Source organism: Heterodontus francisci, unplaced genomic scaffold (genome assembly GCF_036365525.1).
Source record: "Heterodontus francisci isolate sHetFra1 unplaced genomic scaffold, sHetFra1.hap1 HAP1_SCAFFOLD_537, whole genome shotgun sequence".
Taxonomy (NCBI): domain Eukaryota; kingdom Metazoa; phylum Chordata; class Chondrichthyes; order Heterodontiformes; family Heterodontidae; genus Heterodontus; species Heterodontus francisci.
The window spans coordinates 690594-762682 of NW_027140574.1; the positions used below are offsets into that span (position 1 = coordinate 690594).

At 44.0% G+C, this 72089-nt stretch overlaps 1 protein-coding gene and 2 long non-coding RNA genes across 3 annotated transcripts; 2 read left to right on the forward strand and 1 right to left on the reverse strand.

The window, feature by feature from the left end:
* Window positions 1-4772: 4772 nt before the first annotated feature.
* LOC137360195 (probable G-protein coupled receptor 139) lies at window positions 4773-41308 on the reverse strand. The gene is made up of 2 exons (XM_068025736.1): window positions 41170-41308; window positions 4773-5566 (listed from the first exon to the last, which is right to left on the reverse strand). The coding sequence occupies exons 1-2, from the start codon at window positions 41306-41308 to the stop codon at window positions 4773-4775; spliced, it is 933 nt and encodes a 310-aa protein (XP_067881837.1).
* Window positions 16761-22118, forward strand: LOC137360197 (uncharacterized). Its single transcript, XR_010971754.1, has 3 exons — window positions 16761-16800; window positions 18987-19022; window positions 22005-22118. It is a non-coding gene; the product is annotated as an uncharacterized lncRNA (long non-coding RNA).
* On the forward strand, window positions 25510-30867 carry LOC137360196 (uncharacterized). Its single transcript, XR_010971753.1, has 3 exons — window positions 25510-25549; window positions 27736-27771; window positions 30754-30867. It is a non-coding gene; the product is annotated as an uncharacterized lncRNA (long non-coding RNA).
* Window positions 41309-72089: the final 30781 nt, after the last annotated feature.

The window sequence follows — 72089 nt, forward strand, 5'->3', positions numbered from 1 at the left end:
TCCTTCTTTTAAAAGCAGATGTTATTTTATTAACTTAAGTTTTAAATTGTTAAGATCAGTGTTGTGAATGGAGAATACAAAGTACGGTATGCAATACTTCCAGTGGCAATTCTGACTGAAGATTGTTCCACATGCTTCTGCCTTATCTTTCGCTCTGATCTGCTGGGCTCCCTCATCAATGAGGATGGGGATATTTGTGAAGCCTCCTCCCCCTGTTAGTTGTTGAATTGTCCACCACCATTCACGACTGGATGTGGCAGGACTGCAGAGCTTAGATCTGATCCGTTGGGTATGGGATCGCTTAACTCTGTCGATCGCAGGCTGCTAACGCTGTTTGGTACACAAGAAGTCCTGGGTTGTAGTTTCACCAGGTTGACACCTCATTTTAAGGTTTGCCTGATACTGCTTCTGGCATGCCCTCCTGAACTCTTCATTGAACAGTATATGAAAGCATTAGTAATAGTATTCCCCTGTCAGTGATTCATTACAGCACTGAAGGTGTCCACTCGACCCATCGAATCCATGCCAGCTCTCTGTAGAGCAACCCAGTCAGTCTCATTCCTTGTTTTGTCCCCGTATTCCTGGAAGTTTATTCCCCTCACCTGTCCGGAGAAAATCCTTTTGAAGTCGTTCATTGTCTCTGCTTCCACCACCTCTGTGGGCAGATTTCCACGCCATTACCACCTGGTACATAGAAAGGTTCTTCCTCACATTCCCCCTGAATCACTTGTCCGAACCTAAACTCTAGTCCTTCTAATAACAGCGAATGGGAACAGTATTTCTTTCTGTTCCTTATCTAAACCTATTAACTTGTGCACCTCTATCAAATCTCCCTTCAATCTCCTTTTCTCCAAGGAAAACAACTCGAGGTTTCTGACCTAACCTTGTAATCCTCCATCCCTGAAACTATTCTGGTAAATCTCCTCTGCAACCTATCAAGGAACCTCCTAAAATGCGGTGACCAGAACTGGAAGCCATATTGTAGTTGAGGTCGATCCAGAGCTTTAATAATGTCAGTAAAACTTTACTACTTTTGAACTCAATGGTTCTAATTAAGAATCCCAAGATCCCATATGCTTTACTAATGACTCTCTGAAGATATTCTTCCAACTTCCACCTTCTAAGGTCTATATGTATGAACCCCCAGGTCCCTCTATCCCTCCATAAACATTTGAACTCTGTTGGATTTGGTGCTTGGCAACCAACCAGGCCAGATGGCAGATCTCTCGGTGGGAGAGCATTTCGGTAATAGTGATCACAACTCCCTAACCTTTCCTATAGTCATGGAGAGGGATAGGAGCAGACGGGATGGGAAAATATTTAATTGGGGGAGGGGGAATTAAAATGCTATTAGGCAAGTAATGGGGAGCTTAAATTGGGAACAGATGTTCTCAGGGAAATGCATTACAGAAATGTGGAGGTTGTTTAGGGAGCACTTGCTGCGACTGCTGGACAGGTTTGTCCCAATGAGGCAAGGAAGGAATGGTAGGGTGAAGGAACCTTCGATGACAAGAGATGTGGAACAGCTATTCAAGAGGAAGAAGGAAGCTTACTTAAGGTTGAGGAAGCAAGGATCAGACAGGGCTCTAGAAGGTTACAAGGTAGCCAGGAAGGAACTGAAGAATGGACTTAGGAGAGCTAGAAGGGGACATGAAAAAGTCTTGGCGGGTAGGATTAAGGAAAATCCCAAGGCGTTCTACATTTATGTGAGCAACAAGAGGAAGGCCAGAGTGAGGGTAGGGCCGATCAGGGATAGTGGAGGGAACTTGTGCCTGGAGTCGGAGGAGGTAGGGGAGGTCCTTAATGAATACTTTGCTTCAGTATTCACTAGTGAGAGGGACCTGGTCGTTTGTGAGGACAGCGTGAAACAGGCTGATATGCTCGAGCAAGTTGATGTTAAGAAGGAAGATGTGCTGGAAATTTTGAAAGACATGAGGGTAGATAAGTCCCCGGGGCCTGACGGGATATACCCAAGGTTATTGCGGGAAGCGAGGGAAGAGTTTGCCGCGCCTTTGGCGATGATCTTTGCGTCCTCACTGTCCACTGGAGAAGTACCAGATGATGGGAGGGTGGCAAATGTTATTCCCTTGTTCAAGAAAGGGAATAGAGATAACCCTGGGAATTACTGACCAGTTAGTCTTACGTCGGTGGTGGCAAATTATAGGAGAGGATTCTGAGAGACAGGATTTATGATTATTCGGAAAAGCATGGTTTTATTAGAGATAGTCAGCATGGCTTTGTCAGGGGCAGGACATGCCTCACAAGCCTTATTGAATTCTTCGAGGATGTGACAAAACACATTGATGAAGGAAGAGCAGTGGATGTGGTGTATATGGATTTTTAGCAAGGCGTATGATGAAGTTCCCCATGTTAGGCTCATTCAGAAATAAGGAGGCATGCGATACAGGGAAATGTGGCTGTCTGGATACAGAATTGGCTGGCCCATAGAATTCAGAGGGTGGTAGTCGATGGAAAGTATTCAGCATGGAGCTCGGGGACCAGTGGTTTTCCACAAGGACCTGATCTGGGACCTCTGCTCTCTGTGATTTTTATAAATGACTTGGATGAGGAAGTAGAAGGCTGGGTTAGTAAGTTTGCCGACGACACACAGTTTGCTGGGGTTGTGGATGGTGTGGAGGGCTGTTGTAGGCTGCAACGGGACATTGACAGGATTCAGAACTGGGCTGAGAAGTGGCAGATGGGGTGTAACCTGGAAAAGTGTGAAGTGATTCATTTTTGAAGGTCGAATTTGAATGCAGAATACAGGCTTAAAGACAGGATTATTGGCAGTGTGGAGGAACAGAGGGATCTTGGGGTCCACGTCCATAGATCCTTCAAAGTTGCCACCCAAGCTGATAGGGTTGCTAAGAAGGCGTATGGTGTGTTGGCTTTCATTAACAGGGGGATTGAGTTTAAGAGCCACGTGGTTATACTGCAGCTCAATATAGCCCTGGTTAGACAACACTTGGAATATTGTGTTCAGTTCTGGTCGCCTCATTATAGGAAGGATGTGGAAGCTTTAGAGAGGGTGCAGAGGAGATTTACCAGGATGCTGCCTGGACTGGAGGGCATGTCTTAAGAAGAAAGGTTGAGGGAGCTAGGGCTTTTCTCATTGGAGCGAAGAAGGATGAGAGGTGACTTGATAGAGGTGTACAAGATGATGAGAGGCATAGATAGAGTGGATAGCCAGAGACTTTTTCCCAGGGCGGAAAGGGCTATCACCAGGGGGCATAATTTTAACGTGATTGGAGGAAGGTTTTGGGCAGATGTCAGAGGTAGGTTCTTTACACAGAGAGTGGTGGGTGCGTGGAATGCAATGCCAGCGGTGGTAGTAGAAGCAGATACACTAGGGACATTTAAGCGACTCTTGGATAGTTACATGGATGATAGTAGAATGAAGGGTATGTAGGTAGTTGGATCTTAGAGTAGGTTAAAGGTTCGGCACAACATCGTGGGCCGAAGGGCCTGTACTTTGCTGTACTGTTCTATGTTCTGTTGTTATGTCTATATTGCCTCTTCTCTGGCTTCTGCCAAAGTGCATCACCTCACAGTTCTCTGATTTAAATTGAAACCGTCACTGGTCTGCCTATTCTGTTTGTCTACTTATGTTTTGTTTCAGTTGGCATATAAAAGCAGTGTTCCCAGCACTGACCCTTCGGGAACACCACTATCTATTGCCCTCAGTCTGAAAACCTACGATTTCCTATGACTCGCTGTTTTCTGACCATAAGCGATTTTTTAGTCCAAGCTGACACAGATCATCAATTAACATGGACTTCATGAGTGTCTGTGGGCCATCAGCCGCAGCAGAATTGAATTCAACCACAATCTGTTACCTCAAGGTCCGACATGTCCCCCACTCTATCATTAACATCAAACCAGGAGACCAACCATGGTTCAATGAAGAGTGCAGGAGGGCATGCCAGGAGTAGCACCAGGCATAACTCAAAATGACGTGGCAACCTGGTGAAGCTACAACAGAGGACTACTTGCGTGCCAAACTGCCTAAGCAGCATGCGACAAACCGAGCAAAGCGATCCCATAATCAACGGATCAGACCTAAGCTCTGCAGTCCTGCCACATCCAGCCGTGAATGGTGATGGACAATTAAACAACCAACTGGAGGAGGTGTCTCCACAAATATCCCCAATCTCAATGATGGGGGAGTTCATCACATCCTTGCGAAGGATAAGGCTGAAGCATTTGCAACAATCTTCAGCCAGAAGAGCCGAGTTGATGATCCATCTCAGCCTCCCCTGAAGTCCCCAGAATCAGTGATGCCACATACCCCCTGCATCTCTTGTCCGGACCTAAACTCTAGGCCTTCTAACATCAGCGAATGGGAACAGACTCAGCCTCCAGTCTGTCACCACGGTGAACTGACCCGCCCTCCTCTATCACCACAGCTGCAGGTTCTGTCCCCGTTCTGACAACATAGCGACAGGCCCTCCCCCACCCCAACATCAGTCACTGCGGGGATGGGCTCCGCCCATGCTTAGTCACATCAGCGACAGGCCTGTCATCACTCTGTCAACACAGCGAAAAGACCCACCCTGCTCTATCACTATAGCGACAGGCCCCGCACCTGATTTGTCAGCAGTGTGGCAGGCTCTGTCCCCGGCTGCTGGAAATAGTCAGTGATTCAGTTGCTCACCACATCGAATACATTTAACAATTGCAGTAAAGGGATATTTCATCGCATTCTTCAACTGCTCTCTGAACTGTGTCTGGGTCACAGCATAAATCGCTGTGTTTGTGCAGCAACTCAGAAGCTACAGCATGAAGCCCACTTCTACCAGATAATCAGGTAGATAAACAGACCAAAACCCAGGCCCATACCCAAAATTCCACATCCGCCTCCATATTGCATACATGATTAACACTGCCCATAACAGGATGAAATTCCCCGAGATAACTAACAGTAAAATAATGGATTTCCTTCGGCTCTCCATCTCTGGGTCTCTGCGACTCTCCCCACTGCTGTGAGCCCGGAGTCTTCTGCGCGCACTGCTGCTCACTAAAATGTATCGGACAGTGAGGGCATTGAGCAATAGCATCAGCACAAATGGGACACATGGGGTTACAATATAATGGAGGAACTCGATTGTTGCCCAGAACGGAGAGAGCAGCACACCTGCTGATACATCACAAAACCCGGGGACGTTTTTCAGCCAATACCGACCTGTTAACATAAAATACCAGATGATGTTATTTAATCGGCTCAACACAGTCGCTGTTCCCAGAACCACAGCCGCTGTTTTTTCGCTGCAATATTTTCTTTTCAGCTTCTGGTAACAAATGGCCACAAATTGATCAAAGGTGAAAGTGATGGTGAACCAGACAGAACAGTCTGTGGCTGCGTAAAGCAGGATGGCGTGGATGTTACACAAGGGAATTGATTCCAGGAATTGAAAATGTTTCTGATAAACAATGGGAATGTGCCTCAATATCAGGTCGAGGATAATGACCAGTAGATCCGCCGCTGCCATGGCCACCAGGTAACGAGTGACACATTTGGAGAGACCACACTTTCCCCGGGACAGGATCCGAATCGTCAGCAGGTTAACTGTGAGGAAGGGAAATTATACATCAGGCTGGGAGAAAAGTTACCAGTTTGATTGAGGAATTATTGAGAATTATAAATGTGTTCCTGTATCCAGTGATGTACTGAAATGATTGGACCTGAAAGAACAAATGGGAAGGTCTGCGATACAGTAATAAACAGGAGAGATTAAATGACAAAAGGATGATACTGAAATTGTTAAAATCAACGTTGACCATAATCCCCCCCCCTCCCCTTATTTTGCCCAGTTTATAAACTGTTCCATCTCTAATCTCTCCCGGTTCTGATGAAGTGTCACCGACCTGAAACATTAACTCCGTTTCTCTGTCCACAGATGCTGCCAGACCTGTTGAATATTTCCTGCATTTCCTGTTTTATGTCATATGTATCGCATCTGCACCACTTTCCTCTTGTATAGAAAGTTAAATGTTGGACGACTGAGTGATTCCCTCACCTGTGAGAGGCTGCACTGAATTCTATTATTTCAAAGCAATAATGGGGAATGAGTCCACTGAGAAATCAATGAAACAAATAATCCCAATCGCCACTATGTTAACATCACCATTGGAAATTACTAAGGCATTTATACATCAGTTTGCAAATAAAAACAACAGATTGAAGGAGTTTAGAGTGACATTTGAACAATTGTTCATGCATTTATAATGGATCTAGTTGTTGTACCAGTGACAGGGATTTCTGCTGGAGACAGGGAGCTGAATTTAATGGAGCCAGCGGAATTCCTGACGGTGGGCTGAAAAGTTAGGGAAACCAATCAAAATTCGGAGCCCCCACCCAGCGCAATTCAGTGGTGCTCGGGCAATAAACTACCTGGCGCTCTGATCCCAGGCATTTTATGGATGGGTATTCCACCTGCCAAAGTTGCTGAACCTTGTTATGACCTTGGCAGGAGGAGTGGACTGTAACTTCATTCCCACTTCTCCAGCGGTCACAGCATATCAATAAATCTTGCCAACCACAGAACAACAGCCAAGTTTCTCCTCTCTTTGTCCCCCAGAGTAAAGCACACCAGCCAGGTTTGTTTAATCAACTAAAAAAGTAACTATTTATTTAAATAAATCCTAAATCTTAACCAATAATGAGCCCTCCTGGTGGGAATGGAGGTGCAGATCGATTGGACATCCATAGTGAAGAGTTGGGGCCAGGAAACTGGAAATTGTCAAAATGACTAGGGCGACAGAAGAGTCATAGAAGTAGGTGGATGGTTTGAAGGTTCTCCGCTTCTTCCTTGAACAGAGGCCCAACCAGTCCCCATCACCACCACCCTCCTCCGCCTGGCTGAACTTGTTCTCACATTGAACAACTTCTTCTTCAACTCCACTCCCTTCCTTCAAGTAAAAGGTGTTGCTATGGGTACCCGCATGGGTCCGAGTTATGCCTGTCCTTTTGTGGGAAATGTCAAACATTCCTTGTTCCACTCCTACTCAGGCCCCCTCCCCAACTTTTTTCCGATACATTGATGACTGTATCGATGGCGTTTCCTGCTTCCGCCCCGAACTGGAAAACTTTGTCAACTTTGCTTCAAAAATCCACCCTTCTCTCACCTTTACATGGTCCATCTCCGACACTCCACTTCCCTTCCTCGACTTCTCTATCTGCATCTCTGGGGATAGGCTGTCTACCAATATCCATGATAAGCCCACCGACTCCCACAGCTACCTCGACGACATTTCTTCAAACATTGCCTCCTGTAAGGACTCTAATCCAGTCTCCCAGATTCTCCTTCTCCCACGCATCTGCTCTGATGAGGCTACCTGCCATGATAGCACTTCTGATATGTCTTACTTTTTCGTCAACCGAGGAATCCCCCAACACCCTCACTGTGGTTGACAGGGCCCTCAACCGTGTTCGACCCATTTCCCGCACCTCTACCCTCACCCGTTACCCTCCTTCCCTGAACTGCGATAGCGTTCCCCTTGTCCTCACTTTCCACCCACCAGCCTCCATATCCAAAGGATCATTCTCCACCAATTCCGCCACCTCCAGCGTGATGCCACTACCAAATGTAGCTTCCACTCCCTTCCGCTGTCAGCATTCCAAAGGGATCATTCCCTCCGCGACATCCTGGTCCACTCTTCCATTATCCCCACCACCTCCCCAGGGCACCTTTCCCTGCAATCGCATGAGCTGTAATACCTGCCCATTTACCTCCTCTCTCCTCACTATCCCAGGTGCCAAACACTCCTTTCAGGTGAAGCAGCGATTTGCTTGTACTTCCATACCGTATTCGCTGCTCACAACGTGGTTTCCTCGACATTGTAGAGACCAAACGCAGACTGGTTAATCGCTTTGCAGAACACCTCTGCTCAGTTCGAAAGCATGACCCCGAACTCCTTGCCATTTCAACACTCTCCGCTGCTCTTATGCTCACATTTCTGTCCGGGGATTGCAGCAGTGTTTCAGTGAAGATTAATGCAAGCTCGAGAAACAGCATCTCATTTACCGATTGGGCACACTACATCCTAACGGACTGAACATTGAGTTCAATAATTTCAGAGCATGACGGGTTCCGCTATTTACTTTTCTTATTAGTTATTAATTATTTTCTCTTTTATATTTGTTGTGTTTACTTAATCATATTTCATCTTAGTTTGTTCAGTTTGCTTCCTCGTTTTTTTCATCTTCCGACTTGTGGCTGTTCAGTTTTCAATCCGTTAACACCCTATCTGTGCTAATGCTGTATATTTCAACACACCATTAACATATTGTTTGCCTTTGCTCCATGACCTTCAGGTTGGTTATTCTCTGTGACCTTGCCCTATCTACACCTTCTCCTTTCTTATCTCTTGCTCCACCTCCGCGTTACTTGATTAAAACCTTTCAAATGTTTAATATTTGCCAGTTCCGAAGAAGGGTTACTGATGTGAAACTTTAACTCTGCTTGTCTCTCCACAGATGCTGCCAGACCTGCTGAGTATTCCCAGCATTTCTTGTTTTTATTATCTAAGATTTTAGTACAAGAATAAAACCCTTGTAACAGCAATCATAGGGCCAGCAGCTCAATAGTATCTGCAATTCCTTCGGGAACAATGGAACTTCCAGGACTACACCAGTTCTGGGAACAGGACTTCACTAGGGTTCGGGCTTCAGGTATGTCTGGTGGGGTAGCCGTGATCAGTCGGGGACGAAGGGTCACAGCTGGTGACCCATAGTTCACATAAGTGTGGCAGGGTCACCTGGGCCCGTAAGGAAACGTGGGTCACTGCCCATCGCTGGAAACCAGGTCCCCAAGTAAGTGATATGGGGTAGCTTCGGTCAGTCATGAACCGGAGGCCATTGTTGGTACGATACCAGCCCTGGGACCAGGAGCAGTCTTGGAGTCCCAGTGCCCAGGTAACTGGGGTAGAGTCGCCGGTTCAAGTCCAGTAACCCCTGGAAGGTAGGTCAGAGTGATTGTTGAGTGAGGGAGTGTTTAGCATAGAAGCGGTCTTTGCTGCCGTGTGTCCACCCATGGGTCACAGATTACCCACGGAGGAAGCCTCCCCAGATCCTATCCAGAGGCTGTATTGCTTTACTGGGCGGCCTGAACAAGTAGCGGGGCTCCCACCAACCGCTCGTGCGGTTTAATTGGCTTTAATTGGCTTCTTGACAGCAAGGTCGTCATATTCGCCATTTTATGGGCCCCTCCACCTTCTATCCCATCTCCTGTGGGCCCAGTAAATTCCACACAGGTTTTAAATTAAATGTTCATGGTTGGATTTCGAAATATAATCAGAAAACAGGGATTTCAGCTGGAAAGAGCGGTGGATTGAGCAGCTAATAAAACAAGAGTAACTATTTCATGACTAATAGCTTTATAATATATCAGCTCCCCACGATTTACTGATGTGGACATCAACACAAATTATGAGGTATTTTATCAACATTGTGGTGAATGGCCGTTTTCTGAACTGGTGAGAAGTATACAGTACTGATCTGCATGGTTCAGCACCAGGACCACTGCTGTTTCTGACATACATTAAACACATAGACTTCGGGATTCAGGCAAAACATTTCAAAATGTGCAGAAGTCATGAAGGGTGTAAGTGCAGTGAAGATCGTTACATAATTCAACAGGGCATGGACAGGGGTTGTGGAATGGGCAGAATCACAGAAATCTTATCTCGCAGAAGGATGTAATTCGGTCCATCGTGCCCGTACTGGCTCTCTGAAATAGCATTCCCAGAAACAATAATATTTCCACAGCGCCTTTAATGTATTGCAGCCTACCAAGGTGCATTGCATGCGAAAATAATAGATTGACTCACATAAGAATATTGTAGGTAAGATGGGTGAAGGGGCTAAGTTTTAAGCAGTGTTTTCAAAGGCAGACAGCGTGGTACAGAGTTGTGGAGAGGGTATCACAGAGCTTATGGGCCAGGCAACTGCAGGTACCGCCACCAATGGTGAAGATTATAAAATCGGAGTAGCACAAGAGGACAGTATTGGATGAGCTTGCGGGGTTGTGGGCCGGGGGTGATTACAGAGTTAAGGAGCTGGAGCTCTGTAAGAGGCGGGGCTCACAGCGCCAAGATGAACACCACCTCAGGCTTTTCATGCCAAACCCTCCCCGCCCCCAATGCCGAGTGATCCTGCGTTTTCTTTGTATAGATGTCCCGAGCCAGACTCCCTGTCTCTTTAAAAATGAGGGCCTGCCTCGAAGAGCCACCGGCCCAGCACAGGGCCAGCGGCTCAACAGTAGCAGCATTGTCACTGGCAGCGATGGCCACTGGTGAGATCCCAGCGGCGGCGGTAAGGAGCCCTTAAGCTGATCTTAATATGCCACTTAAAGGCTTCAAATGGATTCTGGGGAGGAAGGAAGTCAACGAGATGGTGACGAGCCGTTTGCACCCGCCAACTGTCGCAATTCTACAGGCCCCCGCCTCAGATATTGACTCAGGAGTGTCCAAAAAAGCCAGCCCAGGGAGTGCTGATACCATAGAGGAATTTGAAAAAAAGAAAGACATTTTAAAATCAAGGCATTTGTTAATGACTAGTCATTGTAGGTGAGTGAGCACAGGACAGATAGGTGAAGGGGAGCAGCTGTGAGTTGGTTAAGACGTCAGAAGCAGAGTTTTTTGATGAACTGATGTTTACTGATAGTAGAATGTGGGAGATGCGCAGGAGGGCATTGAATGGTCAAGTCCAGAGGTAACACATGCATGAATGAGGGATTTCAGCGGAGGAGCTGAGATATGGGCAGAGTGGAGTGATGTTACAGAGGTGGAATAAGCCATTTTAGTGAAGGTGTGTATATGTGGTCGGAAGCTCATCTCAGGGTCAAACAGCACACGATCCAGGGCTTCAGTTACGTGGAGAGATTGGAAAAGCTGAGATTTTTCTCTTTCGAGCGGTGCATGTTAGGGGGAGATTTAATATAGAAGGTCAAAATCGTGAAGGGTTTTGATGAGGTAATTAAAGCAAAACTGCACGCAGTGCCAGAAAGTTCCACTTTGAGAAGACACAGATTGACGGTATTTGGCAAAGAACCAAAGGGGGAGTGAGGAGAAATTTCTTATACAGTGAGATGTTGGGACCTGCAATTCATTGCCTGGAAAAAGGGTGGAAGCAGATTCAATAATACCTTTCAAAAGTGATTGTAATAAATATATGAAAAGAAAAAAAATGTAGGCGTCTAGGAAAACAGGAGGGGATTGAAACTAATTAGATAGCTCTTTCAAAGAGACAGCACTGACACTCTATGTCTCTATGACACAATAGGCCAAATAGACTCCTTCTGTGATGCATCCATCTCTGATTCTATGAACAAGAGAGAGAGAGAGAGAGACAGAGGTGAAAGAGAGGGAGGAAAATAGAGACAGAGAGTAACAGAAGTTTGCAGCAATTTTCAGGCACAGGGATTTTGATACGTGATCTGTCTGCGCCTATACTGTTGAGGCAAGCAGCATACAAACTCGTGCTGCTTCCTCATTTCTGCCTGCACTCTTAGCAGGGCCGAACTGCAAGGCTGGCCCACGATTCAGCGAGCTTCCAACTCTGACGATACAGCATTTACACCAAAGACCAAATCATTCTCTGATTCTATAAGCGAGAGAGAGCATGGAGAGAGAGAGAGATTTGTGCTGCTTTTTGAACGTCGGGTTGGCAATTTCTGATCTGCCTGTGCCCGTTCCTGTTGAGGCAGGTGACACACAAACTTCATGCTGCCTCCTCATTTCCATGAATTCTACGTGCCGCCCAGCGTGACCCGTGCTTCTGTCTGTCTGCACGCTTACCAGTGGCTTAACTGTGTGTGCGGTTGGCTCGTGTTTCAGCCAGGATCAAGCTCTTAAAGGTAGTCAGTCCCTCTTGTCGGGAAGCTGCACTGAAACACAGGAGGCTGCTGCTGCTGACTGTGAATGATGCAAATGTAGAAAAGGTTCAATGAATACCTGTGCAAATACAGGGCTCTTCGGTTTATGGATGAGGCACTGGAGGCCTTTGTCATGGACGTTGACAGAAGGAGAGAGGCAATGCTTCTGGGCAGGGGCAGAGGCCCTCAAGCAACGCTCTCCAAAGGGAATGGGAACAGGTGGCGAAGGCCCTCAATGCAAGATGTCTGGTCCAGAGGACCTGGCAGCAGTGCCAGAAGATTAATGAGGTCACACGGGTGGTCAATGTCAGTGATTGTATCTCCACCCATCAACAGTCCCTCACACTCAAGACGCACTTCTAACATTCATATGTTTCACATTGCCATCACAGAGCTTCCACTGTTGCCATCCTCTCACGGACATCTCACTGCCTCCACATACCGCCAGCTATTCAGTTATAGCAGGCACAGCACGCAAACACAGTGCAACACAATCACTGGTATCCTGCAACAAAAACAAGAAATGCTGGAATCACTCAGCAGGTCTGTCAGCATCTGTGGGAAGAGAAGCAGAGTTAACGTTTCGGGTCACTGACCCGAAACGTTAAATCTGCTTCTCATTCCACAGATGCTGCCAGACCTGCTGAGTGATTCCAGCATTTCTTGTTTTTGTTTCAGATTTCCAGCAGCCGCAGTATTTTGCTTTTATTTTACTGGTATCCTGCTCTGTGTTTTGCAGAACAAGGTGGCCCATCGTCGCTGGGAGCAGCAGTTAACTGGCGGGGGCCAGACATACCTTCATTCACTTAGCCTGAGGGAGGAGATGATTCTCCGCATTATGGGGCCGGCTGTGACTGAGCGAATATGGGCCAGAGTCACTGAGAGCATTCAGGATGATACTATGTTCCTGTTTTATGCTCCTTAGCTCCCACCACCCCTCATCCTGTTGCCTGGGATGATGTACAAGCTGCAGTTGTTGGGACCATGGATCTCCTGCTTTCCATCTCACCCCTAATCGCTCGAACCAATCGGTCCCTTCTGATTTTATACTTTCCAAAGTTGGCCAAAACATCTGACTTTCCAGTCACCGGACCTCCAGGCCACAGAGAGAGAACAACTGTGTAACAGTAATGATGAAACATGGTCACTTGGTCTGACATTCCCAAACACCAGATCAAACACTTGCACTGCATGTACCTCAGGGAGTGAGAAATGTGTATGTTACACAGGACTCTGATCGGCAATCTGATGGGGCAGCTTACAGGGAAATGCTCGTAAGAATGTATCCTGATATGCTTTTTGCAATGGCAGGCCTCTCAGGAAGTCTTAGATTAGATTAGAGATACAGCACTGAAACAGGCCCTTCGGCCCACCGAGTCTGCACCGAACATCAACCACCCATTTAGACTAATCCTACATTCCCAACAAACATCCCCACTTGTCCCTATATTTCCGACCACCTACCTATACTGGTGACAATTTATAATGGCCAATTTACCTGTCAACCTGCAAGTCTTTTGGCTTGTGGGAGGAAACCGGAGCACCCGGAGAAAACCCACACAGACACAGGGAGAACTTGCAAACTCCACACAGACAGTACCCGGAATCGAACCCGGGTCCCTGGAGCTGTGAGGCTGCGGTGCTAACCACTGCAGATATGTAGCAGATGAATGCTTGGCCTCGGAGATGGTGGAGGAGGCAAGGCTTTAGTATCATCCATCACTGGGTCTGTTTCTGGCGAAAGTGGGACCTGTACAAGTCGGACGGTTTCCACCTGAACCTGAACGGGACCAAAGTCCTTGCAGGGAGGTGGCGGAGCAGGGGGATGGGATATAGAGTGGAGGTACAATTTGCGGTCATTCACAGCCAAATATAGAAGAGAAACTAAGTCAGTCTGGAAGACAGAGCAAATGTTGAGTTGTTAAGGCACACACGAATAATGCAAGGCTGGATTACTTCTATTTTAAGGCAAGGAGTCTTAAAAGTAAGGCAAATCAATTGAGGACGTTGATTAACACATGGCAATATGATATTTTGCTATCAGGGAGAGACGGTTGAGGGAAGGGCAGGACTGGCAGCTGAATATTCCAGGGTATAGAATCTTCAGGTGGAACGGGGTGGGCTGGGGGTGGGGGTGTAAAATAGGAGGTGGCATTGCATTGTTGGTCAAGGAGTCAATTACTGCAGAAAGGAGGGATGATATCTTCGAAGGTTACTCAAATGAGGCCATATGGGTAGAAGACAAAAACAAATAGGGCCATCACTTTGCAGGGATTGTACTGCAGGCCTCCAAACAGGCAGGGAGAGATAGAGGAGCAGATATGTAGGCAAATCGCAGAGAGGTGTAAAAATAATTGGGTACTGATAGTAGGGGATTTCAACTTCCCCAATATCAACTGGGATAGTCTTAGTGTAAAAGGCTCAAAGCGGGCGGAATTCCACCTCTTTGCTCTCCGAAGGAGAGTTTTTTGAATCAGCACGTAGAATGACCGACAAGAGAAGGGGCCCAATCTCAGCAAATGAAGCCGGACAAGTGGCAGAAGTGTCAGTTGGGACGCATTTTTGGGATAGTGAACAAACCTCTTTAAGATTTAAGGTAGTTATGGTAAAGGACAAAGATAGACCGGAAATAAAGGTCCTGAATTGTGGGAAGGCCGATTTCAATATGATAAAACAGGATCTGGACAAAATGGAGCAGCTACTTGCAGGAAACTCGACATCAGACAAGTCATTTAAAAATAAAATAGTGATAATTCAGGGCCAACATGTTCCCGTAAAGGTTAAAGGTGGCACTAATAAGTCCATGGAACCCTGGATGTCAAGGGATATAGGGGATTAGATGAGGGGAAAAAGAGGCTTATGGCATATTCAGAGGGCTGAAAAGAGCAGAGGCCCGAGAGGAATATAGCAAGTGTAAGGGGGTACTGAATGAAGTAATTAGGAGAGCGAAGATGAGGCATGAAAAAACACCAGTGGGCAAGACAAAGGAAAATCCCAAGGAATTTCATAAGTATGTAAAGGGTAAGAGGATACCGAGGGAAAGGGTTGGGCCTATTAAGGGGCAAAGTGGCAATCTGTGTGTGGAGCTGGAGGACGTCGGTGAGGTTTTAAAGGATTACTTTTCATCTGTGTTCACTATGAAGATGGACGATATAGGTGTAGAGGTCAGGGTGGGGGATTGTGATATACGTGAACAAATTAGATTTGAAAGGGCGGTGGTATTACCAGTTTTAGCGGGCTTAAAATGGTTAAATCCCCAGGCCCAGATTAGAAGTATCCCAGGCTGCTATGTATCAGGCAAGCGAGGAGACAGCAAGGGCTATGGAAAAAAATCAAGTCCTCTCTGGCCATAGGATAAGTGCCAGTGTACTGGAGGACAGCGAATGTGGTACCATTATTCAAGAAGGGTATCAGGGATCAGCCAGGTAATGACATACCAGTGAGACTAACATGAGTGATCGGGAATCGATTGGGAAAACAGTTCTGAGGGACAGGATTAATCTCAAGTTGGAGAGGCAAGGATTAATCAAGGATATTTAGCATGGCTTTGTTAGGGTGAGATCATGTATAACCAATTTGATTGATTTTTTCGAGGAGGTGACGAGGTGTGTCGATAAGGGTATGACAGTTGATGCAGCCGACATGGACTTCAGTAAGGCTTTTGATAAGGTTCCGCATGGGAGATTGGTCAAGAATGTAAGAGCCCATGGGATCCAGGGCAATTTGACAAATTGGATCCAAAATTGGCTTAGTGGCAGGAGGCAGAGGGTAATGGTTGACGGTTGTTTTGGTGATTGGATACCTGTGACCAGTGGTGTTCTGCAGGAATCGCTGCTGGGACCCTTGCTGTTTTAAGTGTCCATTTAATGATTTAAATATGAATATCGGAGGTATGATCAGTAATTTCGCAGATGACACGGAAATTGATGGTGTCGCAAACAGCGAGGAGGAAAGACTAAGGTTACAGGACGATATAGATGGGCTGGTAAGATGGGCAGAGCAGTGGAAAATGCAATTCAAGCATGAGAATGTGATGTGATGCATTCTGGGAGGACGAACAAGGCAAGGGAATACACAATGAATGGTCGGACCATAAGAAATACAGAGGGTCAGAGGGAATTTGATGTATTTGTCCATAGATCACTGAAGGCAGCAGCACAGGTATATAAGGTGGTTAGGAAGGCCTGGAAGTGAGCAGAACGACATGGCACTATGCTAGATGGGAAATCTAGGCAAGTTAGGAGTAGTCACTTTGTTGAGCTCTGATGAAATGATTTAATGATTTAAAGCTTGAGAAACTGCAATGAAATAGTTAAAAGTAAAGGCTGAGAGTGTAATATCGTATAAACTTACAGGCACTGGTAATTGCAAGGACATTTGTTCATTCATGACTTGATTGTGTAACTCCTTGTGGTTTGGAACAAATGGATTCCTGTGAGACATGCTGGCCATCCCTGTCTGAGTGATGATAAGGAATGAAAGGCCACACTATCACTGTATACTGTTGCTGCTTGGTGTTAGTTCATGATGTGACTTGATAGAGATTACAGGATCCCAGGACTTATGACAATTGTGGGAAGCAAAAGCAGTATCTGTGGGAATCAAAATCAGTATCTTGTTTCTAACTCTTCTTCCTTTGCTAATTGTCTTAATGTCTGTTTTCTTTTAATCTTGCTGGTACAAAACGATATTTTATTAGTAACAAGTATGTATTGAGAATGGAGTGTATTGTAACCTCAATAACAGATGTACTGCATGTCACCACGTGGGTGAAGTCGAATTGTACCGCACTGATTGGTTAAACAAGGAGGTGCAGCATGAATCTTAATGTATAAACAGTAGTACCTGTATCACAAACTTCACTTACTCTGGGGGGGGGGGGGGGGACCCGACAGACTCTGGTGGAGTCAGTGCCGCTGTTCTCAGAGTAAGTCCGCTGGCGACTGCGCAAATAAAGTAATCGATTTTACCTACACATCCGACTCGGTATATTTACTGAACCAGACTGAAGGCAAAAAGAACTCAGATTTACATTTTGGTGTCAGAAGTGGGATTTCAACAGACGACCGCCGATCATCAGCGAAATCAGAATCAGACTAGTAGAGGACGGAGAGAGAGGAAATGGGCCCCCGACGTGAGTAGTTGATGTGTGACTACGCCGGTTTTCCCCTGTCTCGTAGTCCGATAAAAGTTTGATCACTCGCTTATGGTCAGGTAAGATCGTCTGGACGAGATCAATGATCAGTCTGGTGGATTAGAAAAGATAAGGGTCAGTCGAAGTAGGTACGACTGAGGTTAAGGTTAAAGTAGGTCGTATTAAGCTACGGCTGAAGGTTGATTAAAGTCAGTGTCGTTTTAGAACGACTGACGCTCAGGTTCAGTCTGTTTCTTTAGAGGACGGCTGATGGGGACTGAGGTAGAATTAAAGTAGGTTGTATTGACTACGACTGAAGGGTGATTAAAGTCAGTGTCGTTTTAGAACGGCTGACACTCAGGTTTAGTCTGTTTCTTTAGAGGACGGCCGATGGGGACTGAGGTAGAATTAAAGTAGGTCGTATTGACTACGACTGAAGGTTAAAGTCGGTCGCGACTGAAGGTTATGCGAGGTTGTTTTAGAACGACTGAGATTATGGTTTTATTTTTTTATTGTGAGTAACTGTTTAGATAATTTGTAAGTAATAATAGTTTGTAATAATAGTTGTAATTATAGTTTGTGATAATAGTTGTGAATATGGGAAACTGTTTAGATAATCCAAGTGATCCATCCTGCCCATTACAAGTACTGTGTGATAAATATCCGGAGAAAGGGAAAGACTTCAGACAATTATCGGCAGCCTTAAATAAGAAATTAATAGACCAATGGCCCTTAGGGGGGACAAAAGATTTGGAAGTGACTAAAAAAAACCCAAGAAAAAATCTGGAAACAAAATAAAGGCAATAGGGCCAAAGAATTAATTGGATTATGGATACAATATTGTCAGGAGAAAAAAAATAGAATCCTCCTATCAAGTTGGCACGAAAACGCCCTCAAATTAGGAATACCGATTAGTGAAGGGGGAAACCAAAAGACTCTAAAAATTCCCTGTCCCATGTTCGTCTCCTTGTGTGTGGTTCGTCCTTTGTTTGTGTTACTGTGTCTATTCGTTTTCTTGTGTCATTTGTTTTCTTTCGTTTTAATGCTGCTTGATTCATAGAAAAGAACTAGGGTTTGAGAAAGTAGAGGAAGAATGGGCTTGACGGCTTGTAAGGAGGAAGGGTTGCCCCCGGGGACAAGTAAATCATGTCCTCTGGAGAAAGGCGACCCACGTCCGTTTGCCCCCTTGAGAAAGACGCAGAAGCGCCACGGTAACTATGTGTTTTAAAGATAGGTATGTTTTTGAGTAAAAACAAGTTACTGTGTCTTTGTTCTGTACAACTTGTGTTCTGTAAAACTGACTGTCGTTAACTCTTTGTTGTCTGGCCTTAATGATGAGAGAATGAGTCTGTTACTTTTTCTATTTTTACAAGTGTATATTTTGTGGGAACCTTGAGTCATGTTTTGGTTGTGAATTAGTTGAATCTGTGTGTGTTCCTTGACATCGGGACAAGGGAATTTTGAAAGAGATTTGGTATTTTGAATTCGTAACCCATTACAGAAATCAATTTTCAAAGTTGTTTGGTATTGAATGAGTGTGAAAAGTGATTGTTGAGTGTGTTCATTTCGATTTAGTGTTGTGCACCCAGGAATGGGATATAAAATTGAATTATATTTTAAGTTAAAATTTTATTTTGATTTTAAAAGCTGGTTTTGCAACTGTGAAAAGGCAATGAACAATTTTCTAAGAGATAAGCTTCAGCCTTGAAGGTCTGAAGATGTTTGGCAGAAATCCAATTTGAAGTTTACAACTCCTGCTTTAATTGGAGTTCCAGTTTAAAATCTGTTCTAGTTTTTTTGGAGTTTAAATTAAAGACATGTTTTACTGACTGTTTTAAGTAGCAAATGTTAGGAATTGGATATTGGTCTAATGGAGAGAAGGATAAACAAAGGAGATATAGGAAAGAAGAAGCTGATGTTAAATATTTTGTGTTAAGAATGTTAAATAACTTTTACTTTAGTTTTTGGTTTTATTACAGTCATTTGAAAAGGCGCCTGAAGAACAAGAAAATGACGTAATTTACCTATCTTTTAAAATAAGCACGTGCTATGCTGTTCTGTGTGTAGTTAATAAGTAGTATAAGTTAATAAGTCTGAATTGAATTAATACTATTAAGGTTAATTGACCTGTTTAAGTTGAAGAACAGGAAATTTCATTTGTTGCCACAATGAACTTTCAAGTTTATTATTTCATGTTTTGGAGGAGTCTTCGGTTCCGGACAGAGGACTCACTCATATAACATTGGCAGTTTTGATTTTAAATATTATTGCAGTGAATTGGAATTTGGAATCATCTTTGTTAAAAAAAATCATCCTTGGATTAGAAACCTCTTATAAAAGATGCCAAAAAAATCAGTTTGGAAACAATTGAAGTTTAATCTAAAATGCTGTCTATCCTGATGGAGATGGTTTCCTTTGAAGTTGATAATGTTACTAAAGATTTTGTTGTTTGAAAATCCTAAGGATAAAAAAAAACATTTAAAAAGGTGTTTAGTTCTTTTCCATTAAAAAAAGGGTTACGTAAAGCGACGCAGCGGAGAATGCTTTGCTCCGCCCCCTTGGAGACAAGCAAGAAATTAACCCTGCTGCAACCATCCTTATCAATGAGACAAAGTGCTTGAGAAGGAGAGATAGTTGCAAGCACTTCTGTCTTTAACGTACAAAACGTACAACCAAGTATGGGCATAAGAAATTGGAATCGATAAACTAAATTAAATTGATATGAGTGGTTATTTAAAGCATTCAAAGGGAAATTTACTGTTATTTGAATTTGGAATAATCTGAGATGTCAAAAATCCAGTTTAATTTGGCAAGTTATTTAAGGAATTAAAATGTCATCGAAGGTAAAAAAAAAACATAAACAATATACACTAATGTCTGGAATCAAATGGGAATGTTTGATTTCTGTTTTAAGGAATTATTAATATTAATTGTAAAGGTTCTCCAGGGCTCAAAATGAAATAGAATTATAATTAATGGGAATTGGCAATCAGATCTGGCTGATGCAAGCGCTAATAAAGGAATTCTGGGGATAAACAAATATTGAAATAAACAGCTAATTTCCAAGAAGCCTCGAATTTTACAGTGAATATCAGGAAAGTGTAGATAAGACTAGCAATTGATAGTTTTCTCTTGGAGCTATGAGTTTTTAAGAGAGCTACATTTGAAAGTCTGGCCATAACCAGAGACATCAGGACCCTGCAGGGGGAGGTAAGCAAAGATCTCAGATAGACACCACCAGCCGCCCCCCTTTTTCATCACCGCTGATATTTGATCTTTTGATAAGATCACCTGAGAGTTCAGAATATGTGGCATGACAGTGGAATACCAGTATAAGTGTGCAGATGTGATTTGTTATTTTGAAAGCAGCGGAAGCATTTGTGGCATTTTCAACTTCAAAGGCGAGCAACCCTAAGGATACCAAAAGGATTGAAAAAAAAATAGATTAAAATGGAGTGTGGTTTTTTTCCGATCACAGAAGGAAAAGGTTTTGTAACGTGACGCAGCTGAGACGATTTTGCTCCACCCCTTGAAAAAAAAGCCCCGCTGCAGCTGCTGTTTTTCCATTTAATCCACCACACAATTTTGCATTGCTGAGAGTAAAATTTATACATATTGGACATTGTTAAATTTTAAATTTCTAAATTGACAGATAGAATTGGACAAATTAACCCATTGGGTTCAGGGGCAGAGCCACAGTGGATTCTTTGTGGGTTGTTTTTAAGCAGGTGACGGCAGGCCATGTGAGAAATAAATGCCACGGCAAAAGATCCAGCAGCTTTGAGAATTTAAGACCTTAATTGCAGACATCAAATATCGCAGCATCTTTATCAATGAGACAATTTTCAGCATCTGCAGTATTTTGCTTTTATTTTAGTGGACAATTTAATCTACCAGGTGTGTCAGCTTTTGACAGCAAAGGCCCTCAAGGGACCTTTTGTGTCAAAATCATTGGGGGGGTGAACAAGGGAAAGAGCCAACAATCAAACCAGCATTCAAAATTTATCAAACGGACAACAAGCTCCAATCACCCCGATTACCCCCACATTTTAATTACTAACAAGTAAGGTTACGACCCAACAGCCACAAGTGACTGGTCTCGCTTGCCCAGCCTTGACTACAGAATGGACTTGCGATAATAAAAACTAATAAAATTGTATATGATAACATAAAACTTGAGTTGGTACTGGTAATATTGAATATCTCAGATATCCAGCTACCTGGCTGGTGCCCTAAGAACCGAGAGTTGTACAAGGTTACTGTAACAATTGCTGAAACAGGGGTTTGGTAATGAGGGAATAATAAAGTTAAAGAGACATAAACATAGCTTAGTGAATAACGCAGCCACTGTCCTTAATACGGGAACTTCAATTGTCAATACTATAGATTTTGAAAATGTGGACCAGAATGTTAGAACACTTAGTCAGCTACTAAAGGATATTTTGTAAAAGAAACAAAAAGGACAGAGTGGTGTAGCTAAAGTAGGAAAGACTTGATGAATACGGTAACAGGAAGGGTGATGAGACTGCCAAGGTATGACGTAGCAGGTAGTGAGGAAATAGGACCCGTAAGAGAAAGAGTTAAAGATTTGTGAAGGAGCTGTGCAGACAACTGCATAAGGTGAGGCAGGAGGTTCTATCGAAACATGATAGAGGAACAGACAAAGGTGCCTGTTGTGGGAGACAAAGTAATGGTAAAGGGAAGGGCCGATAGAAATACATGGTACCAACTAAAAAAATATATAATCAAGGGAATAATGGTAGTATTAATAGGCATTTGGACTATTATTAGATGGGTTACTAATCGGCCAAGGATTGTGGGGAACGAATCCTGAGTACAACGGGACCATATAGATAATTTCAAAAGAGTAGAGATGATAAGAATATAAATTAACTCCTGGATTCCCCAGGACATGTTCGGTCCCCACAGGTAGACATGTATCCCTCATCGGGGGATACTCACAACATGGACAAGTACTAACACCTGGTGACCACCAGGGCAGTGTGTTTAAATTACAGATATAACCACTAGTGGCGTATGGCAAAGAACCGGACTGCAGTGGCTGTGGGGCCTGATACTAATATCCGGAGAGGAAGAACAAAGACCCGGTAATGGATGCACAACGGATTAATGAAAGGAATATTGATATGCACTATATGAACTATGGGGCATTGCACAACATGTTGGATGGGAAGTGTGTACGGTGTTCCACAGATGACCGTGCTAACTGCGTGATCAGACAGAAAGGGGAAGGGGTAACTGAGAGCTGTGTCTTTGGAATTATTTGTGCCCCTCCCATTGGGCAACAGATGATAAGGAAAGTTGAAAGGAACATGGATGTGTGTGGGTACATCGAGCCCAGGGGAAGCGTTGTATGATAATGTTAAACATGAGATTGTGCCTGCCCTGGACAATATCTCAAATGCCGGGATATTGTACGGAACAGGCAAGAAATATAATAGTGTATTAAGTAAGATTGTAATGCAGCAGGCTGCTGATGCCATGGGTGCCACCAGATTTAGAGGCCAGGATCAGCTTTATAGAACAAAGAGTGGGATAGTTAATGACGTTGCTACCAGATTCAATACCGGTGCCTCCATAGTAAAATACAGTTAATACTGGCCACAATATGGGGCATACTAGCTTGCCATTCATACAGGCGCTATGTGCAGCGAAGGAGGATGAAAACCAGAGCAAAGGCAAGGGAGACAATTTCTCTACCTAGAAATATTATTTTAGTAACCAGTAACATATAATATTAGTGAACAGTGACATTTCAAATAATGAGAGTGTTTGTAGTACATACAGTTTGTGAATGTTAGAACAAATTCGAGAAAATTCGAGGCAAATTGATGCAAGACAGGTGCCAGTTTGGATCAATGACACCCAGTTGGAATACTTAACTAGTCACACACATGATAAAATTACCAGGTGCCAAATCAGAAAACTTAAAGTATGGAAAGATCAGGAATGTGTAAATACAGGATCTATGAGTATTGGAGTAGTGTTGGGAATACCTGTAATTCTGAGAGATAAGTTAGGGATGCAATTATACAAAGTAGAAAATACAGGAGTGATAAGTGGAAAGATTACATAAAATACAATGATATTTTACCCTATGTTATGGAAATTGGAAAAGAAAAAGAGGTAATTGGAACAATATTGTCCATTGTCTGAGTGTAGTCTGGAAAACCAGGTGGTCATACATCCTCATCCTAAATATAAAACGGCAGAATCAAAATGTGGGTTTAATGCCACTGTAAATTACACCATGGAGACTAGGAAAGCATTGTCAGAGCTAACCCATGTGGCCTATATGGGAAAGGGGAGATATTGCTTAACCACCACAGCGAAGGAGTACCAATATGGACATAAACAGACTTGGCCGGTGAGCAACAGTACATTTTGGTTCATCCCACAAATGCCAACCCGAGTAGGGAAGATGGAGTTGGTACAGATACATAAGCAAAAGACAGAAACAATAACTGTGACAGAAAGTATTAAGGAGGATTTGACTATTCAGCCATTGCCCACACGCTTGGGTAAAGAGAGACAGCAGCTAGAAGTCATTGCTGTAGTGTAATACAATTTGGAACAATAGTCGAAGATGCAACAAGATGAGATTGACAAGATAAATGATTCTACCTGGCAGGATGGCAGGAGGACTTATGGAACTGGGGGTCAGACGTGCAGATACACCCCTGGTTTAGAATTATCTCCCATGTCCTGATAGTGGTTTTGGGTATCATGGTGTTATATGTGACCTACTTAAATTGGCAACTTTAGAAATTAATTGGGCGATGTAAGAGGATGTATGAACACAGGTTGGACAGCTACCCGAAAAAGCAATCTGTATTCGAACTTACTCTATAAATGGATAGGCAATTAGTTATGCCACACAAGGGTAAATGTATAACCTATTCATATATTGTTAAAATGAATTAGTGAAAGATCAGTATACTCTAAGAATGAAATTGCGACTGTATTATGTTCGCACAATTGATTGATTATGTAATAGTGATGTTTAAATTGTGCTTTCTTCAATATTACACTGCTTATGCTTTTGCTTTGCAAATGAAATTGTAATTGTACAAGTGTATCACCTTTTATGTTGTAAGAAAGTAGTTGAAGCCCCTGCAAAACTTATGCCTTGACAGAGTTCCCGCAGGCCCCTCTTATGGCACAAGCAGGCAACGTATTGAGTGCGACCCCTCTGGGTGTTGAAGGCTGTTTCCAGACAAATAGAGACCATTAAAGGCACCTAGGTGGGATCAAGGGATTGACTTTTTAAAATGTTTTGAAGAATCGAAGGGGGGACTGTAAGAACAGAATTTAGCTTTTATAATTTTTAAGAACAGAATTACATGGGAACATTTAAGATGAAACAATTAATCAGTCATGTATTGCTAACACGCTAGCTCCAGTGCTGTAGGGAGGGACAGCTTATCAGAAATGACTTCATAACTTCAGGTCTGCAGAGGCAACTTGGCCTTGCAGCTGGTACAGCGAGAGAGCGAGACATTGTACTTCAACAGCACTCTTCTTATCACCCAGACATGACAATCCTAGGGAAAGGCTAGAATGAAAAACATACCGACCAGGCTAATACACGCCCCCTTGTTAGAGGGTGGCTCAGCCTACCCTTCAGATTCAGCAGTTGCTGAGTTTTTTATATTTGCTTTTATATTATACTGTTTAAATGTTATTTGAGTAAATAGATCCATATAATCCTAGTGAATATATATAATCATATATAAGTTGATCAGTAGAGAGAAGGTTATCATAGAATGATAAAAGGGGGGAATGTGGAAGTGAGCAGAACGACATGGCACTATGCTAGATGCGAAATATAGCCAAGTTAGGAGTAGTCACTTTGTTGAGCTCTGATGAAATGATTTAAAGCTTGAGAAACTGCAATGAAATAGTTAAAAGTAAAGGCTGAGAGTGTGAGATCGTATAAACTTACAGGCACTGGTAATTGCAAGGACATTTGTTCATTCATGACTTGATTGTGTAACTCCTTGTGGTTTGGAACAAATGGATTCCTGTGAGACATGCTGGCCATCCCTGTGTGAGTGATGATAAGGAATGAAAGGCCACACTATCACTGTATACTGTTGCTGCTTGGTGTTAGTTCATGATGTGACTTGATAGAGATTACAGGATCCCAGGACTTATGACAATTGTGGGAAGCAAAAGCAGTATCTGTGGGAATCAAAATCAGTATCTTGTTTCTAACTCTTCTTCCTTTGCTAATTGTCTTAATGTCTGTTTTCTTTTAATCTTGCTGGTACAAAACGATATTTTATTAGTAACAAGTATGTATTGAGAATGGAGTGTATTGTAACCTCAATAACAGATGTACTGCATGTCACCACGTGGGTGAAGTCGAATTGTACCGCACTGATTGGTTAAACAAGGAGGTGCAGCATGAATCTTAATGTATAAACAGTAGTACCTGTATCACAAACTTCACTTACTCTGGGGGGGGGGGGGGGGGGACCCGACAGACTCTGGTGGAGTCAGTGCCGCTGTTCTCAGAGTAAGTCCGCTGGCGACTGCGCAAATAAAGTAATCGATTTTACCTACACATCCGACTCGGTATATTTACTGAACCAGACTGAAGGCAAAAAGAACTCAGATTTACATTTTGGTGTCAGAAGTGGGATTTCAACAGACGACCGCCGATCATCAGCGAAATCAGAATCAGACTAGTAGAGGACGGAGAGAGAGGAAATGGGCCCCCGACGTGAGTAGTTGATGTGTGACTACGCCGGTTTTCCCCTGTCTCGTAGTCCGATAAAAGTTTGATCACTCGCTTATGGTCAGGTAAGATCGTCTGGACGAGATCAATGATCAGTCTGGTGGATTAGAAAAGATAAGGGTCAGTCGAAGTAGGTACGACTGAGGTTAAGGTTAAAGTAGGTCGTATTAAGCTACGGCTGAAGGTTGATTAAAGTCAGTGTCGTTTTAGAACGACTGACGCTCAGGTTCAGTCTGTTTCTTTAGAGGACGGCTGATGGGGACTGAGGTAGAATTAAAGTAGGTTGTATTGACTACGACTGAAGGGTGATTAAAGTCAGTGTCGTTTTAGAACGGCTGACACTCAGGTTTAGTCTGTTTCTTTAGAGGACGGCCGATGGGGACTGAGGTAGAATTAAAGTAGGTCGTATTGACTACGACTGAAGGTTAAAGTCGGTCGCGACTGAAGGTTATGCGAGGTTGTTTTAGAACGACTGAGATTATGGTTTTATTTTTTTATTGTGAGTAACTGTTTAGATAATTTGTAAGTAATAATAGTTTGTAATAATAGTTGTAATTATAGTTTGTGATAATAGTTGTGAATATGGGAAACTGTTTAGATAATCCAAGTGATCCATCCTGCCCATTACAAGTACTGTGTGATAAATATCCGGAGAAAGGGAAAGACTTCAGACAATTATCGGCAGCCTTAAATAAGAAATTAATAGACCAATGGCCCTTAGGGGGGACAAAAGATTTGGAAGTGACTAAAAAAAACCCAAGAAAAAATCTGGAAACAAAATAAAGGCAATAGGGCCAAAGAATTAATTGGATTATGGATACAATATTGTCAGGAGAAAAAAAATAGAATCCTCCTATCAAGTTGGCACGAAAACGCCCTCAAATTAGGAATACCGATTAGTGAAGGGGGAAACCAAAAGACTCTAAAAATTCCCTGTCCCATGTTCGTCTCCTTGTGTGTGGTTCGTCCTTTGTTTGTGTTACTGTGTCTATTCGTTTTCTTGTGTCATTTGTTTTCTTTCGTTTTAATGCTGCTTGATTCATAGAAAAGAACTAGGGTTTGAGAAAGTAGAGGAAGAATGGGCTTGACGGCTTGTAAGGAGGAAGGGTTGCCCCCGGGGACAAGTAAATCATGTCCTCTGGAGAAAGGCGACCCACGTCCGTTTGCCCCCTTGAGAAAGACGCAGAAGCGCCACGGTAACTATGTGTTTTAAAGATAGGTATGTTTTTGAGTAAAAACAAGTTACTGTGTCTTTGTTCTGTACAACTTGTGTTCTGTAAAACTGACTGTCGTTAACTCTTTGTTGTCTGGCCTTAATGATGAGAGAATGAGTCTGTTACTTTTTCTATTTTTACAAGTGTATATTTTGTGGGAACCTTGAGTCATGTTTTGGTTGTGAATTAGTTGAATCTGTGTGTGTTCCTTGACATCGGGACAAGGGAATTTTGAAAGAGATTTGGTATTTTGAATTCGTAACCCATTACAGAAATCAATTTTCAAAGTTGTTTGGTATTGAATGAGTGTGAAAAGTGATTGTTGAGTGTGTTCATTTCGATTTAGTGTTGTGCACCCAGGAATGGGATATAAAATTGAATTATATTTTAAGTTAAAATTTTATTTTGATTTTAAAAGCTGGTTTTGCAACTGTGAAAAGGCAATGAACAATTTTCTAAGAGATAAGCTTCAGCCTTGAAGGTCTGAAGATGTTTGGCAGAAATCCAATTTGAAGTTTACAACTCCTGCTTTAATTGGAGTTCCAGTTTAAAATCTGTTCTAGTTTTTTTGGAGTTTAAATTAAAGACATGTTTTACTGACTGTTTTAAGTAGCAAATGTTAGGAATTGGATATTGGTCTAATGGAGAGAAGGATAAACAAAGGAGATATAGGAAAGAAGAAGCTGATGTTAAATATTTTGTGTTAAGAATGTTAAATAACTTTTACTTTAGTTTTTGGTTTTATTACAGTCATTTGAAAAGGCGCCTGAAGAACAAGAAAATGACGTAATTTACCTATCTTTTAAAATAAGCACGTGCTATGCTGTTCTGTGTGTAGTTAATAAGTAGTATAAGTTAATAAGTCTGAATTGAATTAATACTATTAAGGTTAATTGACCTGTTTAAGTTGAAGAACAGGAAATTTCATTTGTTGCCACAATGAACTTTCAAGTTTATTATTTCATGTTTTGGAGGAGTCTTCGGTTCCGGACAGAGGACTCACTCATATAACATTGGCAGTTTTGATTTTAAATATTATTGCAGTGAATTGGAATTTGGAATCATCTTTGTTAAAAAAAATCATCCTTGGATTAGAAACCTCTTATAAAAGATGCCAAAAAAATCAGTTTGGAAACAATTGAAGTTTAATCTAAAATGCTGTCTATCCTGATGGAGATGGTTTCCTTTGAAGTTGATAATGTTACTAAAGATTTTGTTGTTTGAAAATCCTAAGGATAAAAAAAAACATTTAAAAAGGTGTTTAGTTCTTTTCCATTAAAAAAAGGGTTACGTAAAGCGACGCAGCGGAGAATGCTTTGCTCCGCCCCCTTGGAGACAAGCAAGAAATTAACCCTGCTGCAACCATCCTTATCAATGAGACAAAGTGCTTGAGAAGGAGAGATAGTTGCAAGCACTTCTGTCTTTAACGTACAAAACGTACAACCAAGTATGGGCATAAGAAATTGGAATCGATAAACTAAATTAAATTGATATGAGTGGTTATTTAAAGCATTCAAAGGGAAATTTACTGTTATTTGAATTTGGAATAATCTGAGATGTCAAAAATCCAGTTTAATTTGGCAAGTTATTTAAGGAATTAAAATGTCATCGAAGGTAAAAAAAAAACATAAACAATATACACTAATGTCTGGAATCAAATGGGAATGTTTGATTTCTGTTTTAAGGAATTATTAATATTAATTGTAAAGGTTCTCCAGGGCTCAAAATGAAATAGAATTATAATTAATGGGAATTGGCAATCAGATCTGGCTGATGCAAGCGCTAATAAAGGAATTCTGGGGATAAACAAATATTGAAATAAACAGCTAATTTCCAAGAAGCCTCGAATTTTACAGTGAATATCAGGAAAGTGTAGATAAGACTAGCAATTGATAGTTTTCTCTTGGAGCTATGAGTTTTTAAGAGAGCTACATTTGAAAGTCTGGCCATAACCAGAGACATCAGGACCCTGCAGGGGGAGGTAAGCAAAGATCTCAGATAGACACCACCAGCCGCCCCCCTTTTTCATCACCGCTGATATTTGATCTTTTGATAAGATCACCTGAGAGTTCAGAATATGTGGCATGACAGTGGAATACCAGTATAAGTGTGCAGATGTGATTTGTTATTTTGAAAGCAGCGGAAGCATTTGTGGCATTTTCAACTTCAAAGGCGAGCAACCCTAAGGATACCAAAAGGATTGAAAAAAAAATAGATTAAAATGGAGTGTGGTTTTTTTCCGATCACAGAAGGAAAAGGTTTTGTAACGTGACGCAGCTGAGACGATTTTGCTCCACCCCTTGAAAAAAAAGCCCCGCTGCAGCTGCTGTTTTTCCATTTAATCCACCACACAATTTTGCATTGCTGAGAGTAAAATTTATACATATTGGACATTGTTAAATTTTAAATTTCTAAATTGACAGATAGAATTGGACAAATTAACCCATTGGGTTCAGGGGCAGAGCCACAGTGGATTCTTTGTGGGTTGTTTTTAAGCAGGTGACGGCAGGCCATGTGAGAAATAAATGCCACGGCAAAAGATCCAGCAGCTTTGAGAATTTAAGACCTTAATTGCAGACATCAAATATCGCAGCATCTTTATCAATGAGACAATTTTCAGCATCTGCAGTATTTTGCTTTTATTTTAGTGGACAATTTAATCTACCAGGTGTGTCAGCTTTTGACAGCAAAGGCCCTCAAGGGACCTTTTGTGTCAAAATCATTGGGGGGGTGAACAAGGGAAAGAGCCAACAATCAAACCAGCATTCAAAATTTATCAAACGGACAACAAGCTCCAATCACCCCGATTACCCCCACATTTTAATTACTAACAAGTAAGGTTACGACCCAACAGCCACAAGTGACTGGTCTCGCTTGCCCAGCCTTGACTACAGAATGGACTTGCGATAATAAAAACTAATAAAATTGTATATGATAACATAAAACTTGAGTTGGTACTGGTAATATTGAATATCTCAGATATCCAGCTACCTGGCTGGTGCCCTAAGAACCGAGAGTTGTACAAGGTTACTGTAACAATTGCTGAAACAGGGGTTTGGTAATGAGGGAATAATAAAGTTAAAGAGACATAAACATAGCTTAGTGAATAACGCAGCCACTGTCCTTAATACGGGAACTTCAATTGTCAATACTATAGATTTTGAAAATGTGGACCAGAATGTTAGAACACTTAGTCAGCTACTAAAGGATATTTTGTAAAAGAAACAAAAAGGACAGAGTGGTGTAGCTAAAGTAGGAAAGACTTGATGAATACGGTAACAGGAAGGGTGATGAGACTGCCAAGGTATGACGTAGCAGGTAGTGAGGAAATAGGACCCGTAAGAGAAAGAGTTAAAGATTTGTGAAGGAGCTGTGCAGACAACTGCATAAGGTGAGGCAGGAGGTTCTATCGAAACATGATAGAGGAACAGACAAAGGTGCCTGTTGTGGGAGACAAAGTAATGGTAAAGGGAAGGGCCGATAGAAATACATGGTACCAACTAAAAAAATATATAATCAAGGGAATAATGGTAGTATTAATAGGCATTTGGACTATTATTAGATGGGTTACTAATCGGCCAAGGATTGTGGGGAACGAATCCTGAGTACAACGGGACCATATAGATAATTTCAAAAGAGTAGAGATGATAAGAATATAAATTAACTCCTGGATTCCCCAGGACATGTTCGGTCCCCACAGGTAGACATGTATCCCTCATCGGGGGATACTCACAACATGGACAAGTACTAACACCTGGTGACCACCAGGGCAGTGTGTTTAAATTACAGATATAACCACTAGTGGCGTATGGCAAAGAACCGGACTGCAGTGGCTGTGGGGCCTGATACTAATATCCGGAGAGGAAGAACAAAGACCCGGTAATGGATGCACAACGGATTAATGAAAGGAATATTGATATGCACTATATGAACTATGGGGCATTGCACAACATGTTGGATGGGAAGTGTGTACGGTGTTCCACAGATGACCGTGCTAACTGCGTGATCAGACAGAAAGGGGAAGGGGTAACTGAGAGCTGTGTCTTTGGAATTATTTGTGCCCCTCCCATTGGGCAACAGATGATAAGGAAAGTTGAAAGGAACATGGATGTGTGTGGGTACATCGAGCCCAGGGGAAGCGTTGTATGATAATGTTAAACATGAGATTGTGCCTGCCCTGGACAATATCTCAAATGCCGGGATATTGTACGGAACAGGCAAGAAATATAATAGTGTATTAAGTAAGATTGTAATGCAGCAGGCTGCTGATGCCATGGGTGCCACCAGATTTAGAGGCCAGGATCAGCTTTATAGAACAAAGAGTGGGATAGTTAATGACGTTGCTACCAGATTCAATACCGGTGCCTCCATAGTAAAATACAGTTAATACTGGCCACAATATGGGGCATACTAGCTTGCCATTCATACAGGCGCTATGTGCAGCGAAGGAGGATGAAAACCAGAGCAAAGGCAAGGGAGACAATTTCTCTACCTAGAAATATTATTTTAGTAACCAGTAACATATAATATTAGTGAACAGTGACATTTCAAATAATGAGAGTGTTTGTAGTACATACAGTTTGTGAATGTTAGAACAAATTCGAGAAAATTCGAGGCAAATTGATGCAAGACAGGTGCCAGTTTGGATCAATGACACCCAGTTGGAATACTTAACTAGTCACACACATGATAAAATTACCAGGTGCCAAATCAGAAAACTTAAAGTATGGAAAGATCAGGAATGTGTAAATACAGGATCTATGAGTATTGGAGTAGTGTTGGGAATACCTGTAATTCTGAGAGATAAGTTAGGGATGCAATTATACAAAGTAGAAAATACAGGAGTGATAAGTGGAAAGATTACATAAAATACAATGATATTTTACCCTATGTTATGGAAATTGGAAAAGAAAAAGAGGTAATTGGAACAATATTGTCCATTGTCTGAGTGTAGTCTGGAAAACCAGGTGGTCATACATCCTCATCCTAAATATAAAACGGCAGAATCAAAATGTGGGTTTAATGCCACTGTAAATTACACCATGGAGACTAGGAAAGCATTGTCAGAGCTAACCCATGTAGCCTATATGGGAAAGGGGAGATATTGCTTAACCACCACAGCGAAGGAGTACCAATATGGACATAAACAGACTTGGCCGGTGAGCAACAGTACATTTTGGTTCATCCCACAAATGCCAACCCGAGTAGGGAAGATGGAGTTGGTACAGATACATAAGCAAAAGACAGAAACAATAACTGTGACAGAAAGTATTAAGGAGGATTTGACTATTCAGCCATTGCCCACACGCTTGGGTAAAGAGAGACAGCAGCTAGAAGTCATTGCTGTAGTGTAATACAATTTGGAACAATAGTCGAAGATGCAACAAGATGAGATTGACAAGATAAATGATTCTACCTGGCAGGATGGCAGGAGGACTTATGGAACTGGGGGTCAGACGTGCAGATACACCCCTGGTTTAGAATTATCTCCCATGTCCTGATAGTGGTTTTGGGTATCATGGTGTTATATGTGACCTACTTAAATTGGCAACTTTAGAAATTAATTGGGCGATGTAAGAGGATGTATGAACACAGGTTGGACAGCTACCCGAAAAAGCAATCTGTATTCGAACTTACTCTATAAATGGATAGGCAATTAGTTATGCCACACAAGGGTAAATGTATAACCTATTCATATATTGTTAAAATGAATTAGTGAAAGATCAGTATACTCTAAGAATGAAATTGCGACTGTATTATGTTCGCACAATTGATTGATTATGTAATAGTGATGTTTAAATTGTGCTTTCTTCAATATTACACTGCTTATGCTTTTGCTTTGCAAATGAAATTGTAATTGTACAAGTGTATCACCTTTTATGTTGTAAGAAAGTAGTTGAAGCCCCTGCAAAACTTATGCCTTGACAGAGTTCCCGCAGGCCCCTCTTATGGCACAAGCAGGCAACGTATTGAGTGCGACCCCTCTGGGTGTTGAAGGCTGTTTCCAGACAAATAGAGACCATTAAAGGCACCTAGGTGGGATCAAGGGATTGACTTTTTAAAATGTTTTGAAGAATCGAAGGGGGGACTGTAAGAACAGAATTTAGCTTTTATAATTTTTAAGAACAGAATTACATGGGAACATTTAAGATGAAACAATTAATCAGTCATGTATTGCTAACACGCTAGCTCCAGTGCTGTAGGGAGGGACAGCTTATCAGAAATGACTTCATAACTTCAGGTCTGCAGAGGCAACTTGGCCTTGCAGCTGGTACAGCGAGAGAGCGAGACATTGTACTTCAACAGCACTCTTCTTATCACCCAGACATGACAATCCTAGGGAAAGGCTAGAATGAAAAACATACCGACCAGGCTAATACACGCCCCCTTGTTAGAGGGTGGCTCAGCCTACCCTTCAGATTCAGCAGTTGCTAAGTTTTTTATATTTGCTTTTATATTATACTGTTTAAATGTTATTTGAGTAAATAGATCCATATAATCCTAGTGAATATATATAATCATATATAAGTTGATCAGTAGAGAGAAGGTTATCATAGAATGATAAAAGGGGGGAATGTGGAAGTGAGCAGAACGACATGGCACTATGCTAGATGCGAAATATAGCCAAGTTAGGAGTAGTCACTTTGTTGAGCTCTGATGAAATGATTTAAAGCTTGAGAAACTGCAATGAAATAGTTAAAAGTAAAGGCTGAGAGTGTGAGATCGTATAAACTTACAGGCACTGGTAATTGCAAGGACATTTGTTCATTCATGACTTGATTGTGTAACTCCTTGTGGTTTGGAACAAATGGATTCCTGTGAGACATGCTGGCCATCCCTGTGTGAGTGATGATAAGGAATGAAAGGCCACACTATCACTGTATACTGTTGCTGCTTGGTGTTAGTTCATGATGTGACTTGATAGCGATTACAGGATCCCAGGACTTATGACAATTGTGGGAAGCAAAAGCAGTATCTGTGGGAATCAAAATCAGTATCTTGTTTCTAACTCTTCTTCCTTTGCTAATTGTCTTAATGTCTGTTTTCTTTTAATCTTGCTGGTACAAAACGATATTTTATTAGTAACAAGTATGTATTGAGAATGGAGTGTATTGTCACCTCAGTACAGATGTACTGCATGTCACCACGTGGGTGAAGTCGAATTGTACCGCACTGATTGGTTAAACAAGGAGGTGTAGCATGAATCTTAATGTATAAACAGTAGTACCTGTATCACAAACTTCACTTACTCTGCGGGGGGGGGGGGGGGGGGACCCGACAGACTCTGGTGGAGTCAGTGCCGCTGTTCTCAGAGTAAGTCCGCTGGCGACTGCGCAAATAAAGTAATTGATTTTACCTACACATCCGACTCGGTATATTTACTGAACCAGACTGAAGGCAAAAAGAACTCAGATTTACAAAGGCATATGGGATACTTGCCTTTATTAGCCGAGGCACAAAATATAAGAGCAGGGAGGGTATGATAGAGCTGGATAAAATGCTAGTTCGGCCACAGTTGGTGTACTGTGACAGTTCTGGACGCCACACTATAGGAAGGATGTGCTTTCACCGGAAAGGGTGCAGAGGAGTTTCACCAAGAATCCTGCCTGGGCAGGAGAATTGCAGATATGAAGAGAGACCGGATACGCTGTTTCTTATTTTCTTTACAGCAGAGAAGGCTGAGGAGGGACCTGATAGAGGTACACACAATAATGAGGGGAATATACTGGGTAGATAGGAAGAAAACTGTTTCTTTCCCATTGTGGAGGTGTCAATAACCATGGGCTATAGACTCAAGGTAACAGCTAGGAGGTTTATTGGGGATTTGAGGGGGGAAATCACACAGAGAGTGGTTGGAAACTGCAACACACCGGCTGAAGTTGTGGTAGAGGCAGGGATCCTCACAACAATCTAGAAGTATTTAGATAAGCTCTTAAAACGCAATATCAAAAAGGGCTACGGAAAAAGCGCTGGAAAATTGGATTAGAATATATAGGCTTGATGGCCAGTGCAGACACGGTCGGTCGAAGGGCCTGTTTCTGTGATGTATAGGACTTGAACACACTCTTACCCCCGTGGATGTGGTCACGAACTTCATGACAGTAACTGGTGAGCAATAACCTGCTCACTGATGGTCAGTTTGGGTTCTGCCAGGGCTAGTAAGCCTCATTACAGCCTTTGGCCAAACATGGACGAAAGTGCTGAGCTCAAGAGGTGAGGTGAGAGTGACGGCCCTTGACATCAAAGCAGCATTTGACCGAGTATGGTATCAAGGAGCCCTCGTAAAATTGAAGTCAATGGGAATCAGGGATAAAACTGTTCACTGGTTGGCGTCGTACCTAGCACAAAGGAAGATGGTTGTGAATGTTGGAGGTCAATCATCTGAACACCAGGACATCATGCAGGAGTTCCTCAGGGTAGTGTTTTGGCCCAGCCATCTTCACCTGCTTCATTAATGACCTTCCTTCAATCATAACCTCAGAAGTGGGTTATTCGCTGATGATTGTACAATGTTCAGAACTATTCACGACTCCTCAGATACTGAAGCAGTCACTTTAGAAATTCAGCATGAGCTAGACAATATCCAGGCTTGGGCTGAAGTGGCAAGTGGCATTCACGCCACACAAGTGCCAGACAGTGATCATCTCCAACAAGAGAGAATCTAAGCATCTCTCTCGACTGTCAATGGCATTATCATCTTTGAATCATCCACTATCAACATTCGGGGGGTTACCATTGACCAGAAACTCAACTAGATTAGCCATATCAATACCGTGGCTACAAGACCAGGCCAGAGGCTATTCTGTGGCGAATAACTCACCTCATGGCTCTCCAAAGTCTGACCAACATCTACAAGGTGCAAGTCAGGAGTATGATGGAATAGTCTCCACTTGCCTGGACGTGTGCAGCTCAAACAAAGCAGCCCGCCTAAAATTCACTAAAATTCACTCCCTCCGCCATCGACGCACAGTGCGAGGAGTGTGTACCATTTACAAGAGGCATTATGGCAACGCACCATGGCTCCTTAGACAGCACCTTCCAAACCGCGTCCTCTACCACCTAGAAGGACAAGGGAAGGAGATGCATGGGAACACCACCACTGACAAGCCATACATCATCCTGACTTGGAATTATATCGCTGTTCCTTCACTGTTGCCGGGGCAAAATCCTGGAACTCCCTTGGAAACAGCAATGTGGGTGTAGCTATGCTATATGGACTGCAGCGATTCAAGAAGGCAGTTCACCAAGACTTTGTCAAGGGCAATTATTGATGGTTAATAAATGCTCTCCTAGCCAGCCACACCGCCATCCCAGGAACGAATTTAAAAAGCACGAGCAGACCCAGCCGAAATACAGCGTCTGGTGGCCATTGCCTGAGCTTCCAATGTAGCACAGGCGGCAGACATCCAACGTGGAAGCTCATACTGAGGTCATGAGATCCATGCTTGCTGCCATGCAGGATCAGACTTCTGCCATCAGGGCTGTGAATCTAAGAGCTCAAAGGGATTTGCAGGCTGTCCCAGCAGTACAGCAATCTGTGATCCAGTAGATTACTAGGATTGCTAAATTGTCGTCACGTGGGCTCTTTGGAGCATGAACCTGCTGTTCTCTCTCAGGATGTCAGCCTGTTCTCCCTTCATTGCCACTCCACCAGTGTCCTTGCTGCTGCCCGTCAGCCAGCCCAGGCTGCAGCTGCCCATGCTGAGGTGGTGCAGTCCGAATCTGGGACTTCAAGGCCCAAAGCTGCTCGAAGGCATCCTGCAAGGCAAACTGCAGTGAAAGTCAGTAGGCTCCCACCAGCCGTGCTGCAGCCACTGGGGAAGAACGAGGCAAGTTGAGGGAACGCACAAGGTAGACAGTAAGGGAATAAACGAAGGTGAATAGGTCAATTTTGTTTGTACAATTGGACGTGTTGTTGGATAAAGATATTAATAAATATGTTTTTGTTGGTGGTCGTTTTTATTGCAGGATAGTGACCAAAGGGATGCTGTGATGGGTGTAACAGTGAAGAGTGGGGGATTCATGTTGCTGAGGCAAGTTATCCGATGGGAACTGGAATCTTAGCAGGCACTCTCCGACAGGCTGTCTGCGTCAAAGGTGCGCAGGAGCTATTCTTCCTGCCTTCTCTTCCTTCTCCTCTGGTGGCCTCCGGATTCCTGGCAGCAATGCCTCTGTCCCCGTGATGGTGATGATATAAAGGGTGCAGCAGAACATCATGAACTTGGACACTTGCTCCAGTGTGTATTGGAGGACTCCCCCCGGAGCGGTTCAGACATCGGAAGCATTATTTCATGATTCCAGGATCTTTCTGGTGGCTACATTGCTCACGTTCTACACGTGGTTGGTCAGTAGTAGGGGTGTAGAGGGAGGGGAGTTTGTGGAGATAAGAGGTCATCAGCCGTGTATAGAGGGGGTAGCCTTCTCCTCCAGGAAGCCACATTCTGTTTCTCTATGGAGGGATGAAGATTATGGAACTGGCTGTCTGTTTCACAATGCTTGCACATTAACAAGAACATAAACTTTGGGGCAGTAGTAGGGCAGTTGGCTCCTCAAGACTGCTCCACTCTTTAATACCATCACGGCTCATCTGATTGTGGCTTTAACTCCATTTTCCTGCTGGTCCCCAATAACCCTTGACTCCCTTGTTGATCAATGGAGTGAGAGTTCGCTCTGCACCGCTCTCCCTTGCCATGGGGACCCTATGGAGTCGCCTACACCACCGTAAATCCCACGATCCTGACAAAGCCACGGGACCTCTCATTCTGCTCCTCCCTGCTGAGGGAAAGAATATATATTCTCCTAACCCAGCATAAATGGGCTCTGTCACCTAGCGGATAGATCGATGGACACCATACCGGGAGATGACGGATGTGTCACCCGCTCCTTTCTCGAAAGATCAAAATCCACAGAAGTTAAATGAAACTGTAACCTTAACGGCCACTGACAGCTTCGTCCTCATCCTGGTGTGAGGCTCCATGTTGTGTTGCAGGAGGTGCCACAGCTGTGTGACCACATCCTTATTGAATCAGAGTCACCTCACAGACTGCTCCTGGGTTAGGTGTAGGTAGGAGAATTGTTCTTGGTAAACCCGGGGTGGGTAGGGCAGAGCCCCCTTCCTCCTCCCTCTTTACAGAGCTTCCCCTCTCTGAAGCCTCTGTTCCACTTGTTGGTCATGTTACAGTCCCAGAGACTCTGTAACTTAAGTCCCCATATCTAGTACAGAGTTGAATCATCAAATCCTCTGGCCTCCCTGATCGTCTGCCTCCCTGAACGTCTGCAGCAGCTCACAACACAATCTATAATAAAAACATCCACAGTACCTCCATTAACTTCACAATAGCATACGTAAGTCAAAATCCCCTCACCTGTAAGTTGGATTCCTTGTCCTTGTCCTCAGGTTCAGTTGAGAGTAAGTAACACGGCGGTCAATGGACATGCACCGACTAAGTTTAGTTTAGTTTATTTTTGAGATACAGCACTGAAACAGGCCCTTCGGCCCACCGAGTCTGTGCCGACCATCAACCATCCATTTATACTAATCCTACACTAATCCCATATTCGTACCACATCCACACCTGTCCCTATATTTCCCTACCACCTAGGGGCAATTTATAATGGCCAATTTACCTATCAACCTGCAAGTCTTTGGCATGTGGGAGGAAACCGGAGCACCCGGAGGAAACCCACGCAAACACAGGGAGAACTTGCAAACTCCACACAGGCAGTACCCAGAATTGAACCCGGGTCGCTGGAGCTGTGAGGCTGCGGTGCTAACCAATGCGCCACTGTGCCGCCCCTAAGTTTGAAAGACGTGCAACAAAGTAGTTGGAATGGTCACTGACGTCAAATTGAGACGCCTCCTCACACCTTTTTTATTATTTTATGCGATGTGGGCATCACTGGCTCAGGCAGCATTTGTTGTTCATCCCTGATCGTCCTTGACAACTGAGCGACTTGCTAAGCCATTCCAGAGCGCAATTAAATGTCAACCACATTTCTGTTGTTCTGTAGTTACATGTAGGCCAGACCAGGTAAGGATGGCAGATTTCCTATCCTTAGCGATATTAGCGAACCTCCTGGGTTTTAACGTAAATTGATGATAGTTTCATGGCACTATTACTGAGACAAGATTTCAACTATAGACGTTTTATTAACTAATTTAATTAATTACAACCCACGAGCTGCCATGGTGGGATTTGAACTCCTGACCCCAGTGAATTAGCCCTGGCCTCTGGATTACTAGGCCAATCATATTACCACTATGCCATCAAACCGCTTAACATCATATGTATGGTCCTCCCAGGCTGGAGTACTGACAGTATAGCGTATTGTGCTGGTCCCCCAGTAGTGGCTGACAGTGTGGCTCGCATCATTTTATGGATCCAGGCTTCTTTATTGTTGGCACCAGTGGCACGGTAGGTCAAAAACCACTGCCAACTGCGACAGATCCTTGAAAGCAAAGTTTTGCAGGAATATGGAGATGGACAGGTGACATTAAGGCAGCATTTGACCAAGTATGGCATCAAGGAGCCCTGGCAAAACTGAAGTCAATGGGAATCAGGGGGAAAATTCTCCGCTGGCTGGAGTCATACCTAATGCAAAGGAAGATGATTGTGGCTGTTGAATATCAATGCTCTGAGCTCCAAGATATCACTGCAGGGGACCCTTATGATAGTGTCCTAGGCACAACCATCTTCAGCTGCTTCATCAATCATAATGTCTGAATTTGGGCTGTTAACCGATGATTGCACTATGTTCAGCACATTGACGACTCCTCGGATACTGAAGCAGTCCATGTAGAAATGCAGGAAGACCTGGACTTATCAGCTTGGGCTGATAAGTGGCAAGTAACTTCCGCCCCAAACAAGTGCCAAGCAATGACCATCTCCAACAAGAGAGAATATAACCACCTCCCCTTGACATTCAATGGTTTTACCATCGTTGAATCCCCCACTCTCAACATCCTAGGGGCTAGCGTTGACTAGAAACTGAACTGCAGTAGCCATCTAAATACCATAGCTACAAGAGCAAGTCTGAGGCGAGGAATCCTGCGGCGAGTAACTCATCTCCTGACTCCCCAAAGACTGTCCAAAATCTATAACACACAAGTCAGGAGTGTGATGGAATATTCTGCACTTTCCTGGATGGGTGTAGCTCCAACAACACTCAAGACGCTCGACACAATCCAGGACAAATCATTCCACTTGATTGTCACCCCATCCGCAAATATTCACTCACTCCACCTCTGACGCACATTGGCAGCATTGTGTACCATCTACAAGATGCACCGCAGCAACGCACCAAGTCTCCTTAGACAGCACTTTCAAAACCCTCGACCTCGACCAACGAGAACGACAATGGCAGCAAATGCAAGGGAACACCACCACCTGCAGGTTCCCCTCCAAGTCACACACCATCCTGACGAAGAACTATATCGCCCTTCCTACACTGTCGCAGGGTTAAAATCCTAGAAATCAATTCCTAACAGCACGGTAGGTGTGCCCACCCCACATAGACTGCAACGGTCAAAGAAGGCAGCTCACCACCATCTTCTGAAGGGTAATTAGGTCTGGGCAATAAATGCTGGCTTAGCCAGGGACGCCCACATCCCATGAAGGAATTTTTTTAAAAGGATGAGGGTATTTGGAGGGGTGAGACCACGGAGAGATTCAAACACAAGAATGAGAATATTACAATTGGGTTGCTGCCAGACTGGGAACCAATGTAGATCAGTGAGTAGAGGGGTGATGAGTGATTCGGATTTGTTGTGAGTTGGGATGCAGGCACCAGAGTTCTGCACGGGCTGTGGTCTATGAGGTGTGTAGCTGGTGACCGGGATAGAATTGGAATGATCAAATATCGATTGAACAAAGGTATGGAAGAGGTTTATGCAACAGCTCTGCTGAGGCAGAGGTGGTGACGAGCGGTATTGCAGAGCTGTTAGGACGCAGGGTAAGTGATGGAGACAATCTGAGGATGGACTCAGCTCAGCATTGACTAGATACCAGAAGTTGTAAACAGACTGGTTGAGCTCCACAGAGAAGGATGCAGATTGTGGATAAAGAATGGTGTTTGTGATGGAGACTGAAGATAGTAGCTTCAGTCTTCCCATGACTTAAATGAACGAACATTAATTCAATGAAATATAGTTTCTAGATCTAATAGTTGGATACAGAGACTTACCGGGCACACCAACAATAGCGAGGATTGGATAGTAAATCGCCTGAATCATCTTCAGTACATAAAAGATCCGGTCATCTAATTTTACCCAATAATAATCTGCAATAAAATAGTAAAACCAATGGGATAAACTCCTGTCCATTATTGTCACATTCCAATCGATTGTCCTCAGATTCTGGCCCATTGTTGTAACATTCCAATGTCTTGTTTCCAGATTCTGATCCATTATGTAACATTCAAATCTATTGTGCTCAGATTCTGATCTGGCCTATCACTCTCGCTGGAGCTTCTAATCTCTGTTAGTACCGGGGTTGATGTTCCCACTGACACTATGGAATGACACAATGAAAGTTATTTCTTATTAAGAGAAGAGAAAATCCCTCCAGTGACACAATTAGGGTCCATGGAGACTGATGTTAATCACGATCACTAAACAAACAGGTTCGGTTAACTACTTTCAAGCGAACATTTTTTTCTGTATTTTAATAAAGTAGAACATTTACCTATTCTGGATGAGATGTATGAGGAATGCTGAAGGAAGGAATGGTGGAAAAAGCAGATGCACTGTCCAGACTTTTCAATACTCCTTGGATATGGGAGTGGTGACAGAGGACTGGAGGTTGTAAATGTTGCATCCTCTTTATAAAAGGAGAGACTGAATTAACCCTGCAGTTTCAGTCTAACATCTGTGGCAGTAAATTTCTAGACACTATAAACCTGCACTAAATAGATCTTGCTTGGAAGAACGTGGGTGAATAAATGACAAGCAGCATGATAGATTATTGGCAAAGCATGTCTGATAAACTTGATAGGGTTCTTTGATAATGTAGCAGCGAGTGTTTATGAGGGTAGTGTGGTTAGTTGTATGTCTAAGGATTTTCAAAAGTCCTCTGATGATATGGCATTTCATACACTTGTTCGGAAAAATGAAAGTCACGGTTTAATGGGACAGTGATAGTGTGAATATGATGCTGAATCAGGGACAGAAAGTAGAGCGAAATGGTGAAAAGTTATTTTACAGATTGGTTGTGGAGGGTGGAGTATACAGTGCGGTTCCCCAGGGTACATAGGAAAATAGGAGTAGGAGTAGGCCATTCAACCCATATAGCCTGCTCTACCATTCAATACAATCATGGCTGATCATCCACTACAATGTTTTTATTTCCACATTATCCTCATATCCCTTTATGTCACTGGCATTTGGAAATTTTTCAATCTCTGCTTTAAACATAGTAAATGACTGAGCTTCCACAGACATCTGAGGCAGAGAATTCCAAATATTCACAAGCGTCTGAGGAAAAAAAACATATTTTCATATATCTACTAAGTGGCTTCCCCTTAGACACCTTAACCAGGTGGAACATCTGAGCTGTATCTACCCTGTCTATCCCTTTAAGTATTTCATAGGTTTCAATGAGATCGTCTCTCATTTTTCGAAACTCCAGAGAATACTAGCCCAGCTTACTAACCTTTCTTCACAGGACAGGCCCGCCATCCCAGCAACAAGTCTTGTGAAGCTTCGTTGCACTCCCTCTATGGCAATAATATCCTTCCTAGGGTAAGGCAACCAAAATCAAACACTGTACTCCAGGTGCTGTCTAACCAAGATTCTATTCAACTGAAGCAAGACTTCACTACTCCTGTACTCAAATCCTCTTGTAATAAAGGCTACAATACCATTAGCCTTCCTAATTGCTTGCTGCACTTGCATGTTAGCTTTCAATGACTTATTGACAAGGGCACACAAGTGCCTTTGTCCTTCTCCATTTTCTAACCACTTACCATTTAACAAATACACTGGACATCATTTCCTCCTGTCAAACTGCATAATATCAATTGTTTCCACCTTATATTCCATGTGACATATCCTTGCCTACTCCCTGCACTGGATTTTATTAGCATGCCGCCCATCACAGAGACACGCTTTAAAATCTGTGACATACCAACTCTGAGCACCACCCGCCGAGCCCTTGCAATATTACATGCGGGGGCTCATAACCATTATGGTGATGCGCTGCCGAGCTCCCTCACCACCCACCATAATACTGGGCAGAGGCGGGGCATCCATCGCAGTGACGAACCTTTTGACAGCTGTACATCATGTGTATGCACTATATTTAAAGCCCCCCAGCACTTAATTCCTGGCACCCTTCAAAGAAATTCTTCCCTCACTGTTGAAGAGTGGGGCGGCTGTCAATCTGGCAGCAAAGCAGAAAGTGCTGGGGAGACTCAGCAGGTCAGGCAGCATCTGTGGAGAAAGAAACATCGTTAATATGACCAAGTTCACAGACTTGAAAATTAACTCTGCTTCTCTCTCCAAAGATGCTGTCAGACCTGTTTAGTTTCGCCATAACTTTCTGCTTTGCTGCCACAAACATACCTTGCTGTGCCCCACTATCCTGTAAAGTTGTGATCCTCTTCTTCCACTCAAGTGTTACATTCCTTCTTGTCCTGCACTGGGTGAATAATCTGAATGTTGCACATGCCAGGGCGTGAGACGTAATTGTATCATATATGGCAAATACACAACAGAAATAAAACCATAATGGAAGAATATCGACATACTATGGGCTTTAATCATCTGACTATGAAAAGACACTGACTATTATGCATTTGAAATCGGTATTCATTTCTCTGCTGACCGTTCTATGAAAAGACATATCACACCAATTAAAGGATCGGTTCAAACAACCAGGAAAATATGTTTATATTCTGGGTGCATCGGCAGCTAGAAATATTACATCAATAATTTTGATTAGCTGCTGCAGAAGCAAAGTGTACGTTAACACGTGATGATCTGTCCGAGATGATAAACGATAACAACAGTACAGGTTTCCTCAGCAGTCCTGCATTGGTTTTCAAACATGTGCAAGAAGAACCTTGCAGCCAGAAATTAGAGCAATTACACTGTGGAATCACCTTTGCATTTAAAGGATCAGAGCAAAAGCTGAAGACGGCAGAGGGGTACAATAGGGTGGCCCTACCGTTCAGCAAAGCTTCTCTGGTCACTGTCCTCCAGGCTGTGCGGGCAAGGCGGGATGTAATTTTCCACAGCGATGGTAATAAGAGGCCTTCCCGCCTGACCAAGGCAGCCTAACTGGAGATGGCACAGAAGGTGAGTAGTTTCGGGGCCATCCCGCATCAAAGGGTCCAATTCCAGAAGAGGGAGAACAAGCACTCCCCCAGCCAGCTGGGGTTCTCTATGCCTCATGTACAAAGGTGGCGACCATCAAAGTCAGCCACAGCCAAACGCAATCATATCAGCAACCTTCCTACAGCCAGGCTGCCAGCAGAGAGGTGGCACCACGTAGGAGCATCCACAAGCATCTCCAAAAACAACATGACACAAATGGGTCTGCACGCGTGAAGAAAAGTTCAGAAAGGCTGAAATCAAAGTCTTCTTCACTAAAATGTGTGTTGCTTTTACTGTGTGAACGAAGTGTGCCAACGATCGTGTCTCCTCGCACTACATCATTGGCTTTTCAGAACTGCCAATGTATGGAATAACATCACTGTCTTTTCAGTATTACTCCTGTGCGTTTCCACGGATACAATAACATGGACAGTGGCTCAATATGCTGCTCCCAGTAATGGTAGATGCAAAAATGTTGCATCTGCGAACTGCTGCACAACAGGGTGCCGTGTGTTTTCCTGAGCCCATGGTAGTTCCTATGGTGTGGAGAACCTTTGATCAAGAAGGCACTGCTCTATATCCCTAGCTAGCTGCTAGCCTTGCATGGGGCGCCTGAATGATATTTGTCCTCCCAAGCGCCTTTCCTATCGTAGGTTTCAGCGTCCTCATAAGCCGAGCAGGAATCCTGCTGAAATCTCTCCTAATCATGTCAGGCCTCTCCCCTATTGGGTGCATAGTTGTGCACAAAATAGCGAGCATCAAAGAAAGGCGATGCCCTTTTCGGCCCGGAGGACAGGACATTACCCTATTTATCTAGGCATTGAAAGTGCTTTTTCAGCATGCAGATGGCCTGTTCAATAGTGGCTGTTGTCGCTCAGCGGCAGGCATTGTGTTACCCGTCTGCAGCAATGGCGGGGTCTCTCACTGCTGTCAGAAGGCTTGTCTGCTAGGAATAGCCTATGTCTGCAAGAAAGCACCCCTCTGTCTGAGCCAGTTCACTGAACAGCAGCAGCAGCTGGGACTGGCGCAAGACCCATGTGTCCTGGCAACTGCCTGAGAGGAGGGCCTGGTTTTGCCTGAAGCGTACCCGCTGATCACATACCAGATTCAGCTACATTCAGAGGGTTCCTTTTATGGTGACGTCTGCACGGGATGGCATGGTGGGAGGCTCGCTGGCCACATGGGTGCAGTGTATGAACCCTAAAACCTTTGGTGTCTGGCAATGGTGCCAAAACGAATGGCCCTCTGGGACTGGCTATGAGGGTCCGTCCAGAAGTGGACTTACTCACTGACCCTCCACTACAGGACATCGGCAACCTCCCTGATGCAGTGGTGCAGTGCCGACTCTTTTATCTCCGCTGGGCTTCTGAAATCTGCAGAGGTGTCAAGCTTAAGAGCCACTGCCACTATGAGGACCACAGGCATAGGATGTAGAGCAAAGTCCATGGGCTTCAAGTTGACAAGGAGCTGGGCACAGCGACATGTCACCACCCTCTCTCCATGCGCAAATGCCTCTGACACTGGTGCTCTGACATCCACTGACATGTCATGTGGTGTCTGCAGAAGCGAGCAGTCCTTGGGGGATGCTGCTTACGACCGGGGGCCCCTACATAGAACATAGAAAGAACATAGAACAGCACAGCACAGGACAGGCCCTTCGGCCCACGATGTTGTGCCGAACCTTTAACCTACTCTAAGATCAAACTAACTACCTACTCTTCATTCTACTATCATCCATGTAACTATCCAAGAGTCGCTTAAATGTCCCTAATGTATCTGCTTCTACTACCACAGCTGGCAGTGCATTGCACGCACCCACCACTCTCTGTGTAAAGAACCTACCTCTGACATTTCCCCAAAACCTTCCTCCAAACACCTTAAAATTATGCCCCCTGGTGATAGCCCTTTCCACCCTGGGAAAAAGTCTCTGGCTATCCACTCTATCTATGCCTCTCATCATCTTGTACACCTCTATCAAGTCACCTCTCATCCTTCTTCGCTCTAATGAGAAAAGCCCTAGCTCCCTCAATCTTTCTTCGTAAGACATGCCCTCCAGTCCAGGCAGCATACTGGTAAATCTCCTTTGCAATTTCTCTAAATCTTCCAAATCCTTCCTATAATGAGGCGACCAGAACTGAACACAATATTCCAAGTGTGGTCGAACCAGGGCCTTATAGAGCTGCAGCATAACCTCACGGCTCTTAAACTCAATCCCCCTGTTAATGAAAGCCAACACACCATACGCCTTCTTAACAACCCTATCAACTTGGGTGGCAACTTTGAACGATCTATGGACATGGACCCCAAGATCCCTCTGTTCCTCCACACTACCAAGAATCCTGTCTTTAAGCCTGTATTCCGCATTCAAATTCGACCTTCCAAAATGAATCACTTCACACATTTCCAGGTTGAACTCCATCTGACACTTCTCAGCCCAGCTCTGCATCCTGTCAATGTCCCGTTGCAACATACAACAGCCTTCCACACTATCCATAACTCCAGCAACCTTCGTGTCTTCGGCAAACTTGTTAACCCAGCCTTCCACTTCCTCATCCAAGTCATTTATAAAAATCACAAAGAGCAGAGGTCCCAGAACAGATCCCTGCGGAACACCACTGGTCACAGAGCTCCAGGCTGAATACTTTCCATCTACTACCACCCTCTGAATTCTATGGGCCAGCCAATGTTGTATCCAGACAGCCAAGTTTCCCTGAATCCCATGCCTCCTTACTTTCTGAAAGAGCCTACCATGGGGAACCTTATCAAACGCCTTGCTAAAATCCATATACACCACATCCACTGTTCTTCCTTCATCAATGTGTTTTGTCACATCTTCAAAGAATTCAATATAGCTTGTGAGGCATGACCTGCCCCTTACAAAGCCATGCTGACTGCCTCTAATCAATATGGACTTCAATTGCCTGTTCATTTTGACCGCGGCGCATACAGATACTCAGAAGAAGCGCATCACACAACCGAAGATGAGACATACCCATTTGCATGTTATAAATGCAGTTGTTTCCTTCACGTAGGTTCTTGAACAGAAGGGCACATGACAGCCACCTATTTCAACGTAAAAGGCAGAACTGTGAATCGGGAGGCGGCGGGATGCAGAATGAGGAGGAGAAGGAAGCGTTTTACAAATGGTAATTGGGGTGATGCTGCCGAGCAGTGGGAAGGTTGCACCGAGGTCCCGCCGCAGCTGATATCATGCACCGGTGCCTGCTTGGCACCGAGGGTCGAGGCAGGTCTCCTCCACAAGCATTTTACGCCTCCCCGCCCCACCCTACCCTCTCGCCATCACCCACAGCATCGATGGGTTGGTAAAATCCAGTCCGTTTCGTCTGTCCACATCCCTTGAAACCACGTTGCATCGTCGTCACAAAATACATTCCCACCTAGTTTTCTGTCCTCCAAGAACTTAGAAATATTAAGTTTGGTCCCCACATCCAAATCATTAATATGTATTTTGAACGGCTGGGACCCAAACTGTGATTCCTGTGGGACTCCACTAGTCACAGCCTGCCAATGCGAAAATGACCTGTTTATTCCTACTCTCTGTTTTCTGCCTGTTCACCAATCTTTAATCCATGCCTCCTCTGCCATGTGCTATGTGTTTTAATTTCGTTAATTCTTAGTTTTGTTTAATTTTAACCAAACTCCTGTGGTCGACTTTATCAAAAGCCTTCTGGAAATACAAGTACACCACGTCCATCGACTCCCCTTTATTAATTCTGTTAGTTATTAATTCTCGGAAAACTCCAACGGGTTCGTCAAACATGATTTCCCATTCATAAATCCATGTTGACCATACCCAATCATATCATTATTATCCAAGTGTACATTTATCACATCCTTTAGAATAGATTCTGGCATTTTCCCAACGACTGATGTAAGGCTAACAGGTCTGTAATTCCCTGTTTTTCGCGGCCTCCTTATTTTTTAAATAGTCGAGTAGCATTTGCGGCCTTTCAGTCTGCAGGAATCGCTCCAGAATCTATACAATTTTGGAGGATGATCACCAATGGATCCATAATTTCCATAACTGCCTCCTTCAACATTCTGGGATGCAGCATATCAAGTTCCGGGGTCCTATCGACCTTCAGATCAATTAAGTTCTCCAAAATAACCTTCTGACCAATACTACTTTCCGTCAATTCCTCATTCTCCCTTGTCCCTTAGATCTCTAATTCTGTCAGATTTCTTGTATCTTCCTCAGTGAAGACACATACAAAGTTATCATTTAGTTTATCTGCTATTTCTCTATTCGCCATTATAAATTCTCCTGACTCTGCCTGCAAGGGACCCACATTTGTCTTCGCCAAACTTCTTTTTACCTATGTGTAGAAGCTTTCACAGTCCGTTTTTCATGTATCGCTAGCTTACCATTATATTATAATCTCCCTTTCTTTATCAGTTTCTTTGTCCTTTGCTGTATTCTAAAATCCACCTAATCCTCAGGTTTACTACTATTTCTGGCAACTGTATCGGCCTTTTCTTTTAATCTTATACAATCCTTAACTTCCTTTGTTAGACACGGTTGACTGCCTTTACTTTTTGGGTGTTTGTGCCTTGAAGGAATGTGTAGTAACAGTAAAGTAAATAACATTTCTTAAAAGACTATGCATTGCCTGTGTACTGTCATACCTTTTAACGTTTTTTTCCCAATCCACCTCAGCCAATTTGCCCCTCACAGATTCATAATTTCCTTTGTTCAAATTTAACACCCTGGCTTAAGATTGAACTACCTCAGTTTCAAACATAATGAAAAAATTATTTCATATTATGGTCACTCGTTCCTAAATTTTGTTTTACAAGACGTTTATTAATCAGCCTTTTCTCATTTCGTAATACTGGATCTATAATAGCCTGTTCTCTTTGCTGTTACTCAATAAAATGCTCTAGAAAACTATCTGTAACCAATTCCAGAAGCTCCTTATCCAGAGCATTTGTGCTCATTAGGTTTGCACAGTCTATATGCAGATTCAAAGCACCCGTGATTACTGTATTACTCATGATACATGTTTCTCTAATATCCTGACTAATGCCCTGGCCCACAATACCACTACGGTTTAGTGGCCGCTAAACAACTCCGATTGATGCGCTAACCCTTGTTATTTCTTAGCTGCAACCAATCAGATTCCATATTTTGTTCTTGTGAGCTGAGATACTCCCTTACTAATGTATTGACCCCATCAGTTATTATCAGTGCAACACAACTTCCTTTTCCTTTTTGTCTGTCCTTCCTAAATGTCGAGCATAGTGGTATATTCAGTTCTCAGTCTTGGTCACTGTGTAGCTACGTTTCCGTTACGGCAAAGAGATCATACCCACTTACCTCCATTAGGGCCTCTAAATCATCTACCTTGTTGCGAATTCTGCGTACATTCTGGTAGAATGCCCTTAACTTTTTCTTCTTGACATTCTGCATTCTAAGCCTAGTTATTGCTCACTTTTGTTTCAACTACCTTCTAATGTCACGTGATACGTTTCTACCTCCTGTTACCAGCTTTGCTTCCTTCCAATTTGAGCTGCTCCTCAGGCTGCCATCGCCCTGACAAGCTAGTTTAAACCTATCCCAACAGCACTGGCAATTCTCCCTGTGGGTATGTTAGTTCCTGTCTTGTTCAAGTGTAGACTGTTCATCTTGTACAGGTCCCACCTGCCACAGAACCGGTCCCACGACTCAGAAATCTGATGCCATCCCTCCGACACCAATTCTTCAGCCACGTGTTCAATTGATCAATTCGTCTATTACTATGCTCACGAGCACGTGGGACTGGGGGTAATGCTGAGATTACTGCTTTGGAGACGGTGCTTTTTAATTTCCTTCCAAACTCCCTAAAATCTGCTTTCAGGACCTCGTCACTTTTCCGACCTGTATCATTGGTACCAATGTGGACCACGACCTCAGGCTGTTCACACTCCCCCAGAAGGATATCCGGCAGCCGCTCCAGGACATGATTATGATTTTAGATTTTTAGATTAGAGATACAGCACTGAAACAGGCCCTTCGGCCCACCGAGTCTGTGCCGAACATTAACCACCCATTTTATACTAATCCTACACTAATCCCATATTCCCAACAAACATCCCCACCTGTCCCTATATTTCCCTACCACCTACCTATACTAGTGACAATTTATAATGGCCAATTTACCTATCAACCTGCAAGTCTTTTGGCTTGTGGGACGAAACTGGAGCACCCGGAGAAAACCCACGCAGACACAGGGAGAACTTGCAAACTCCCGGAATCGAACCCGGGTCCCTGGAGCTGTGAGGCTGCGGTGCTAAACACTGCGCCACTGTGCACTGGCACCAGGGAGGCTACGCATAATCCTGGAATCACATTTACTGCCGCAGAAACACCTGTCTAATCCTCTGACTGTTGAATGGCCTGTCACCATTGCTCTTCCACTCTTCTTCATCCCCTCCTATGCCGCTGAGTAACCGTGGTATCACGGACTTTGCTGTGGCTGCACTCTCCTGAGGAACCAATGCTCTCACCAGAATCCAAAATGGAAAACCTATTAGCATTCAAGATAGACCCAGGGGTCTCCTGCACTGCCTGCCTGGTTCTCTTCGACTGCCTGGTTGTCACCCCTTCCCCAACTGCATGCATGTTCCTAAGCGTGCTATCCACGTAGTCCTCCACCTCTTGGAGTCTTAAAGCTTAAGATACTCCAACAAACTCAAGAGTTTTGCCATTTATTTCCTTAGTGGGTCGAATCTGCAGTTAGGTTGGACTCGACCTGTGATTAAATCTTTTTAAATTGTTTGTCCTACCGTATGTGTGCAACTCGATTTGCAGCATCCCATCATATAATCTACGTTGCTGTCCATGTTGTCAGAATACAGACATAAAATATCCACAAATTTTGCTATTTATGCTGGGGCGGATAGGTGAAGTGTTTATTTTGTCTGTGTTTTAACTCGGCTCCTAATGATACCTAACATGGCGGGAGAGACTGATATACAGAGAGAGAAGGGCAGAGGTAGAGTAACAGAGAGATAGGGTGGGACAGAGACTGAAGCAGAGAGATAGAAAGTTCCAGGACACCCTGAGACACTTTAGAAGCAGAGGGACGGGGAGACAGGCTGTGTAGAGAGTCTGGGGTAACGTTATAGAGAAACAGGGTAGATGCAGGGAAGATGTTTCTCTGGTTGTGGAGTCTAGAACTAAGGAACACAATTTCAAAATAATTAGGAAAGAGACGAGGAGAAATTTCTTTACTCAGAGGGTTGTGAATCTTTTGAATTCTCTGCCCCAGAGGGCTGTAGAAGCTCAATCATTGAATATGTTTAATGCATAGAATAACAGATTTCTAAATACCAGTAACACAAAAGGGTATGAGGATAGTTTGGGAACATGGCATTGAAGTGGATGATCAGCCATAATCATATTGAATGGCGGAGCAGGCTCGATGGACTGAATGGCCTTCTCCTGTTCCTACGTTCCAAAGCTGCTGAAATGGCTTCTCCCAAACTACCCCATCAGTTGCCCGCAATATCACAACATCTTTGAACAAATCACCACTGATCCTCCTAAATTCCAAGGAATAAATCCCTATTTTGTGTAATATCAACTCATAATTTAACACTTGGCGTCCAGTTATCATTCTGGGATATCTATGCTGCACTCAAATAGACATGGAACCTCTCCCAAGTCTCTTAGGACCTCCAGCGTCTCTAGTTTTTCACCATGTATAAAATACTCTGTTCTACTCTCTGTTACTCTATGAATGCCAGTCTTTTTTGTTGACATTGAAATCCAACTACCACAGTTTTGCCCATTAACTTATGATAGTAATAGCTCTTTGTAATTTGATGCTTCCAGCTACACTGCTTGCAATGCGGCCTATTTTTGTGCCATTGGCAAACTTGGATATGTGGCATTCTACCCCATCACCTTAAATCGTTAATAAATACAGCAAAACTGCGACACACACGGGCTTTGCACGAGCAGAAAGGAGTGAATCATTCTATCCTCGAGGTTTTTTTTAAATTCCAGATTTATTTTTTTTTAGAAGAAAAGTACAAATTCACAGCAGCCCAGTGTGGGATTTGAACTCCTGCTTTTTCAATCATCAGATCAGGCCTTCAAATGAAAACCCATAAAAAGAGATTTCCCTTCCGACTGCTGTTGGCTGACTATCTCAGGTTTTCTATATTGTTCCGTTGGTCTCTTCTTCCATGTGTCTCAAGTCTGTAAACTTTGTCAGACATTGGTAAACTACTTCATGTGGTGTTCTGTAAATACCTTCAATTCTGTGTACCTTCAAGAGAAACAAATCAAATTCTCACCTTATTACATCAACCAAAACTTGCAGGTCCATTCAGCATGTCCATATCCTGCCTCTGCAAAGATAGCTCACACTTCCACAATGCAGGAATGTCTGAATGGAAACAGCTTATGACACATTTCTCAAAACATTTGCTAACACTTTTCAGGATGAAGCTAAATTCAACTGACAAGATTCCAAGCACCAAATTGAATCCTTAAGTTACAACAAGTGAAGCAATTGAATTTCCAGATCTCTCTGTGCCCGCACCCATTTTAACATCGTATCATTTAGTTTATATGGCTTGTCTTCAGCCTTCCTTCCAAAATGCATCATTTTACATTTCTCAAAATTGAAGTTAACCTGCCATGTGTCTGACCAGTTCACCAGACTGCCTCCATCCTCCTCAAGTCTACTTTTATTCCCTTCCCTGTTTATTCCCTTGCAGATGGCACAATGGTGAAGTTATGCCCTGTAAACACAAGTCCAAATCATTAATATATATCAAAAATATCAGTGGTCCGAACGCAAACCCATGGGGAATACCACTGTACCACAATGTACACTGTATACAGTGAGTGCAAAAGCAGGGAGGTTATGCAGAACATTTATAACGCTCTGGTTAGGTAACAGAGAGGGTGGAACTGGGATTCAGAAGGGAAACAAGAGGGAGGGACTGGGATTCAGAGGATAACAGAGAGGGACACACTGGCATTCAAAGGGCAACAGAGATGGCGAGACTAGGATTGAGAGGGTAACAGAGAGGGAGTGACTGGGATTCATATGGCAAGAGAGAGGGAAAGATTGGGATTCAAACGGTAACAGAGAGGGAGAGACTAGTATTCCGAACATAACAGAGAGGGAGAGACTGGGATTCAGAAGGTAACAGAGAGGAAGAGACTTGGATTCAGTGGGTAACCGAGAGGGAGAGACTGGGATTCAGGGAGTAACAGGGAGGGAGAGACTGGGATTCAGAGCGTAACAGAGGGAGAAATAGAGATGGAGAGGTCATTATAGATGGTTAAGGGATAATTTGGCACATCGTGTCTGTGCCAGTTGAAAATCGGTCCACCTATTCCAATCCCACCTTCGAGCATTTGGTCCGTAGCCCTACAGCTGATGTCACTTGAGATGCCTATCAAGACTCCTTTTGAACATTTTAATCAGATCTGTCTTCAGCCCTTTCTGTTCCAAGGAGAACATGCCCAGCCTATCCTCATAGCTACATTTCTCCAGTCCTGGCATCGTGCTAGAAAACGGGAGAGAGACAAAGTCCTGTGTTCAAAGCACAGGGATAAAGAGGAACAGAGAGGTGAGAAAGGGGTTGAGAGAGTAAAAGACAGAGGAAGGACGGATAGAGATCGAGAGATTTCCAGAAAGAGTAAATCTCCAGCACTCTCTTCCTGCTTATCACTCCTTTTTATCTGTTACGCCCTCTCCATCTATATTTCTCCCTTTGTCCCGTTATTTCACAGGAAATCGAGAGAGTGAGGGAGAGAGAGTGGGAGAAAGAGTGGAAGGAGCTGTACTCTATGTAATGCATGCTGAACCTGCCTTGGGAGTATTTAATGGGACATGCTAATCTGTCATGCACAGTCCTGTACCAGGTTGTGAAGTGGATAACACAGCAGGTAAAACAGAACCGTTCACTCTTGTCTGCTATTCTATGGCCCGTATGCATTTCATATTATCCAATGGATCAGAAAATATAATGAAAGTAACTGCCCTTAACCATAATGTAGCATTTGACGGAATATGGCATCCTCGAGCCTGAGTGGAGTTGAAGTCAATGGGAATCAATGGGAAATCTCTCCAATGGCTGGAATCATACCAAGCACAAAGGGAGATGGTTGAGGTTGTTGGAGGTCAATCATCTCAATCCCAGGCCATAACTGCAGGAGTTCCTCAGGGTAGTTTCCTAGGCCCACCCATCTTCAGTCGACAGTTGTCCTTGCTATCCAGTGAGAACGTCCATAAGACACATTGGGATGAAGTCAAAGTGGTCATTGTTGAATTTGAGATTTGCAGGATCGCAAGAGTTAAGTAAGTTAAAAATATTAAAGGGTCAATTCACTTGTACAAGCACACACTCAACAGAAATGGATACTGAATGTCCTATGTGTTGCATTCCTACTCCAACATCTACTCTGTCAGGGCCCCTCATGATTTTGAACACCTCCATTCAATCTAATCTCAAGTTTCTCTTCTCAATGGAGAACAACCCCAGCTTCCCCTATCTATCCACGTAACTGACGTCCTCACCCCTGGAACCTTGCTTGTGAATCTTTTCTGCACCCTCATGAATGCCCCACATCCTTCCTAAAGTCCGGTGTCCAGAATTGACAAAATATTAGTTGAGGCTGAACCAGTGTTTCATAAAGCTTCATCATAACCTCCTTGCTTTTATACTCGAAGCCTCTCTTTACAAAGCCTGGGATCCCATATCGATGATCAGTCATGATAGTGTTAAATAGCGGAGCAAGCTTGACGGGCTGAAAGGCCTACTCCTGTTCCTTTGCTCCAAAGCTGCTAAAATATTTTCTCCTAAATGCTGCTACCAGTTCCCCTTAATATGTCATCAACATTGAACAAACCACCTTGATCCTCCTAAATTCCAGGGAATAAATCCCGAGTTTGTGTAACATCACCTCATAATTTATCCCTTGGAGCCCATTTATCATTATGGTAAATCTATGCCGCACTCAAATGGACATGGCCCTCCCAAGTCTCTTTAGACCTCCAGTGTTTCTAGCTTTTCACCATTTATTAAGTACTCTATTCCAGCATTTTTATGCTGACATCGAATTCTATCTACCGCAGGATTGCCCATTCAATTAAGATATCATCATCTTTTTGAAATGGTATGCTTCCAGCTACACTTCTTTCAATGCTGCCGATTTTTGAGTCATTGGCAATTTGGGTACCTGGATGTCTACCCCATCATCTGAAATCGTTAATAAATACAGCAAAACTGTGATGCAAACGGGTTTGCACGAGTTGATGGCAGCGAATCATTCCATCCTAGAGGTTATTTTTTTTAATTCAAGATTTATATATATATTTTAGACAAAAACAGAATTCAAATTCACAACAGCCCAGTGTGGGATTTGAACTCCTGATTTTTCAATCATCAGTTCAGGTCTTCAAATTAAAACCCATAAAAAGAGATTCATTTTCCTGCTGCTATTGTTTGACTGTATCAAGTTTTATATATTGTTCCCTTCTCCTCTTCTTCCATGTGTCTGACGTCTTTGACGTTTGTCCGACATTGGGAAACTACTTCATGTGTTGTTCTGTAAATACCTTCAATTCTGTGTATGCACACGGGACACAATTCAAATTCGCACCTGATTGCATCAACCAAGGCCTGCAGGTCCATTCAAACAACCTTATTTCCTGTCTCTGCAAAGATAGCTCACACTTCCACAATGCAGGAATGTCTGAAAGGAAACAGCTTTTGACACATTTCCCAATACGTTTGCTGACATTTTTCAGGATGAAGATAAATTTTACTGACAAGATTCCAAGCCTCAAATGGAATCTTTAAGATATAAAAGGTGACACAAATGAAATCCCAGATCTCTCTGTCCCTGCACCCATTTTAACATTGTACCATTTAGTGTATATAGCTTCTCCTCAGGCTTCCTTCCAAAATGCATCATTTTACATTTCTCAGCATTGAAGTTAACCTGCCATGTGTCTGAGCATTTCACCAGACTACCTCTATCCTCCTGAAGTCTACTACTATTCCGTTCCCCGTTTCTTATATTATAGATGGCACAATGTTGAAGATATTCCCTGTAAACCCAAGTCCAAGTCATTAATATATAACAAAAAGATCAGTGGTCCTAAACCAAGCCCCTGGGGAATAGCACTGTACCCGAATGTACACTGAAAACTGTGAGTGCAAAACCAGGCAGGTTATGTGGAATATTTTAAAAACCCTGGTTACGTAACAGAGAGCGAGAGAGTGGGATTCACAGGGTAACCGAAAGGGGGAGCCTGGGATTCAGACGGCAACAGAGAGGGAGAGACTGGGATTCGGAGGGTAACAGAGAGGGAGAGATAAGAATTCACAGGGTAACAGAGAGGGAGAGACTGGGATTCAGATGGTAGCGGGGGGGGGGGAGAAACTGAGATTCAGAGGGTAACAGCGCGAGAGAGACTGGGATTCAGAGGGTAACAGAGAGGGAGAGTCTGGGGTTCAGAGGGTAACAGAGAGGGAGAGATAGGGATTCACTGGGTAACAGAGAGGGAGAGACAGGAATTCAGTGTGTAACAGAGAGGGAGAGACAGGAATTCATAGGGTAACAGACAGGGAGAGACTGGGATTCAGAGCGTAACAGACAGGGAGAGACTGGGATTCAGTGGGTAACAGAGTGGGAGAGACTGGGATTTAGCTGGTCACAGAGAGGGAGAGACTGTGATTAAGGTAGTAACAGAGAGGGAGAGACTGGGATTCAGATGGTAGCAGAGGTAGTAATAGAGTAGAGAGGGCATCATGGAGAGTCTAAGGCACAGAAAGATGCCATTTTGCCCTTCGTATCTGAGCTAGCCGTAAATCGATCCACCGATTCAAATACCACCCTCCAAAATTTGGGCCGTAGCACTGCAGCTGACGGCACTTTTGGTGCATATCCAGACTTATTTTGAATGAGATAAGGGTCTCTGCTCAACTATCCTTTCAGGCAGTGAGTTCTACGCCATCACCACCCTCTGGGTGAAAAAGATTTTCCTCATCTCCCCTCCAATTTTTCTACCAATCACTTTAAATTTCTGCCCGCTCAACAGTGACCTCTCTGCCAAGATGAATGGACCCTTCACTGCTCTCTGGCCAGGCCGCTCAAAATCTTGTACAATTCAATCAGTTCTCCCCTCAGCCTTCTCTGTTCGAAGGAGAACAACCCCAGACTGTACAATCTTTCCTCATATCTGCATTTGTCTCGTCCTGGCAACATCCTAGAAAACGGGAGAGAGACAAAGTCCCGTGTTCGGAACACATGATTTAAGAGGAATAAAGAACATAGAACATAGAACAGTACAGCACAGTGCAGGCCCTTCGGCCCACGATGTTGTGCCGACACTTGAACCGACTCTAAGATCAAACTATCTACATACCCTTCATTCTACTATCATCCATGTACCTATCCAAGAGTAACTGAAATGTCCCTAATGTATCTGCTTCTACTACCACCGCTGGCAATGCATTCCACGCACCCACCACTCTCTGTGCAAAGAAACTACGTCTGACATCTCCGCGAAACCTTCCTCCAATCACCATAAAATTATGCCCCCTGGTGATAGCCCTTTCCGCCATGGGAAAAAATCTCTGACTATCCACTCTATCTATGCCTCTCATCATCTTGTACCCCTCCATCAAGTCACCTCTCATCCGTCTTCGTTCCAATGAGAAAAGCCCTAGCTCCCTCGACCCTTCTTCATAATACATGCCCTCCAGTCTGGGTAGCATTCTGGCAAATCTCCTCTGCACCCACTCTAAAGCTTCCACATCCTTCATATAATGAGGCGACTAGAACTGAACACAATATTCCAAGTGTGGTCTCACCAGGGCTTTATAGAGCTGCAGCATAACCTCGCAGCTCGAAAACTCAATACCCCTGTTAATGAAAGCCAACACACCATAAGCCTTCTTAACAACCCTATCAAGTTGGGTGGCAACATTGAGCGATCCATGGACATGGACCCTAAGATCCCTCTGCTCCTCCACACTAACAAGAATCCTATCTTGATGCCTGTATTCTGCATTCAAATTCGACCTTCAAAAATGAATCACTTCACACTTTTGAAGGTTGAACTCCATCTGTCACTTCTCAGCCCAGCTCTGCATCTTGTCAATGTCCTGTTGCAACCTACAACAGCCTTCCACACTATCCACAACTCCAGCATCCTTCGTATCAACGGCAAACTTACTAACCCAGCCTTCCACTTCCTCATCCAAGTCATTTATGAAAATCACAAAGCGCAGAGGTCCCAGAACAGATCCCTGTGGAACACCACTGGTCACCGAGCTCCATGCTGAATACTTTCCATCTACTACCACCCTCTGGCTTCGATGGACCAGCCAATTCTGTATCCAGACACCCAACCTTCCCTGTATCCCATCCCTGCTTACTTTCTAAAATCCATATACACCACGTCCAATGCTCTTCCTTCATCAATGTGTTTTGTCACATCCTCAAAGAATTCAGTAAGGCTTGTGAGGCATGACCCACCACTCACAAAGCCATACTGACTGTCTCTAATCAAACTATGTTTTTCCAATTAATCATAAATCCTGTCTTTTAAGATTCCTCTCCAATAATTTGCCCACGACCGACGTAAGACTGACTAGTCGAAAATTCGAAGGGTTATCCTTTTTCCCTTTCTTGAACAAGGGAATAACATTTCCCACCCTCCAAGCATCTGGTCCTACAGCAGTTGACAGTAAAGACGCAAAGATCATCGCCCAAGGCGCGGCAATTTCTTCCCTCGCTTCCCGTAATTACCTTGGGTATATCCCGTCTGGCCCCGGGGACTTATCTGTCCTCATGACTTTCAAAATTTCCTGCACATCCTCCCTCTAAACATCAACCTTTTCGAGCATATCAGCCTGTTTCACGCTGCCCTCACAAACGACTGGCTGTTCCACAGCTCTTGTCATCCAAGGTTCCTTCACCCGACCATCCCTTCCTTACCACATTGGGAAAAACCGATCCAGCAGTCGCAGCAAGTGCTCCCGAAACAACCTTCACATTTCTGTCGTGCATTTCCCTGAGAACATCTGTTCCCAATTTATGCTCCCTTGTTCCTGCCTCATAGCATTGTAATTCCCCCTCCCCCAATTAAATATTTTCCCAACCCGTCTGCTCCCTGCCCCTCTCTATGACTGCAGTACAGGTCAGGGAGTTGTGATCACTATCACCGAAATGCTCTCCCACCGAGCGATCTGCCAACTGGCCTGGATCATTACCAAGCACCAAATTCAACATAGCCTCCCCTCTAGTCGGCCTATCTGCATATTAAGTCAGGAAACCTTCCTGGACACACCTGACAAAAAACTGCTCCATCCATACTATTTGCAATAAGGAGGTTCCAATCAATATTGGGGAAGTTGAAGTCACCCATGACAACAAGCCTGTTACTTCTGCACCTTTCCAAAATCTGCCTCCCAATCTGTTCCTCCGTTGCTATTGGGGAGTCAAGAGAAAACTCCCAATCAAGTGACTGCTCCTTTCCTGTTTCTGACTTCCACCCATAATGACTCAGTAGACAAACCCTCCTCGACGACGTCACTTTCTGCAGCTGTGATACTATCCCTGACTATAAATGCCACTCCCCCACCTCTTTTACCTCCCTCCCTATTCCTTTTGAAACATCTAAACCCCGGAACATCCAACATCAATTCCTGCCCCTGTGATATCCAAGTCTCCGTAATGGCCACAACATCGTAGCTCCAAGTACTTATCCATGCTCTAAGTTCATCAGCTTTATTCCTGACACTTCTTGCGTTAAAATAAACAGACTTCAACCCACCATACTGGCTGCAACTTTGCCCTGTGAACTGTCTAACCTTCCTCAAAGGCTCTCTGCACTCTGTATTTGCCTGTTCAACACCTACCCCATCCACTCATCCGTAGCTTCGCTTCCCATCCCCCTGGCAAACTAGTTTAAACTAGTGCTGAGACAGGGCTTGTGCGATTACAAAAGGAGGAAGGAGAGATAGAGATGGAGAGATTACCAGAAATAGTAAATTTCCAGCACTCCCTTCATGCTTTTCACTCCTTTGCTCTGTTAATCTCTTTCCATTTACATTTATCCCTCTCTCCCGATGTTGCTACCACATCCCCACCTGTCCCTATATTTCCCTACCACCTACCTATACTAGGGGCAATTTATAATGGCCAATTTACTTACCAACCTGCAAGTCTTTTGGCTTGTGGGAGGAAACCGGAGCACCCGGAGAAAACCCATGCAGACACAGGGAGAATTTGCAAACTCCACACAGGCAGTACCCGGAATTGATCCCGGGTCGCTGGAGCTGTGAGGCTCCGGTGCTGGCCACTGCGCCACTGTCCCAGCGCCGTGTCCTGGGCAACCATCTATAACCGCTTCCTCAATGAACTGCCCTCCATCGTCAGGTCAGAGTGGGAGAGAAATTGGAATGATCTGTACTCTATCTAATACATGCTGAACCTGCTCTGCGAGCCTTTAATGAGACATGTTAATCTGTTGTGCACTGCCCTGTACCCGGCTGTGGAGTGGATAACCCAGCAGGCAAAACAGAACCATTCACTTGTGTCTGCTATTCCATGGCCCGTCTGCATCTCATATGATCCAAAGGATCAGAAAGTGAGGTGAGAATAACTGCCTTTAACCTCAAAGGTCGCATTTGATGGAATATGGCATCATAGAGCCTGGGTGGAGTTGATGTCAGTGGGAATCAGGGGGAAATCTCTCCGCTGGTTGGAGTAATAGTGAGCACAAAGGAAGATGGTTGTGGTTGTTGGAGGTCAAACATCTCAGTCCCAGGACGTCGCTGCAGGAGTGCCTCATCGTCGTGTCCTGGGCCCAACCATCGATAACTGCTTCCTCAATGACCTGCTCTCCATCGTCAGGTCAGAAGTGGGGATGTTCACTGATGATTGCACAGTGTTCAGTTCCATTCACAGACAAGGCAGCATCTGTGGAGAGAGAAACAGAGTCAACCATTCAGCTCGATGGTTTCATGATTTCCAGCATCCACAGAATTTTGCTTCAGATAATGCAGCATTTCCTAGCCGCATGCACCAAGACCTGTGATGCAGGTTTAGTGAGAGTGTTTTAGGGTTTGAGTGTTGGATCAGTGTTCCTTATTTTCAAACTGCAGTGAAATTCCCAACAAGGCAAGAGTTAAAGGTTCAAACTTAATCAAGAAATGGCTGAAATCATTGCTGTCCTGGGAGAGAGGGAGGAAGGGACAGATGAAAAGAGAGAGAAGGGGAAAGAGAGAGGGAGAGATGGTATACTAGAGACACAGACAGAGTCATGGACAGAGACAGGGAAAGTGAGAGACGGTGAGACAGAAAGAGAGAGAGAGAGAGAAAGTGTGAGAGAGAGAGAGGAATAGGCATAGACCGAGGGAGAGACATAGAGAGGGATAAACAGAGAGAGAGGCAGAGACAGACGCACAGATAGAGGCAGAGATAGAGACACTGATAGGGAAAGACAATGAGAGACACAGCGATAGGAGCAGAGACAGAGAGAGAGAGACAGACAGACAGACAGACAGAGGGAGTTTGGGCTGGAGAGTGTCGGTCAATGTTCCCACAAAGCTGTATGCAGCATCGTTGAAGGTATGACATCGCGAGTGATTGAGATTGAGAGGGTGTAGAGGGAGATAGAGATAGAGAAAAGAGGAGAGAGATCAAAATGGAGAGAATAGCAGATAGGGGAATTAGTGATTGACTGAGTAAGAGAGAGGGGAAGACAGAGATGGCGAGAGATTACCAGTCAGAGTAGCTCTCCACTTCTCTCTCCATGCCTATCTCTCCCTTTCTCACTGTTACCCTCTCTCTATCTGTATTTCTCCCTCTCTCCTGTTGTTTCACACTCTATGCATATTTCTTGTACGTCTATGTACAGAGGATTACATCAAACAATGATTATATTTGACATTTGCCTTTTCGATCTAACCTAACAACGTGGCTGTCTCCAACATTATCTCTGTGTCTGTGAACAACGGGACCTTGGAGTGAATGTTCACTGATTCCTGAGGCTGTCAGGTCAGGTGGATAAACTGGTTAGGAAGGGATAAGGGAGACTTTCATTTCCCGACCAGCTGAAATAATCTCTCAGTGTCGACCCTACCTGGTCCCTTTATAATCTGATATGTTACTTGAGATCACCTCTCATTCTTCTAAACACCAGAGAATACAGGCCCAATTTACTCAGCCTCTTATGGACAATGACAGTGAAACTAAATAAATACTTTGTGTCTGCCTACATGTCCTCTATCATCTGTAATCTTCCTTGAATCATTGAACACTGCAGTTTATGGATCATTTCACTAATTGCTGTTGAGCTGATAAAATTGTTTGAGTGGCAGTGATAATAATTTTGAACCATTGTATTGAGTCCAATGGGTTGCAACCAGGATTATTGGGTGATTTCTCTCTGCAACTTTTAATCTATAATAAAGCCTTTCTGGGCATAAATCTGCATTCTGAGAGAGGAAAGTCTCCCTCTATTTCTCACCATCTCTTGCTCTCTCACTCTCTCCCGATCACCTATTTTCTCTCAGTCTCTCCATCTCTCTATTATTCTTTCAATCTCATTTTCCTCTCTCTTCTCTCCATCACACTCTCTTTTCTATTTCCCTCTCTCCTACTTGCTCTCTAATTCTCTTGCTCTGTCTGTCCATGTTGGGTCCTTTTAAGAGGTTGCGACAGTTTTGGCGGTGCAGTGTCCCTTTAAAAGTCTGGAGACAGGCGCTGGCCCCTCCCCCACCCCGGGGTGGGGGTTGGTTGTCACATGACGCCCAAACTGCGGCTGCGCGGAGGCCGGAGGCACTTGTTGACCTCTTTGACCTCCAAACAAGTGGTTCGACGCAGACAAACAGAGCTCGGGAGACAGTGGTTGGGAATGAAGCGTCATCAGCCTCCATGTTTGCGTGAAGTCGCCCGCCGGCCGTTTGTTTCTGCAACAAGCACCTGAAGGGAAAAGGAGAAACGGTTTCAGTTGTCGATCTCAATGGAGGAAACTTGAAAGTCTGAGCCGCGGGAAAATGAAAAAAATGCCGCGGTTAACGTGGCTGTGGAGATACACATGTGCAGAAACCCCTCCCAGAGTGCAGAGCGGCCTGTCCCACAGATAGGGGCCCTTCCCAATCGCGGGGCACTGTAGGAGCCGCCGGAAACCATTGCCCGCCACCCCCCCCCCTCGTTAATTCAGCCAAAATCAAATCATTCCCTCTCAGCTCCCACTCTCTCCCCTTTTCATTTTGCAGGCTGAAACGGGCTTTGTTGGTAACAATTATAGCATCCCAGGTGTGATCGGATACTCTGTCCCTTTGTAAACGATTTCCCGTCCCTCCAAGAATTTGTGCTTATCAGTGTGATTTTTCCCCCTTCTGTTGCTGTTGCATTTGTTGATGCTTCTGTCCTTTTGAGGTTGTTGTTGGATTTGTTGCAGTTTTTCGACTGTTGAAGTTGTTGTTGGATTTGTTGGAGTTTTTCTCCTGTTGAGGTTGTTGTGGCAACAATGTGGCACTCCTTCGGTCCTGACCCTCCAACAGTGTAGCACTCTCTCAGTACTGACCCTCTGACAGTGCAGCACTTTCTCAGTACTGACCTTCCGAGCAGAGTAGTAATCTCAGGATTGTTACCAGTGCCACGTGCTAGTGAGGCAAGAAACAGAGAGCGAGTGCAGCTGAACACGTGGCTACAGCACTGGTGTAGGAGGGAGGGATTCAGATATGTGGATCATTGGGATACCTTCTGGGGAAGGTGGGACCTGTACAAGAAGGACGGGTTACATCTGAACTGGAGGTGCACCAATATCCTGGGCGGAAGGGTTGCTAGAGCTCTTTGGGAGGGTTTAAACTAGTTTGGCAGGGGGATGGGAACCGGAGCTACGGATCAATGGATGGGGTAGCTGATGAACAGGCAGATACCGAGTGCAGAAAGTCTGTGAGGAAGGTTAGACTGTTGACAGGGCAAAGTTGCAGCCAGTATGATGGGTTGAAATGTGTCTATTTTAACGCAAGAAGTGTCAGAAATAAGGGTGATGGACATAGAGCATGGGTCAGTACTTGGAGCTACGATGTTGTGGCCATTACGGAGACGTGGATATCACAGGAGCAGGAATGGATGTTGGATGTTACGGGGTTTTGATGCTTCAAAAGGAATAGGGAGGGAGGTAAAAGTGGTGGGGGAAGTGGCATTGCTAATCAGGTTTAGTATCACAGCTGCAGAAAGGGAGGTCATCGAGGAGGGTATGTCTACTGAGTCCTTATGGGTGGAAATCAGAAACAGGAAAGGAGCAGTCACTTTATTGGGAATTTTCTCTTGACCCCCAAATAGCAAGAGACACGGAGGAACAGATTGGGAGGCAGATTTTGGAAAGGTGCAGAAGTAACAGGGTTGTTGTCATGGGTGACTTCAACTTCCCTAATATTGATTGGAACCTGCTTAGTGCAAATAATTTGGACGGAGCAGTTTTTGTCAGGTGTGTCCAGGAAGGTTTCCTGACTCAATATGTAGATAGGCCGACTAGAGGGGAGGCTATGTTGGATTTTGTGCTTGGCAACGAACCAGGCCAGGTTCCAGAACTCTCGGTGGGAGATCATTTCGGTGATAGTGATCACAACTCCCTGACCTTTACTATAGTCATGGAGAGGGACATGAGCAGACAGGATGGGAAAATATTTAATTGGGGGAGGGGGAATTACAATGCTATTAGGCAGGAACTGGGGAGCATAAACTGGCAACAGATGTTCTCAGGGAAATGCACGACAGAAATGTGGAGGTTGGTTCGGGAGCACTTGCTGCGACTGCTGGATTGGTTTGTCCCGATGAGGCAAGGAAGGGATGGTCGGGTGAAGGAACCTTGGATGACAACAGATGTGGAACAGCTTGTCAAGAGGAAGAAGGAAGCTTACTTAAGGTTGAGGAAGCAAGGATCAGTCAGGGCTCTAGAGGGTTACAAGGTCGCCAGGAAGGAACTGAAGAATGGACTTAGGAGAGTTGAAGGGGACATGAAAATGTCTTGGTGGGTAGGATTAACGAAAATCCCAAGGCGTTCTACACCTTTGTGTGGAACAAGAGGATGGCCAGAGTGAGGGTAGGGTCGATCAGGGATAGTGGAGAGAACTTGTGCCTGGAGTCGGAGAAGGTAGGGGAGGTCCTAAATGAAATCTTTGCTTCAGTTTTCACCAGTGAGAGGAACCTGGTCGTTTGTGAGGACAGCGTGTATCAAGCTGATATGCTCGAACAGGTTGAGGTTAAGAGGGATAATGTGCTGGAAATTTTGAATGAGATGAGGACAGATTAGTGCCCGGGGCCAGACGGGATATACCCAAGGATATTACGGGAAGCGAGGGAAGAGATTGCTGCGCCTTTGGCGATGATCATTGCATCCTCACTGTCCACTGGAGTAGTACCGGAAGATTCGAGGGTGGCAAATGTTGTTCCCTTGTTCACAAAAGGGAATAAGGATAACCCTGGGAATTATAGACTAGTCAGCCTTCCGTCGGTAGTGGGCAAATTATTGGAGAGGATTCTCAGAGACAGGATTTGTGATTATTTGGAAAAGCACGGTTGATTAGAGACAGTCAGCATGGCTTTGTGAGTGGCAGGTAATGCCTCACAAGCCTTATTGAATTCTTTGAAGATGTGACAAAACACATTGATGAAGGAAGAACAGTGGATGTGGTCTATATGGAATTTAGCAAGGCCTTTGATAATGTTCCCCATGGCAGGCTCATTCAGAAAGTGAGGACGCATAGGATACAGGGAAAGTTGGGCGGCTGGATACGAAAATAGCTGGCCCAGAGAAGACAGAGAGTGGTAGTAGATGGAAGGTATTCAGCATGGAGCCCGGGGACCAGTGGTGTTCCACAAGGATCTGTTCTGGGACCTCTGCTCTTTGTGATTTTTATAAATGACTTGGATGAGGAAGTTGAAGGCTGGGTTAGCACGTTTGCCGATGACACGGAGTTTGCTGGAGTTATGGATAGTGTGGAAGGCTATTGTAGTTTGCAACAGGACATTGACAGGATGCAGAGCTGGGCTGAGAAGTGGCAGATGGAGTTCAACCTGGAAAAGTGTGAAGTGATTCATTTTGGAAGGTCGAATTTGAATGCGGAATACAGGCTTAAAGACAGGATTCTTGGTAGTTTGGAGGAACAGAGGAATCTTGGGGTCCATGTCCATAGATCGTTCAAAGTTGCCACCCAAGTTGATAGGGTTGTTAAGAAAGCGTATGGTGTGTTGGCTTTCATTAACAGGGGGATTGATTTTAAGCACCGTGAGGTTAAGTTGCAGCTCTCTAAGGCCCTGGTTCGACCACACTTGGAATATTGTGTTCAGTTCTGGTCGCCTCATTATAGGAAGGAGGTGGAAGCTTTAGAGAGGGTGCAGAGGAGATTTACCAGGATGTTGCCTGGACTGGGGGGCATGTCTTCCGAAGAAAGATTGAGGGAGCTGGGGCTTTTCTCATTGGAGCAAAGGAGAATGAGAGGTGACTTGATAGAGGTGTACAAGATGATGAAAGGCATAGATAGAGTGGATAGCCAGAGACTTTTTCCCAGGGTGGAAAGGGCTATCACCAGGGGGCATAATTTTAAGGTGATTGGAGGAAGGTTTCGGGGAGATGTCAGAGGTAGGTTCTTTATGCAAAGAGTGGTGGTTGCGTGGAATGCACTGACAGCGGTGGTAGTAGAAGCAGATACATTCGGGATATTTAAGCGACTCTTGGATCGGTACATGGATGATAGTAGAATGAAGAATAGGTAGTTAGTTTGATCTGAGAGTAGGCTAAGGCTTCAGCACAACATCGTGGGCCGAAGGGCCTGTACTGTGCTGTACTGTTCTATGTTCTATCTTCTACTGACCCTCTGGCAGTGCAGCACTCCCTCAGTACTGACCCTCGGCCAGTGCAGCAATCCCTCAGTACTGACACTCTGACAGTGAAGCATTCTCTGTGTATTGACCTTCGGACAGTGCAGCACTCTCTATTCACTGACCTTCCGACAGTGCAACACCTCCTCAATACTGATCCTCCGACAGTGCAGCCCTCCCTCCGTACCGACCATCTGACAGTGCATCGCTCTCTCAGTATTGACCTTCGGACAGTGCAGCCCTCCTTTCGTACTCACCATCTGACATTGCGGCATTCCTTCAGTACTGACCCTCTGACAGTGCAGCACTTTCTTAGTATTGACCCTCCGACAGTGCAGCACTCCCACAGTACTGACGGTCTGACAGTGCAGCACTCTCTCTGTACTGACCTTCCGAAGGTGCAGCACTTCCTCAATACTGACCCTCCGACAGTGCAGCACTCCCTCAGTATTGACCTTCGAACAGTTCAGCACTCCTTCAGTACTGACCTTCTGACAGTGCGGCATTCCTTCAGTACTGACGCTCTGACAGTGCAGCACTCTCTGAGTACTGACCTTCCGACAATGCAACACTCCCTCAGTACTGACCCTCTGACAGTGCAGCCCTCCCTCAATACTGACCCGCCGACAGTGCAGCACTCCCTCAATACTGACCCTCTGACAGTGCAGCCCTCCCTCAGTACTGACGCTCTGACAGTACAGCACTCTCTGAGTACTGACCTTCCAACAATGCAACACTCCCTCCGTACTGACCCTCTGACAGTGCAGCACTCCCTCAGTGCTGACCCTCGGACTGTGCAGCACTCCCTCAGTACTGACCCTCTGGCAGCGCAGCACTCTCTTAGTACTGACCTTTTGACAGAGAATCGCTGCCTCTGTACTCACTGGAGTTTTACTGGGGTTCTGAGAGAGGAGAGAGAAACAGGAAGAGACACACAGAGAGACTCAGACAAACGCACACAAGTAAACATACACACAGACTGACACACACACAGAAGCAGACTGCGCCAGTAAAAGAGAGTGACAGAAGAATATTTCAGTTTCCAAAAGGCATTCGAGAAGGTCAATCTTAGATTTAAAAAACGAACAATTGATTTAACTTCAATGGGCGTTTACAGAAGACAGTTCCAAATTGACACCACCTTTAGTGTGTAGAGGTGTTTCCTAACTTCACTGCTGAAAGGTCTGCCTCTAACTTTTAGACGATACTCAATAGTCCCAGACTCCCCCAAACATAAACGGACTGTAAAAGTTTCTATTGGTATGGAGAAAGGAAACGTTTAGTTAAGACAAGTGTGGGTCCATTACAGGCAGAGTCAGGACAATTTATCATGGGGAACAGAGAAATGGCAGTGCAGCTAAATGATGACTTTGTGTCTGTCTTCACTGAGGAAGATACAATAAATCTCCCAGAATTAGAGATCCAAGGGATTAGGGGGAAATGAGGAATTGAAGGAAATTAGTATTAGTTAGAAGGTGGTATTGGGGAAATTAATGGGGCTGAAGTTTGATAAGTCCCCAGGACCTGATATTCTACATCTCAGATCGTTGAAAGAGGTAGCTATGGAGATAGTGGATGCATTGGTGATCATCTTCCAAAATTCTGTAGTTTCTGGAACGGTTCCTGCATATTGGAAGGTAGCAAATGTCATCCCACTATTTAAGAAGGAAGGCAGAGAGAAAACACACAATTACAGACCTGTTAGCCTTCCATCAGTCATTGCGAAAAGGCTAGAATCTATTCGAAAGGATGCGATAAATGGACACTTGGATAATAATGATCGAATCGGGCATAGTCAACATGGATTTATGAATGGGAAATCATGTTTGATGAACATTTGGAGTTTTTTGAGGATGAAGGGAAGTCGGTGGAGGTGGTACATTTGAGATTTTCAGAAAGCTTTTGACAAAGTCTCCCGCAGGAGATCGTTTGGCAAAATTAAAGCAGATGGGACAGGAGGTAATATACTGGCATGGATTCAGGATTAGTTAACAGGCAGAAAACAGAGAGTAGGAATAAACAGATAATTTCTTTACTCAGAGAGTTGTGAATCTTTGAAATTCTCCATCCCAGAAGGCTGTGGAAGCTCAGTCATTGAGATTGAGTATGTTTCAAGCAGCGTTTGACAGAATTCTAAATACCAATGACATAAAGTGATATGAGGATATTATGGGCAAAAGGCATTGAAATGGATGATCAACCATGATCGTATTGAGTGGTGGAGCAGGTGCGATGGACCGAATGGCCTACTGCTGTTCCTATGTTCCCAAGCTGCTGAAACAGTTTCTTCCAAACTACCCCATAAGATCCCCTTAATATCTCAACAACGTTGATCAAATCACCTTGATCCTCCTAAATTCCAAGGAATAAATCCCTCGTTTGTGCAATATCACTTCGTAATTTAACCCTTGGAGTCCAGTTATCATTCTGGTAAATCTACATCCCTGAAGGTCTTTAAGTCGATGTCCTGAGAGAATGAAGTGGTTTACCAATGTCTGAATAACATCAAAGTCTTTAGACACATGAAAGACATAAAGTTCCTCTGAATGCAAATTTAGAAATCTGTATCCTCGATAGCTTTTTACACAAGTTTCAGTTATCAATGCAGTGGTTAGGTCTGCACTAGACCCTGTCTTTGGTTATATTACACTTGGCCCTGTATCTGCTATAAAAATGGCTTAAAAAGTGGAGATAAACCCTTCCATTTTATATCCAGGATCCTAAGAAATAGGAATAGGAGTAGGCCATTCAGCCCCTCAAGCCTGTTCTGCCATTCAATACGATCATGACTGATCTGATAGTGGACTTAACTCGACTTTCCTGTCTGCCCCCCACAACCCTTGACTTCCTTGTCGATCATAAATCTATCTAACTCAGCCTTGAATGTATTCAATGACCCAAGCTCCACTGCTCTCTGGGGAAAGAGAATTCCAAAGTCTAAACACCCGCTAAGGGAACGAAAATCCTCCTTCGTTCAGTCATTAATGGAAGACTCTTTATTTTTAAACTGTGCCCCCTAGTTCTAGACTCCCCCACAAGGGGAACATCCTCCCAGCATCCGCCCTATAATGTCCCCTCAGAATCTTGTATGTTTCAATAAGATCACCTCTCATTCTTCTAAACTCCAATAAGTATCAGCCTAACCTGTTCAACCATTCCTCATAAGACAATCCTTCCATCCTGGGAACCAGCCCAGAGAACCTTCTCTGAACTGGTTCCAATGCATCCAGGCCTGACCAGTTATCCACTTTCAAAGATGCCAAACACCTTCATATTTCCCTCTCATTCTGTTTATCCCAACCAATATTTCACACTCCTCCTCTTTAACTGCGATGTCTGCTTCATTCCCCTCTTTTATGAAGACAGACACCAAGTATTCATTCATAACCATGCCCACATCTCCCACCTCCATACACGCATTCCCTTTTTGGTCCCTAATACTCTATCCTTAGTTATCCTCTTGTTTTTCGTGTATTTATAAAACATCTTTGTGCTTTCCTTACTTTTACTTGGGAATATTATTTTCTAACTATCATTTTTCTTTCCTAATTTGCTTTTTATTTCAAACAAGCACTTTCTTCACTCCTCTCGGCATTCTGTGGTATTGAACACTTGTTATCAGACATATGCTTCCCTTTTGTGCCTTATCCTACCCGGTTTGACCCTTGATATCCAAGGGGTTCTAGATTTGTGAGTGTCACCCTGTTTGTATTTGTGTGAAAATATTTGATCTCAACCCTCACTAAAACTCACTGCTCTGACATTCATTTAACTTCAGGTAGCTGTTTCCAGACCACTTTGCTTAACCCTCCCCTCCCTGGAACTACCATCTACTCTGATCCCCCTGAAGGACCCTCACATCCTTCCTAATGTGTGGTGACCAGAACTGGATGCAATATTCTAGTTGTGGCTTAACCAGAGCTTTGTAAATGTTCATCATATCTTCTGAGCTTTTGTACTCAGCACCTCTATTTATAAAGCACAGGATCCCGTAGGCTTTTGTGACTCCTCTCTCAATATGTCCTGCCACCTTCAAAGATGTATGTACATATATCCCTGGGTCCCTCGGCCCCTACCCACTCTCTAGAACTCTTCCATTATGTCTATTTTGCCTCTCCCAATCAGTTCTTCCAAAATGCAGCACCTCACATTTGCCTGTATTAAATTCCATCTGCCATTTGTCTGCCCATTTTGCACGCTTGTCTATGTCCTGTTCAGTCCATTGGTATCATCCTCACTCTTTACATCTCCTCCAAGTTTGGTATCATTGGCAAGTATGAAAAATTTACTCAAACATTAAAACATTCCAAAATGCGAGGCTCACAAATTTAATACAAGTTTCCTTTTCTGAGTCTCGCTGGTCTGTTCTGATTTTCTGTTGGGTGGCAACTGCCTAGATTTTCTGTTCTGACCTGAACCTACAGACGTATAACTCAGAGGCATGATTATTACCCACGGAGCCACAGCTGGCTCCAACGTTCCCAGAGAATGTAGTTGTTGTGCAGAGCCAGTTATTTTATCGTGCGCAGTCCCGTTAAATTGTTAAGAATCTTTGCAGATGTGTGTTAGTTATCACGGAACAGGACCTGCGTGGCACCTTCCAGGCTGCTGCATACAGCTTTGCAGGAGCACTGACTAACACTCTCCATCCCAATCTCTTCCTCTTTCTAACGAGTATTCTCTCCCTGTTGCTAACCTTCCCTCTGCCTGTCTCTCTCTCTGGCTATCCTGGTCTTTCTCAGTGTTACTCTCTCCATTTGGATGGAGGAAGAGATAGAGAGGCACATATAGATGCAACTGTACTCTGCATCTAACCCCACACTGTACTTGCCCTGGGAGTGTTTGATAGAACAGAGAAGACAAAGATTTACTCTGTAGATAACTCCAGGCTGTACGCGGTTTGGCAGCATA

Bases quoted from the DNA above. Each gene is read 5' to 3' on its own strand.
- LOC137360195 (XM_068025736.1), bottom strand. From the start codon at position 41,308: ATGGACAGGAGTTTATCCCATTGGTTTTACTATTTTATTGCAGATTAT. The intron at 5,567-41,169 runs GTAAGTCTCTGT...CCTTCCTCACAG, and splicing joins CGCTATTGTTGGTGTGCCCG to TTAACCTGCTGACGATTCGG.